At 39.9% G+C, this 72,089-nt stretch overlaps 1 protein-coding gene across 1 annotated transcript; it reads right to left on the minus strand.

Moving 5' to 3' along the window:
- Positions 1-51,046: 51,046 nt before the first annotated feature.
- On the minus strand, positions 51,047-59,286 carry MGST1 (microsomal glutathione S-transferase 1). Its single transcript, XM_063358660.1, has 4 exons — positions 59,144-59,286; positions 56,591-56,738; positions 54,122-54,216; positions 51,047-51,655 (listed from the first exon to the last, which is right to left on the minus strand). The coding sequence occupies exons 2-4, from the start codon at positions 56,729-56,731 to the stop codon at positions 51,409-51,411; spliced, it is 483 nt and encodes a 160-aa protein (XP_063214730.1). The 5' UTR covers positions 56,732-56,738; positions 59,144-59,286; the 3' UTR covers positions 51,047-51,408.
- Positions 59,287-72,089: the final 12,803 nt, after the last annotated feature.

A 72,089-nucleotide genomic window follows, 5' to 3' on the forward strand; every position in this document is an offset into this window, starting at 1 on the left:
TCTGCTACTTTTCCTGTTTTGAAGCATCCCTATCTTTGGCTGTAGTGATTCCTAAGATACACGCACACACAATCTGGAAGAAAGCAGTCATTTTTCATTTCCGACTCTCGCAATTAATAGAAATGGAGAGAAAGGATGAGCAGAATAAGATGCTGCTCAAATTATTGCAGGATTTTGTGCGTGTGCACAGTTGGCAACAGATATTCTAGAGCTTATTGGCAGGTTTAAAAGCGTATTTAGGATAAGCCAAGCAATTTAAGCGTTAAGATGTGGTATAGGATGCATCAAAAAAGGAAGCGCTCATAATATGTTTCAATAATGTTACTGTACAGCAAAGCACATCAAAGGGGAAGGGAAGGGAAGGGAAGGGAAAGGGAAAGGGAAAGGGAAAGGGAAAGGGAAAGGGAAAGGGAAAGGGAAAGGGAAAGGGAAAGGGGAAAGGGGAAGGGAAAGGGAAAGGGGAAGGGAAAGGGAAGGGGAAAGGGAAGGGCAAAGGGAAAGGGAAAGGGAAAGGGAAAGGGAAAGGGAAAGGGAAAGGGAAAGGGAAAGGGAAGGGGAAAGGGAAGGGCAAATGGAAAGGGAAAGGGAAAGGGAAAGGGAAAGGGAAAGAGAAGGAAGGAAAGGGAAAGGGAAAGGGAAAGGGAAAGGGAAAGGGAAAGGGAAAGGGAAAGGGAAAGGGAAAGGGAAAGGGAAAGGAATGGGAAAGAGGTCATCATGCCCCATTAATTCATGCTAGTGAAGGGAGCACAGCCTGGAATGGATGCTCAGGAAATATTTTGAAGTAGTCATCAGCCACTTGTTTGTTCTTGGCAGTGAGAACCGCTTCAGAAAACGAGAGTAAAACCCCTTTGTTTTTTTTTTAAATGCACAATGCAATGAAACAAAATAACTCAATGTAAATAATAGCTGTACATTATAATCACAAAACCTGCATTTTTCAAGTCATAAAACACAGTGTGAGGTGTGGTTACCTTAAGGAGGAGGGAAAGGGAGAATCAGTCCTGAGGGATTTTATGAATCATAGCCAGATGCCTATAATCCCCTAGAGGTGTGATTATCTCATGACAACCACTTTCATTGGAGTTGTCTTATTGCAACTACCAAAAAGAAAGGAAAAAAAAAAAAGCTTTCTTTTAAGGGAGAGGGCAAATTTCCTGCTGCGCAGGAGAGGAAGGAGAAAACAGAAAAAAATGGCAGATTTGAATGCTGAGCATCTTCTTCATCACAGTTTCTGCTGTCCTCACGTAAACATTTCCCTCTTTTTGATCTTTGACTGCAACAGTCAAAATTTTCCATAAATCTAGCTGGGTTTATTTGTTTCTAAGACAAAAATGTAAGTAAGTAAAAGTGTCACAATTACCCTGGGCCTGATTCTCAGCCAATTTCTTGTGTCAGAGTAACTGGCACTCACAGTTATCAATTCGTCTAGTTTCACCTAGGAGAGATCACGACTGAAATAAAGTTTGGTACTCAGTGTCTTGTGGACGGAGGTCAGCAATGAAATTGGGTGATTATTTCACCTAAAATATGAACCCAAAGAAATGTGTCCACTCACAAATTTTGTTAGAAGCTAAAAAGCTGTCAGAAGGCTTGCAAATCTTTTGAGAGTATCTGGACTTGATTTTTCTTGACTTTTTTGCTTTTGTCGAACTCTACAAGACACAGAAAGACCTCCATAGTATTGAGCTATCCAATGCTAAAAATATACCATGTTCAAGAAATGTTATTTACCCGGAATTTGGGTATGTGTCTATTTGGAAAGAACATAATTGATTATCCCCAGTGGATCTCAATGACTTATCTTCTCTTTGCCAATACAGAATGTACAAGATTTTATACGTTCAAATGCAGTTGCATATAGACATCAAACCAAATGTACTGCCTTTCTTCCGATCCCATTATAGGTCAAATTTGTTGAGTAGAACCAGATGTCCGGAGATTTTGCAGATTGGCTTCTCAGAAGAGTAACATCTGTGGGGAGAATCTGGGTGTTTTACACCTATGCACTAATCCTGCAACGAAATGACTAAATAGCATGCAGGACAAGAATTATTTATTCATTTATTTACCTACAGGGTTCATTTTAACAGGATCAGAAGCACACACAGACACAATGCACAACCCTCCAGAAGCAATTCTGCCTTAAGAATCCATTCCAGTCAAGCACAAAGCTTGTGATTGTAAAGCTTCCCGCTACCGAGAGAGGTCTCTTTCCACAGTTGCACATACAGACTTCTACACAAAGCCAAAGGTTTGCAGATGTCTGAGAATGAATCTTGTTCTGTACATTAAGAAAGAAAATTTTAGAAGTCTAAGGAGACAAGACCATTTGGCAACACCTGCCATAACATAATTATTTAATGGATATTTTATAGCGGTACATAGAGGCCCTAAATGATATCTGAGCTTCTCTGTGGTATGTGTTATACATACTAAGAGATGATCAGTGCCCCCAGGAAGTTTATGAATGAAATAAATAGGACAAAGATCAAGCCAAGAGGAGCATTATTATCTTCAGTTTATATATGGAGAACTGAAACACCAAGAAATAAAAATCTGGAAGTCCCACAGTGAGCCTGGGGCAAAGCGAAGTTCTCCTAAATCCTAATCCATTGAGAGCTCCTTCCTCTCAGCCATGTCCTTTGCAAAACAAGGAGCTGCTTGAATTCTACATGCAAAGCAAAGCTTGGGCAGTGAGTGACAGAAAGAAACAGCAATTTATAACTGACATACGTCCTTTTCAACCACAGTTCTCAAAGAGCATTACAGGGGCAGGTAAATCTCTCCTTTTCACAGAGTGGATTGCTCAGGCAGAGGAAGACATTTGTAGCTTCACAGGAGAGTTTGAAAGCATAATACAGTTGAAGGCTACTGGACCAAACTGGATAGTAGAGTCTCATAGCAATAAAATGGTTTAGCCATGGTGGCTACTGTAGTGCTCTCAGTTGTCAGAAGATGCAGCCCAGGACTAAGGAAAAGGGACCAGAGAAAGCCATTTTTTACACCTCCTGGACACTAGGTCTGTGTCTTTCCCCACTCCAGTACAAATTAACACACCTCAGAAAAGCTTCTCTAATTTACGGTGGCTTTGAACAGCTTGTGATCATCCAGAATAGTGGAGTACTCTGTCCCCTCCCTCTGTCCCAATCAAGGGAATAGTGTGGGGTCATTGTGCCAAACATATGCTACATCCTTCTTGTGAGGTGTATTCCACACGGGGTGATCAATCTCACCCCGTGGCTCCTTTCCAGCAGCTGAGCCAGCACAAAGAGAGCCACACCAGAGCCCAAAACTAAGTACATTGTCTTTCATCGTGGCCAACTTCTGTTTGAAGGGACATGACAAACTTCTAGATTTTCTGTCTGTTAATCAGGGGCCTGATCTCATCTGCCTTGATCAGTCTCTGTCTTTTAAGTTCACTATATTCTTGATATTGCTAGAGGCAAACAATAGTGGGCATTTTATTTACTACAGTAGGGACAAATAAGAAAAAATCCTACAACTTCGTGTTTAGAATACTGGGTATAACTGCATATGGGTCATCATTTTTTGAAGAAGTCACTGCTGTATGTATATATGTTCATATCAGGTACAGTTATCAGATTGGAGATGTCAACTCTTGGTTTATTTTCTTTTCCGTTTGTCTTCCTAGTAAAGAACTTTTATGTTCTGCATAAGGCAAGATCAGAAAAAAGGAGAATGAGAGAAACGTCAGGAATTAATAGCAGCATCACTCCATATTCTTTCCTCAAAAGTAGCTCTAAGTTACACATTAGCCATTAACTCCTTTGACCTGTTCCTCTTTGAAAGATAGGTTCCACTTTAGGTTTCAACCTAAGACTTCAGTATCTTCAGCACTGACATAATCTTAATTGTTTTCTATATTTCTAAAAAGACATAAATGAGAGTTAGAAAGTAGATTATAGAAAAAGTACATTTTCAAGGTAAGTCAAATGATCATAAAATCAGCTCTTGAAAACCCCCAGAAGTAAAATAGCACTTGGTAGCAGCAGTAGTAATGATCTGAAACATTTAAATTAAATACATGCACTCAAGACATCACAGTATCATGTGCTCAAAGTGTTGGGTTCAAATGCTAATTGGAGTATAAGATGAGAAATCCAAACACAAGTCAATTTTGATAAGAATGTGAATGCATTTATCAAAAAGATTTCAAAATGTTGATGTGAAGCCTCCTGGGATTGTTATGGATACACATAAGATATGAACACAAAAACATAATTCATCTGTTCAAATTCCAATTCCATTCTGTTTATTTCAAGATGCAACAAATTTCTGCTCCTTCCCACTCTTTTTTTCATTTTTTTCAATGATGAGCAGTATCTACTTTTTAACCGACCCACATAGACTTTCTAAGTCCTGCCTCAGTGAATTATGGTAAAGCAAAAATCAGGTAAACATATGAGAAATAGAAGATCCCTTCTCTGACGGAAAGATTATGGAAATAAAAGGTACCTGGACTGCAGTCATCACCAGCATTGCGATCACAAAGGAAGGTAAAGTTTGATCACTTCCCAAGTTCCTGCCTCCAGGAGAGGTGGCAGCTCCCAGCTCCGGCTGGGTTTGGGACTCAGCCCATTTGCCGTCTTCAGCTCAAACCACTGACCACTGCAGTGGTCATGCCATGCCAAAGCTTCAGTACCAGTGGCAGCATCCTGCGGTAGCATGGGGTCCAACAAAGAGCTCGTGCTGACTTTTGTGCTGCCAGTATTGAGACTGCTACTGTACCTAAGTTGGCAGTGACTCCCAAGTAGTCATATCCAAACAAAATCCTTCACGAGACGAAGCTTTCTTCCAGGCCCTATGGCAACTCTTCTGAAAAGAGCTGCTTAAAAATGGATTTATCATCCTCTACAGTATTTTGCTACTCCATGATATATTTTTCTCACAGAATGGGACAAAGTATCAAAATGGCTCCACTTTTCACAGAACAAAGGACATCCCAGTTTATTTAAGTGCACCATGAAGCTCTCCTTTAGCTGCAGAGATCACCATACAGTATATGGTGGTTGTGCAAAGGCAGAGAACTTTTACCTCAGTTGAAATGAAAAGTTTAACTCAAGTTTTCCTAGTGAAAAATTCAATTGAAAGAATATGCTTTCCTGTAGTAAAAAGAAATGTGATTAATATTTTCAAGAAAAATCTGTTCTTCAATGAAAAAATGTTTTGAAATTTTTCAACCATTCCTACTGGTATGTGAACACTGCTTGGTACCTTTGTTTTCTTTTGAACAATAAAACCGCAAAAGTTGACCCCAGACCTTAAAGCCACAATAGCCCCCAACTCATTTAAAGGATATCAGATGCAGACACTAAGCAATCCAGAACTACCTCTCCATTGAGTAAACGAGGAGAGGGTATATAAGACACATAGATATGGATCAATGCCTTCATGTGAATATTCATACTCATTCAGTGACTACCATCCATCATCTCCAGTGAATGAGGAAGAGCTTCCATGCAAAAAGGGATGTGATCAAGCCCATAGAGACCATATCTTTGTGATATCCATCTGTTAGAGAAATTATGACACTGTGAATTTTCACAGAGTCCAAATACAGAGCACTCGATCTTGTAGCTTTAAAGTTCTTTCTTGCAGGGTTGGTTTGCTTTTTTTTTTTTTTCATCAGTGAATACGTATACATAGTTTTCACAGGGAATACAGGATATAAGGGACAGTAAGTATGCTTCAGCATATGGCGAAACCATATGGTTGACTGCTTTTCTGCCTATAACATTTTATTTATTTATTTTAAATTATGTGATTCACATTATTAGTTGAGACCTTTTTAATTTACACAGCTATAAATATGATAGATTAATTACACTTAATTTTTAAAATATTATTTATTATTATTTGGGGTTAAGGAGTGTGCCCAGAACAGGGGAAAAAAGGGCTGAATTTCTTACTGATGTAAATGAACAAAGCAATATCAGTACTTTAGATCAACGAACTACAATTTCTATCACGCAGAAATCTTTGATTTGGCATGCAGATTCTGAATCTGGATTCCTCATAGTATATTCTGTATGATTCTGTAGGAGTTAAAAAATGGAAGGAAATGAACATAGAGGTGTGGGAAATCTTGGATTCTTGGTTCCTTGTCCAGTAAGTCACCAAAGAATGAAGAAGCCCAGGAACCTTATCCATACGCTGCTGAGGAGCCTGGAGAGGGAGGTGGGAGAAAAAGGTAAAATAGTAATTCCAGCGGGACGAGCATGTTTCTATTCAATTGCCATATTTTGATCCACAACGTTCCTATCATAAACTGTGAGAACCGTGATGCAGCAGAAATTTTCCCCTAATTTTCAAGCTATTTCCAATTCAATTAAAAATACGCTCCAAAACAAGGAATAGTCACATGGCAAAGAACTACAAAAAATACTATGCTAAGTGTCATTATTTACTGTCCCATGACAAACAAGCTGGTTAGATCACAGTCCAGTTGCTAACACACTGGTGTCAGCCACCTCAAACTACTCTTTCTGTCTCGATTCTGTTTTTTCATTGTTTCTCTCCTGAAGGGCCCAGGACTTGATCGAACAGGGAAATCTCCCACGCTTTTTGATCAGAGAATTTCTGGCTGTCATTGCCTTTTCTGTAGGAGAGAGGTGACAGTTCCCATTTGGATTGCTACCTAAGGAGATCAGATGCCTGGTCTGAAATCCTTACTTCAGCACAGACTTCTAATGTGAGCTTAAATATGTCACTTTGCCTTTTTGCACCTCAGTTCCTTAACAGTAGCAAAAGAATCAGAGCACTTCCCCACCCCTGAGGGCTAGACTGTAGGGTGCTCCAAGGCCACGGGGACATGTAAGTAGCTCAGCCAGGTGTAAGACTTTGATCTCCAGAGTTATCAATCCAGCGTTTCAAAAGCACTTAATTCACAATGAGAGATTTAATATTTTCAAGAAACGGCTCACTTTTTTTTTTTTTAATAGAAGTTTTGTCATTAATTCTTTAAACAGCTTACATAATCCCACATACAAGTTTCAGGATTTGATCTTATTATCTGTCTTTTACTGTAAACTCTGTGTTTTGGTCCAACATGAAGTTTGACCAAGAGGCATTACATCTATGCTGGCAGCAAGTCTGTGGATGTTGATATGCCAGGCAGGAGGTAGGTGATTTTTCTGGAGACATCGCACGCTTTCTCTAAGGGAAAATATGAAATAAAAAAGTATAGAATGACCTTGCACTAATAAGCCTCTGCCTGGAGACAATGATTAAACCTGGTAGTGCAAGGGTTGGTTTATGAGTAATATCAGCTACGGCGCTAATGAAAGTATCCCATTAAAAAAATGTATAACTTAGGGACTTGCCTGCACTGAGAAATTTGGTCACTGCTGTTGCTGCATTAACGTGGTCTGAAGTACAAACAAGAAGGTACGTCCAGGTATTGCAGCTCACTCCTATTTCTAACAAACCTAGCCGGAGGTCCCACATACTTTACCGGGATTGAAATCTGGATGTGAAATCTGCACTTCGAACCTACTTCTAATTCAAGAACTTTATTGTCCAAAGGTTTCTCATCACCAGTGTAGCTGCAATACTACTACCAAGTACTGCAACTCGTGTACTTGGACTTGAACTGGTTTGTCCTGCACAAATGCACTCATTCAAAATTTTATTCTTATACTCAGGAATATCATAGGAAAGGATCCATTTGAAAACGTGTGCACCAGCCTGGGTCAGAAATTAAGTTGTTTCTTTGTTTTCTTCATTAAGGTTGTTCTGAAAGCAAAATAATTTTCCCCATTTCATTGGAAAATTTCCGTAGAAAAATAGTCTTGGCTACTTTTGGTAATGATTAACACATACGCACAGATCTGTTGTGCAGGCACAGCAGGTGCGATGGGTCCGGGCCATGGCAGGGTTTATTGCGCAATGTGCAAATCAGCGGCTGTGCACCCGTACAGTAGCTCTGACACATCCCCTACCAAAGCGACTACCTCTAAATTGGGAAATTCTGCCAGCTTGTGGGCAAGCGGCAAGACAACAGTACAGTCAGTCGGGCTGCAGGGAAGCAACTTGAATGGCAACGTACTCGTTCGTGAGAATAAGCACTCAAGACCCGTAAAGTACAGTTCCCTGGAGGTTCAGCGGCACCATTTTGAATTGTAGCATTTTAGTTGCCCGCTTAAGTCTTTCAGTGCATGATTGAAAAAAGCCTGAGAAAAATATAAATCTGCTTTCATGTGTCCAGAAAATTAGGAGCATTCTAGCTGGGAAACTACTTATTTTTCTGATTTTAATTTTTTTTAGAATCTTTTCTTTTTTTTTTAATCAGAAAAATTTTGGTGGGAAGTTCCAAGCAGCTGCAACAGACAGCTGCCGTATCTAGAACAGAGCTTGACCAGCACTTCTAAAATTGCTATACAACAAATTAAAAAGGAAAAAAATAAAACCAATAAAAGTAGCAGTGGTCTGTGACATAATTTAGGACCTGTTTCTTCTCCATTGTGAATGTTTAAAAGGATTGCTATAACCACCAAAACCCTTTTTATTTTCCAAGCTATATTAACAATTGAACACCAATGAAGGAAGGTTACTGAGTGGTTAACGCTCACCCCTTGAAGATTTAACCATAAGCATGTTGAAACTATGTTTGGAGGAGGCGGGTAAGAAAACAAACACATCAGTTGCAGGAAAAAAAGGTGCATTAAGCTATTTTTTAAGAAATTTGATTTTCTATACAGTAGAGTTCAGATATTAATTCCTTTAATCAGGGAGAAATTGATGTTATCTATCCTTTGCTACAAATATTAAAGGCATTTTTAAAGTGACCTGAGACTCAGCAGTGTGGAAAGACGTCTATTTGGAAAAGTAAATGAAAAGCAAAGAAGAGTTTTCTGTATAATTCTGACTCTTACCAATGACTTGGACATATCTTTTCAAACAGTGAAATGAAAGAATCTGCAGTTTCTGAGATTTTCTACATTCAGTTGCAGTACCTGAAAAAATTGCTAAAGTAGAAGAGTATCTAAAAGGAAAGAAGATCAAATTTATTTTCTGACACAAGGACTCATTTTGCTACTGGCCGTAAAAGTTAAAGCAAAGCTTCAACAAAATATCAGAAGGAGACACAAACAGCTGCTATATTTCAGGTCAGTCTTACAAACTAAAATCAGCTATTTTCCTACAACCATGTAAAATAAACTCCAGAACGTGGATTTTCTGTGTTCAGATTTGATTTGCAGACACTTCCTCATACTCCTCTACTTGCACAGGGAATAAACTTTAACTCCCCTTTTTAAATTTAGTCCTCCACATGGTATGACTTCATGCTTCTATTTCGACAAATCAGGAGAGAAATTATCAGATTAACGCATAAATTAGCACCCCTTTCATATACCCCATGGTCACTATGAAATGTATCTTTCTACCATGAAATACTTATTTGTTTACCAGCCACTGTGAACACACCAGGTCACCCTCTCGGGGTCACGGAACTAACAGGATCTGTAGCTTGGAGGAGAGGCAGATTATTGGGGTTTGTGTCACAGTTTCTCCTTTACCTTCTACTTAGCCCCATTGGGGATCGGCAAAGATTTTATCAGTGGGACCAAAGTGGGTAAGGGCAAGGCAAAACACTCTGGAGGCTCAACACACTGAAGCTGAGCGTCCAGATTTCCAAACAGAAATCAAACACTACTGAGTTCAAACAGTTTCAGCTGCTGCTGGCTCCTGGTGGGATGCTCCAGGGGCACCTGCATCTCTCCACGGAACCTTAGGGCTTTCACACACAGCCTCAACATCTATGAGAAATGAAGTTTCACCGCCCAACATGGGCTGCCTGGTCAGAAATCCCATCCGGATAACCTGGAAAAACAGGAAGGAGATGCCTTTGCCCACATCACGCTGGCTGCCAGGCGAGGGACGGCATGGTGCAGGCAGACAAGGAAGGGAGCAGCGGTGACACAGCTCTGGGTACGGCACTGCAGGGACGCAGAGCCGCAGCAGTTGTTCACTATATCTCTGTCATCCTTATGACCTGCTGCAGGGAGTGGTCCCATTCCTCTCGCCAGACAGCACAGCGTGGCCCACACACTCTTCACGGCTAGTGCTATTTCCAGTGCTCTGCCCACAGGTATGTCTGAAGGGATCTCTGGTTAAATACTTACCACAAAGGTCTTTGCACCTACTCACTTTCAGGTCTGTCTAGCAGAGTAGTTGTGCCATGCTCAACAGCTCTCCATGCGTTGTTTGCCACATGGTCGTGCCCTTCATATTCCCACCATGGACCTTTATCTTGGCTGCTTTCATTTATTTTTCTTTCTAGCAGCACACAAGACTGTGCTGCAACTTCTCAGCATGCAGAACACCATCCCTACAGATGTCCAGGGAAATTTCTGCAGCTCTAAATACTCTCTTCCCCTGTCTACACACAGTCACAAGGGCCCAACTCTTTTGTCTCCATGTGGCCCCCCTTTTGGCCTGGGACCTTTAAGAAATAATACTTCCATATAAAATGACAATGACAATGAGAGAGCTCTTTTGTATGTCCTTGTTCTTGAACAGCACAGTCCTAAGAGTTACTGCCCTGAAGTAAAGACCCCTCGTGATATAAGGATGTGAGATGGTGTCAGAGGAGTCGGGACACTACTGAAAGACTAGGCTGGGTAAAGGGAGTAAGACTTCGTGCCATCACATCCATACTGTGTATTGGCTCAGTCCCTAAATTAATGTAACTGACAATCCATTCCTAGATTTTCTCTGGAGGGAGATCTACTTGATCCGGAAGGGACTGCAGGAGCAATTTAATATGTACGTGATGTGGACAATCAGGGGAACATATTTAGAGTGAAATTGTGTTACTTAAACTGGCAGCATAAACATACTCTTCTGCTGTGATCAAGACCTGAATAGTAGTCAGCTAATAATCTAATACCCTGGTAGCATGCTACTGGAAAAAGGAATTACATGTCTTCTCCTTCCTAATCTTTTGACTGCATCTGCACATGGCTGTTCTACTTGAAAGGAGTGGGACTTGTTTCAGGAACTCAGTGAGAGCCAAGGTACAACTAAATCATGCCCACAGCAACTAGAACTGGGAAAGTATATATACATCGTGCAGAAGTCTCACTGATGGCATGTGCTCTGCTTCAATGGACCTGCACTCCACTGCAAAAGTTAACTGGAAAACCCAAACAGATAACTGTTGATATGGCAATTGATAACAAAAACACCAGTTAGCAATTTGCAACATGGGATTGAGACCCTGGAAATCTGTGTACTAACAAAACACGCCTAATCCCAGCCAGTTATCAGTCTTTGTACAAGAATCTACAGCTCCATCAGATAATTTTTAGGGATACAGAAATGATCGATATTTGAAAAGCACTGACTAAATATGATCTGAGAAACCAAACATTTTGAAACACTTCTCTCTGCACCACAATTAAACACAACAAATTTTAAAACTTTAAAACATACCTCTCCACAGATAGAAACTTTGGAGGTGGTGGTGTAAACAGCAGAATTCCACCTCGTTGTCAGGAGACAAAATTACAGCCTTACAGGTTCTGGCATCCTTCAGGATGCTTCAGGTTTTCCATTTATTTTGAGGGCTTGTCTTTGTTGTGTTTTGCATACATGAACATCTCTAAGAGGATGCACATGCGGTAGGTACGTGTACATGTTGGAAGGTGGTGGTAGTTATATTGTTTCAGGAATTCTTTCTCATGTCTTCTGTGGGCTTCTTGCTTTGGTTTATAATTTATTGTCTGTATTTAGCTAACAGGCCTAGAAGCCTCCGAATCTTCAATGTTACAAATATAAAATTATGGTGCATTTTTAATGCTTTTCCATTTTGATAGTTCAGTATATCAGAGACGCTGATGAAGAATGATTCATTACCAAGACCAGCAAACTCCAGCCTTGCACAAGGAGCCTCCAGCACTTTATTGAGATTCCCACTTGGGCAGAAAAGTCCCTGAAACCTTGACTAAGAAGTATAATTCCATGTAATGAAATCAATTCTGTTAACAACCACAGCAATTATTTTTGTGTTTGAAAACACGAAACACTGTAGCCTCACTGCTAGCTGAACTGCAGCCACTTCTGCAGCAGGAACTTCTTTTTTTTTTTTTTTTTTTTTTCAAAAGAAGGAAAAATGCAAAAGGGAATGCAGAACTAGGATCACTTCTTATTTTGTTGCACCCAAAATGAAAATGCTTAGTGCAGGCAGAAGTGACAGCCCCCGTTCTCCAACCCCAAATTTCTGTCTTAATGGTACACAACAGGTTAAAACAGTATGAAGAAAATACTATATTATTCAATGTTGTAATAAATTTCTGCAGGCAATATTCAGTAGCTCAGTTCAACCACTGGCCCCACTGGAGGGTTTTAGCGCTCTGAAGATTAAGATTAAATTCAGAAAGAGCAAAGCCAAATTTTCTAGTTTTTTCAAGGGGCAGGAGGAGGATTATATATCCCTCTTATATGTACAAAATAAGTTTCCATTATTCAAGAGTTGTTCCATAGATCAGTCACAAAGACAAGTGTGCTTTTTCTGCAGTAAGCACGAACACTACCTTCATGACACAATGAGGTTTTGATAAACAGAAGCCTTTTAAGTAACATTATAGAAGTAACCATTTTTCCTTCATAGCCCCTTTCAAAGGGGCACTGGCATTTTCAAAATGGCACACATGAATTACATACCAATCTAATGATCACACAGCACATTGGAAATTTACTCCTAAATGGCTTCAATTGTAAAAAGGTAGTCAATTTACATGTCAGAGTAAGGAGGTCTGAATAGAAGGAAAGCCTGAATATCCTCACTTACACCAGTTTAATTCCACAGACCTCACTGAGATTATTCCTGATTTGTGCCACTGGAAATGAAAAGAGAATCAGATATGAAGCACTGTCATGAATGATGATGTATTGGTGATCAAAGTAGAGTAGCCTTCCATCAAAGAATAGTGTGCATTACTAAGCTCATTTTGTTGTACTAAATGACTTAATTCTCAGAAGAGGAATAGTCCCAAGCCAGAGAGCTAAAATCAGTTCAAAAGTACACAAAAAAATGAACATATACAGAAGAAAAATGAAAAAAAACAGAGAATAAAGAGTTGGTATTTTTCTCTCTCCATCTAAAGATCTCAAGACAATTTACCATCTTGAATTATGTCAGCCTCATCACATTCCGTTAAGGAAAGCATTATATCAATTCGGAGATAATGAGGAGGCAAGATGTAAAGATTAAGGACATCATTTTCAGAATCACATCAATTATTTGGGAGCTTCAGTTCCTAAAACATATTGAAAGAACCAGAACTTCAGAAGAGCATTACATTAAAAAATTTCCCAGCAAATTAATGGGAAGAATGAACGTCCACGGTTTCTGAAAAATCTTGCTAACAATTCCCCTAACCGGGCACCATCAACGTCAGTGGATACTTCTGGAAGCATTCATCAGTTCCAAACAAGCTGCATTAGAACCAGGATAAGGGCCTGGATTCCATCTTGCATCTTAATCACAAGACCTTTAATCATTCTTGTTCTAGCTCAGGGATTTAAATAGGGGCGTTTTATGATTTGATGGACAGTTATCACATGGGCACAAACCTCCTCAGCAAGGATGGTTTGATCAGTAAATGACAAACCAACTACGCATTTTTCCAGTTAGGTATTGTCTCTTTTCATATTATGGATAAGTCCATGCAAAGCTCTTGATATTGGCATGTACTAGTCACTCACCGTAACAAGCAAAACTCCCTACTGTGCAGAAATAGGTGGCTGGACAAAGCCTCTATTCAGGCAGTGCCAGTAACAACTGTGGAACTTGTTTGCTTCACTCCTCGCTCATTTACCTGTAAACGCCGCTGCCTCCAACATCCCACAGCTCTCAAGCAGACTCCAGAAGTATGTGACGCTACAGGGTTAATGGACTCAGTTGCCAAGATTTAACAGCCAAATAGAGATGGGTGTCAGATCTCTATATATAATCTCCCGTACATCCGGAGCTGGGAAATGGAATCTGTGCAAATGAGAGAGAGATAAAACTTAACCAAGTATGCCCTTAATGTTAAGAGCCTCAATCAAGACAATAATACCTCCATTTCGTAACTACAGGTTTTGCTTTACTTTAGCACCTGTTTATTAAACTCCTTGCTTCTCGTATTCTGAAATGGAAATAAGCCAATTTTTGAAAGTGGTGGCAAAAGGTTTTTCATCACTGAGGAGCTCTAGGCACGGATGAAGAGAAGTACGCCGATTACACAGCTCACATTTTCACTTTGTGTTTTTACGTGCTAATTCTTGAATGGTGTAGGTGCTTTGGAGACGTTTGATACCAGTACCTCCAAATATTAGTCCCTGAAACACTGCCACCTCTCTCAGTTTGAATTATCAAGACATAAAAAAAAAATAATAAAAAAATCTATACCTGATAGAGAAATAGAAAAATCCTAATCTTTGAGTCTTTCAAAATTACACTGGACAACACAGTAGAAAAGATTATGGTGAACAGGAATAATTCTGCGCTGGCAGGGAGATGGACTAGGTAAATAAATCAGTCTTTTCTGTATCTAATTTCTATGACGGCAAGGCATGAACATTCTGACCAAGCAATTTACATTGATTTACAAGTATAATTTATAAATCTGTGGGTTCATACATCAGGATTTCGGATCAGCTTATATAATGTGTATAAATACATTTTCCCTTTATTTGTTAATGTATTGCAAATGAGGATATAAATCTGACATGAACACAAGTTTACCTAATTGTATTCATTTAAAATGACAATCACTCCTGTATGAATGGGTAGCAGAGGACTACAGCACGGGCTTTGCTCTGTTCTTTAGCCCAGGGTTAAGCTTGCAAACTAAATTTGAATCACTTACTTGTCCTCTGAGATATTTCCTCTTGACTGCTTTCTTACCCTAAGAAATACGTGCATTCTGAGGGCCAGATCCTCAGCTACGATGCAACTAGAGCATCCTTCAGATTAGTTCATCATCTTCAATAAAGTTATGCTAGTTCTCAAGAACGGAGGATTTGAGGTGAAATCTTTGTTCCAACTAAATCAACATGAGTTTTCCTATTGAATTCAAGGATCCAAGGATTTCATCCTTGGCCTTTCTATGTATACGCATTTTTTTAAGACTGAAGTGATATACAACAGCTCTGTATAACATGCATGTAGCAGATCCTTTTATGGAAAGAGTAGAAAGCTCTTCAGACAGTGCACATCCTGTTTCCTTGCGAACAGTTTCTGAATGTTTATAAAACAAAATATAGCATGAGTTATGTCAAAGATTCATATAAATTTTCACCATTTATAAATATTTTGGACATATTTTGGACATAAATTAACATTTAAAATTTCTTTAAGCCTATCAAGTCAGCCATAACCTGGTTTTATACCAGCTAGCACATAGAAAACTTTTTTATTTTAAGAGTCCTTCTTGTCTGTGATCGTATTTTTGAACGAAGGGTTTCACATAAAACTAAAATGACAGTGGACATTTAACAGGAGAGGACTGAAGCAATAAATGTCCAAAGAGCAGCTGGATCCTGTTTCAGCCTGCATGAGCTGTACCAAATAACTGACAGTCTTACTGCCTTTCCATTTTACACAAAACTACAGTAAAAAAGTGGTATCTTCTGGAAGCTATTCCATGTGGAATGTAACTCATATTCTGTGCAGAGCAATACTTTATATGAGCAGCAGATAGTGGATCCATGGGTGTATATTTTGAGAGAAATGTAGTTGTGGAAATTAAAGACAGAAAAATTACACGTAGGACCCAGTTCCACTTAAATCCATAACAGTTTTTCTACCTACTTTCATGGGAGTTGGAACAGGCCCCCTGGAGAGAAATCCTGGTTCCTTTTAACTTCTTTTAGCAAAAAATCTCCAGGGCTGTACTCACAGAGTATAAGCGTGACACAGTCACGGAGACTGCTAAAAAGAAAGAGTGATGTCTACTTAATTGTTTATCAGGCAGTATTAGCTGGAAGTTGGTTTTTTTAATGTACAAAATGTCTTGTTTAATACCTTGTATTTTTCATCAATTTTATGTCGATGTTCGAATCGCCATGTGCTTGTCTCCCCTCCTCTTCTCCTGCTCATATTTCTAAGGGTGTAACGCAGTAAGCGTAAGGACTGGATCCCATATGACCAGACACATGGAAGTCTTGCCTGAGATCAGTGGGTGTTTAAGACCTATAAACATTTACACATGCTGGCACCTCCGTAGGTTTAAACAACCTCCCTCTCTCCCTAAATTCAACACCTGGCAGAATCAAAGCAAGCTGGAGAGAAGCGGGCCCCACGGTTTTTCACCTTTGTGCTTCTGCTTATATCTTATTACTTCTGCTAATTTTGCCGCAAAGCATAAAGTAAACTCTGCATTCCAACGCAATATAAATGACATAATTTAATGCGACTAAGAGATATACAGATGGCATTGCGTTTCCTCCGCAGTGTGGAGAGGTCAGGCAGCAATTGGCTATAACACAAACTAAGCTAGTACAGAGCCACAAGCTGCCAGATCTTGGTCCCGCTTACTAACAGCCTGCACTATGGGAAATAATTGAGCACGCAGCAACTTCCTCAACGGTGCTTAAGCAAGGGGCAATGTTGGAAAATGCCAGTGCCCCAACTTCACAAGTCTTTGCGTAAATAGGAAATATTTTAAAAGATTTTCATGATAAAAAGCGCAGGAGGAACAATCCTTTTGCTAAGGGTGCCTCGTTCGACGGCTTATCTATTACAGCAGCTTAGCCTTGCCTCCTTCAGGAAAACTGCAAAAATAAATCTCGAAATCAAAAATAAGCCACTTCCGTTGTTCACTTTGATACACAAAAAAAGGTAACAATAATTTATTATTATGGTTTCTCTAGTTTTTGGCTACTTTTAAGTGTCTAAATATAACCAGTAACACTCTTACAAAATGATCTAGTTTCTAGCATATGATTCCTCCTTTAAATCTGATTCTAAGTGGATTTAATAAGTTTTCAATGCAAAAAGTCTATACAAATTGGGCTATGACTCCATCTACAAAGGAGCCTGACTAATTTGTTTCGCTTCAGAAATGTAAAAACAGGCTTTAAAGCTGCCCCATCCACGCAGATAAGGGACCTTCTACCTTGTGGACAAGCTGCCGAGGAAGGCAAGCCCAAGTAGAGGGAAGGCAGAGGGTCTGACAATACAGATGACCAAACTGTATTGCTCTCCCAAGATCCTTAGCACCATAATGTGCTAGGATATCCTTGGGAGACGTTACAAAACACAATAAACAAAGAATTCCCTAAATTTAATCAGCAGAGCAAGCCTCCTCATTTCCAGGGAAGGTGCAAAGACTTTTTTGTCCCTACACATATGGGCAGCTAGATTATTAGATATTTGTAAAAGAGCCGTTCAAATCTAAAACAACTAGGTTACCTGTTTTCTACTGATTAATCATTAATAATCACTTGCTGGTATAAAAGCATGTAAAGAGTGAAACCATCCTCTACAGACACTGAGCTCCAAGTATCCCTCTGAAGTTGTGCTGGAAAAGACATCCGGGTTTGCGGCTGTGGATGAGTCTCAATCCACATGAGATTAATTTCTGGATCCAATTTAGAAATAAATTGTCTCTCTAACGTGCCTATACTTCAACAGAAGACTTCCAAAGAGTACACGCCCAATTATAGCAGCTCAGCTGAGATATGGTAACTCACACCACCACTGTAATGTCACCACATACAGTTGTGTTCTCCATTACTATTCAGCCACCTCAACCCTATGGAGGCGTGGAGTGACAATCTGAGCACTGTTGCCAACACTTGAATTTTTTGCACAAACCTTGGAAGACTTAATATGTTTCTTAAATATCCAGATCCCCAAATCAAAAGGTTACTAGAGAATATAAACCTTTATTAAAAAAAACCATGGTATTTCTAGACCTGGTTGCCTCAGAGAAAAGCTTAAAATTTTGCATAAAACAGAAGACAGTAAAAAGCATCATTGTAAAGGCAATCTAATGATTTCCTGAGGACTGATTCATGCTTTTTGAACCTCTAGAGCTGTCAAAATTAAAACTGCCTATAGGAAGATTTCACAACACTAAATGACTGTGCAATAAAATGGTAGATGAAATTAAAATTTGATAAACACAAAATAATGCACAAAGTAAAAATAGTGGTAACTATGTATAAGACAATGACAAGTTCTAAACTAGCTATTACCTTTACAGAAGGAGATCTTGAAGTTTCAGTGTCTGCTCAGCAAAGTCAGTTTAGTCATCACTGCTTGTCAAAAACACAAACGGAACAACAGGAACAACTGAGAAAGGAAGACAGATTAAAATGCTAAACATCATAATCTAGACCCCGTGCGACCACATCTTGATTACTACTTGCAATGCTATTTCCTTCCATGTCACACAGTAGGATCAGATAAGACACAAGGGAGGACACACATTATTCCTATTCCTGGAGTTACAAAACAGATAATTTGCAAGATTAAGTGACGATGAATAAATATTGGGTGAAATTAAAACATTTTCTGAAAAAGTTAGATGGATTCACAGTCACATTTGCAACTTCCTACGTGCAATTTTGTAAACATTGACAAACACGGTAACTACAACGTTTTTTAGATAAACACTGTCAAATACTTTCCTAATACTTACCCAAAACACAGTCTAGAGTTATGCACAATTTACTCATTCCAGGAGTACTTTTCATGCTACGTTTAAAAAAGAGAAGCCCTTCTGCATGATTTTCCTGACCCATGGTAGCTTAGATAGATAGTTCCAACTTTGAGTAACAGTTGGAAATAAAATTATATTTTCCAAGTCATTCAGGCAAGATGTGTGGGCAGTGTTACACTCCTGAAGAGTGGGTGGCAGATGAAATTCACGAGCGGAACATATGCTGCTTTCTCTAAAAGCAATGCGTACTGCCTGCTTCAGCGTGCCAGACCAAAGTCCTTTTGGCACCTGGGCTACCAAACTTCACCAAGGCGCTCACAAATGCCCTTCAAAGACACAGCTGTAACAAAGCAGCACCAACAGTTACACATCTATTACGAACCTAAGAGGGACAGATTTTATCCTTGCCTTTCCCTAATCCTATTCACTGCCCACACTGTCAGTCAGTACAAACCAAGTAGCAAATTCGGCTTTTAGTTCTCTATTTTTCCCCCTCGATCTTGTTGGTCATTAAATACAAGACATCAAGCCTCTGCCCTTTCCAAGGCTTCGTTTTGCTCCTGTGATCCCCTGCCGCAGCAGTTCCATCTTAAACCAGAAGCTGCTCAAGCTAAATGCCAGTCTTCAGTGTTTCAAATTTAGAATCTTTTTGAGGTGCTTGCTCTCAGAGTGCATTAGCTGGCTGCACTGCTTGATTAGCAATGCTCTTTCTGAGTGGTATATTTACTCCCAGGAGCACTTTATCATTTATCATACTTATGTTCATTTCACTCTTATCCCAATCGTGTCAGCTTTCATGTAAAATGTTAAAAAAAAAAAAAAAAAAGGAAAAAGAAAACAAGATTAATACCTATTTAGTACACCTTTAACACCACCTCTAATGCATGTACACACATACTTCAGAGACAAACATGTTCTGTAGCTTCTCTATGTTGGGCTTTTTAATTTTTTTCATTGGAGTTATCTGAATGTAAATACTAGGCAGAGCTGTGAGAAAATATAAAGCAATACAGAAATCCGTGTGTCACTAGAGAGCCAAGAGGAACAATGGAAATTCAGGCCAACCATCTGGTCGAACACAATGCTCCATTTCAAAAGGTATCTCTTCGAGTATCCTGCTACTGAAGTATAACGTGATTTTGGGTCACAGTCATTCTGACATCCCTGTTGCAGAGATTGCCTGCATACAGTCGGTTCAGATCTCTGGCATGTAATCTAACTCAGACAGACATTTTCTTTTAATCTTTTGTCTTACAGGAACAATTGACACCATCTGTTTTCATAAGAAAGTGCTTTAGCAGGCCTTCCATAGGTGGTATGGTCCTCAAGGGTGCAGCTGGGAGCGAGAGGAACCAAATTTGTTCTATGTTACAAGACACAGGAATCGCAAAGCTACTTAAGCATCACAGAAGACAACCGAAGAGAGGTACCTCTCCATACAAATGAGTATTTTAGAGGGTAGGCTGGAAAAAAGTAATAATATTAATTTCTCAGAAATTCCCCTAACAAAAAGAAAAGAATACTTTTATTATCTAGAGGAAGATTCTGTTTCACTCTCCTGAGTGCCTAAGAAAAACTTTTGATTTTAATTTAGAAACTTCTCATCAAGTAAGTTCTCAAGCTTACTTATTATTTCAAACATGAGATTTCCAGGGTCTTGGTTTTCTTGTGCTCTGGGCTGGAACGTTGTTTGAGTACTACAATATTGAATACTCCTTCGTTTACAGCTACCTAATTGTGTAAGGCACCAACTTATATTTCAGATTCCTGTCTTACTATAACTAGCTTCATCACAAACTGTGTATCTTACTATCTAAAATAATTCTGTGAAAAAGTATTTTTTTATATATAAGAAAAACAGAACAAGCCCTCAGCAAATGGAAAGGAGATGGCTAAAAAATAGCTATTTTAGGGCTGTTTTTTTTTAAAGTTCTGTGAAATGTAAAGGGTAAACTAACCAAAGTAGACTGAGAAGAAACTGTCATAGAAGGGCCGCCCTGTGCTCCCCCTGTGCTTAGGGGAGTTAAGAGAGCCCACAAAACAGCGGTTCTGTGGTTGTAATAATCACTACAACGTTCCGGCTACCATTGCCAAAGCAGTGCTTCAGACTGAACTTGGCTAAAGCTTTTACCCTTTCCTGGTTAATTCTATCTGTTTCAAAAGTTGTCAAGGAACATCATCAGAAAAGAGATTTTTAAAAAGCAGTTACGACAAGAGTCACAAAGTTTCCTCTTCAAACGACTGGTGTTATACAAAGGACAGCAAATAGCATATTAGGGGCACTTCATGGGCCCCCAAAATTATGTTCCATATCATCAAAAAGCAGAGATCATCACAAATCCATGCAAAATCCATCACAGTGTGTACACCAGTTATACCCGTTCAAGTCAGTGGAAAATCATAAGGTATGATCTGCGCTATGGAAGAAACTGTATTTTCATTCTACTTCTTCATCCTCTTCCTCTTTCTTTTAGACATTGTCACCACCTCTCCAATCAGCTGCTCTCCAAAGTTGGCTCATTTATTTTCCATCCTCCTAATCTTTCTTCCAGTCTTGAGGTCTACCTTACAGTATGTTATAGTGACTGAAAGATAGGAGGACAGGACATAAAGACCCCCACTAAGGCTAGCAATTGCACCTTCAGAAGACATAGCCCCTGTGGTTTCTTAAACTCGGAGGTTTAGGTCAAGGCACACATACAGGGGAGCTTGAGTGGCTGATGAGTGAACTAGGTGGTGCAACACTGGGGGATAAATTCACAGGTGGGAACTCATCCTCATGGCACCTTCCAAATGCTTTTGCTGGGTTCTCCAGCCCGCTAATGAACAGAAAGCACCAAAATGGGGATCTTGAGCCATCCAGAGAAGTCACTCAGAAATAAAAACGCCTACGACAATTTACACCAGATGAAAGATTTTGGGTTTTTTAGAATAGACTCAGACTTTCAAGTTCAGATTTTGATATATACATTAATGATCTAATATCTCATAAATTATTAACAATACATCTAATAAATGATTAAGTGTTTTTATGTAAGGTTATTCACAGTTATTTTTATACATGCACAAGATTGTTATGCCACATAAACCACATTATTTTAGCAATTATGTATCTTAATATTTCCATGTGTAAACCAGACACTACGTGGCAGTACAATAGAAGATAATGCAACAAGGTCAGAAAAAAATTAAAAAACTTCTACCTGGTTGGAAAAAAAAAAACAACGCCAAGAAAAACCCCAAACAAGAATGGATATTTTTGCTCTCAGAAACATTTATCTCAATAAAATTTACGTCACTGCAGCAAAAAAATTATCATCTAAAATTTTAAAAAGAAATGTTTGGATATTTTTCTAATACCAAGAAAAAAACCCCTTTGATCTCTGATTATTTAAATCTGTTAAGTTCTGAGACATCAAATATAGTTCAAGATTTTATATGATAATAGTTTGGCCAATGAAGTGAGAGGACTACGGGACATGCTAAAACAAATAGAAAAAGTGAATCCACTATGCAAAATTCAGTGTATCTGAGCTTGATTACTCCATATTCACAATCACAGTGCTCTGGATTGTTTAGATCCATAATTTTGTTCTGTCTATTACGAAAAAAGGCAAATAATCCCCATCTGGCTTCAGATTTACATCATTCTTGCAAAAAGATGCAAGTAAGGGACCATGGCACAAAGGTTAACTGAGATCAACAGGAACCAAACACTGAAATACGTCTGAAAATATGGGCCAGAGGGATGTGCCCCATACGTGCTTACAGGAATTTTCAAAATCAGCCCAGTAGCTTAACTGCCATTGCCATGGTTAAATTCGAACATTTAAAAATGTAACCTTAAGTGACTAGTCTCCATAGTAAAAGTAGTAGCAGAGCAGAGGACTACACTTGAATGTCCAAAAGCCTATGCGCAAAAACCTGGACCCCATTTTTCTCCAAAATGAGTATGAAACTTGACTTTTGCCTCTGATATTTACTAATGACTCAAATGAAAAATTGATGAACATAGTTAAATTTGACAATGGTTCAATTTAAAATGATTGTTAGTTGTGGGAAATTTCAGTTCTGACTCTGAAGGGAAAGTAAAGAGGAGATGAAGCTTGGCAAGCTGACAGTTGCTGGCCAAAATGAATCTACGTTCACACACTGATGGTCCATGAATGCAGTCCTTGGACAACAGATATTGTTGAAAGCTCCGAGGAAGATGCTGGGGAATTGATTTGAATGCCATAATGAGTATATCTATCTGCCTAGTTTCCTCAGAAGTTAAAAATAATGTTAGAAAGAGAAATCAAGAAACTTTAATGATAATTCAAGGCAATGGTTTACGTTCAGTTTTGGTTTTGTCCGTTAAAGAGTGGAAAAGAAAGAATAAAATAGGATGAACCATGGTAGCTGAACATCAAATGAATCCTCTGTTTAAGCATAATTTCTCTTTTCCTCAGATATATTTCTTGCTTAAAATTATTTTCCCAGTAATTCTGGTAAATCTTGATCTCTACATTAGTCACAATGAGTATGTTATGCACACTCAAAATAAGAAGTTGGAGGACACAGAAACCTGATTTTTTCTGAAAATTTCCACAACACCAACTTTACAATTTGGGGTTCAAGAATATTTTCTATTATTTACCCATGTTTTGCTGTTTCCATGAAATTTCTGGTCAGCAAATGAATGGAGTCACAGGGATATTTATTGAATGCCAGCACAGCTAAAGTGAAGTTCAAAAAAACGAATTAAAAAGTTGGGGAAGGGTGAGTAAGGTACCCAATATTCATGCTATTATAATGCATCCATCAGCCTCTTCACTCTCACTCCTCCCCTCAACACTTGGAAGGACTTTTAGGACCACTTGGAATGTAGAGCAATAAAAATGAATCAGATATGAAATACTGTTTTGCAGTCATACTCAGCTATTGAAAATTACTGGCACAAGAATCAAGTGTTGTGGCTGCATTTAAAGCAATGTTTGATGATTTTATAGTTGCTGGTAGTGCACTCAGAACTTTTTGTAATTTTTCATGACTCTAACTATTTGTATGGTCTTAGTTCTGCTTTAAGGTCACATGGACCTAATAGAGTCGGCAAGAATTTCACAGGTTGAACTGTTCAAGTGAGGTCATTTGCTCAAGATGTTTCAAATTTTGCAAGAACAGATGATCTTATGAGATGATTCCATTACAGAGGTCAAAAGTCTCATGAGAAGGACAATAGGAAATACCTTTCTTTCTTTCTTTGTCCCTAAAATGCCATGCAAAAAGTATGCAATAATGTGAAGGAAGCCAAGACAGGGAAAAGATAAGCAGAACTTGTCTTCCCTTTAATTTTTCCCCCGCCTCCCCTCTTATGCTTGCTGTATAACACTGCTGCAATTTCTTAATGGAAAGGCTTCATCTTTCTTTATAAATTGCTTTGGAATTCTGGTGGCATTAAAAAAATACACAAGAAGTCTGTAAGTGAGGGAGCATATGGAGCAGGGTGGGTTGCAAGTGATGGGAAAGAGGTTCCATGTGTACATTGTCCTTTTCGGAGAACGACCCAAAACTCATTTTGACTTTGTGGACGAGTTAAAAACTCAATACAGTCAGCTCCCAGATCTGAGGTTTCCAGCACCATCTACACAGGAAAAAAGGGTTTTTTTTTTGTCCAGGTTAATAAATCAATCAATTTATGCATTACATATATGCATAGAAAAGAGGCGGAAGGCATTTTATTTTCTTCTGAATGATCAAAGTGTTGGCCAATGTTATGGCTGGAGGCCAAACTAGACTGAAGATGGTTTGCTCCATTATGCCTACTGCTGTATTCTTATCTTGGAATGACAGCAATTACTCCATGTATTTTTAACTGTATTCTTCCATTATGGCAATAAATGGTTATTTAAATGCCATCAGTTTCAAATTACTCCACTGGAAAATACAGCAGGGAAAAGTATCAAAGACAAAGAACTTTTAAATAAATCTCATCTCTCCACCTGCCATATGAAGCAATTTCTATGCCAGGTGGCAGATGTTTATGATGGTGCTTAAAACAAGTAAAAATTAAATGAATCTCAAAACTAAATTGTTTTTTAGTGTAAAGGGCTCTCAATTAAAGAGAATTTTATTTTATTTTTTTGGTTAGAGATCCTATCGGAAATGACCTGAAAACCCGAAGCTCTTTAACATAAAAGAGATGATAGAGAGATCAGAATCTCAAGCATTAAAAGAGAATCTTCTTTCCTCAATGTAATTTGATATATAATATCTCATAATCGGGCTATCGTGACAGAGAACTCTTCATCCCTTCAGTATAACACTTAGATAGTACATGTGGAATTTTCTTGATGCCTGACATTTTATATAGGATATAGATCAATCAGACATGTTTTCTCAGATTTTCTGCCAGAAATGTATTAGCAGTAGAACACCATATTCAAATATCCCTTTTGAAAACGGAGTATGTATCTGATTATCAATTTTACAAGTGATCTTATAGTTTAAAAAATACTTAAGTCCTCTTCTAATTAGTATAATTTCTTATCTGAAGAACTGTAATTTCCACAAGACAGTTTTCACTGAACATTTTTCTTGCCGATGCTTCCTATATAAAGATCAGCTATGTCTTTTTTTAGGGTGTCTTACATTTGTAAACATGTTGCTATACTTGAAAGTGACCATTCACATTAAGCCTTTTGTGAATCGATGCCATATCTTACATTGGTCCGTGTCTGCTCTATGTCAGAAGCTGGTATAGAAATTACATGTACGTAGCATGTATTTTTGTTCCACGCGGATTTCCCAGGATAACAACACTGTCTCAGCTGAAGGAATGACAAAGGATTTGTGTGTTCTTCTTCTATTCACCTCTGCAAAGTAGATGTGGGCCTGAGTAAGAATCTCACATAAACCATACCAATCGAATTGCTGGATGAGAGAGGAATTCCAAGACCTGGATCATGGTACACGTGCATTCATTTGAATCCTTGAGAAACCAAGATCTAGGGAAAAACGGTTTACCACCTCAGTGAGGATGTGGCATAGAGTGGCAGAAACCTGGAGAAAATAAATTCCTGGGAAGGCAGCAAAAATATCATGAAGTGCTTTTACACCTGTCGGACAAGAAAAAATACTTGTTTGTTTTGTTATAGCCGCAAAGAACTGGCTGAACTCTCCTACACTAAAAAGCAGCTCATATCAAAATTTGGGAGTGTATTTCTAGAAAAGAGCTGTGTGTGCTCTTCACTGTAGGATACCTGAACCCTTTAGGATGCCCGGTTTCACTGATCTGAAGTATATGTCCTAGACTACAAAAGCTGATCTACTGCTAAATTTTAAGGAATAAGCCTTTATTGCAAACAGAGTTGTGACAGTTCTGCATACATCTATGTTAGGCATTTTGACTCTGAAGGTCACAATTCTGTAGTACTGAGGCGCTGAAATTATAGTTTGTGTTCTGCAAGGGGTATCGAAGTCAAGGAGTATGTAAGGGTGGTTGGTAATCCAGCACTGCTGCTCTCAGTGCTGCTGTGGAACACCATGGCCAGAGTTGATGGCGTTACCCCTCTTCAAAAGCATGTGAATCCTTTCACTAGGAGAGAGATCTATTGCTCCTGAAAAGTAATTATATCTGACAGCAATGGTTTTCACCAGTGGCTAAACTAGGCCCAGTCTACTGCTGGTGGCTTTCATCTCTTCATGAATGAGTTGCCAGTATGATTGCCTGGGATAATATGAAATCAACAGATCTTTAGGTAGTAAAGAGGTATAAATGTAAACAATTTATGAACATAAAATTAAAGGTTGGACCAGATGATCCTTGAGGTTCCTTTCAACCTGGTACTCTATGATTCTGTGATAAAATGCTATCATTATGGCTCTTCTACTATCATTTTGATGAATACAAAGATGGCACTTTCCCAAATCGAAGTTTACTCCATTAAAACTACTCCATTAGCACCATACCACTGCCAATCAAGTCAACCAATAGTGGTTCATTGCTCATTTAAAAGCTAGTGTGGAGGGAAGGGAGAGGCTGTACTGTAGATAGGGGCTTTGAGGTCCAACAGTAAAGAAAATTGTAACAAGTTAAAGTCACGACAAACTAAGACAGCAGGTACGGTTAGAGCAGATATAAATCACCAAGGGATACATGAGAGTTTTAGTCAAAGATATTTCTGTGTTTCCAGCCATGCCACACTTCAAAGGGCCCAGTTTGTGCATCTTCTTTCCAAAATTTTGAGTCACAGGAAAAAGCTGTTTCACACAATACAGACAGGTCTATTATCCATCTTACTAATCCCTTCTGTAGTGTTTCTACTCTCAGTTTTATGTAAGAAAAACCAGTCTTTCTCTGGTAACTGTTCTAATCTCTTCAGCAATGCCACGAAGGTGCAGGCAACTTGGAGGGGGGAGAGAGTGTTTAGGAGGTTGACCACTAAACTCCACTTGGAAGTTGCAAATACATATAAATTACAAAGTCAGTATGTGTCTGTGTTCTTGTTTGAGACATGACCTTTTGTCTGAAACCCACAAATAGTGAACATATGTCACAGTAGAAAACTCTTTGGCGCCCAAGTAATTTCAGTGCATCACAGTTAACAAATTGTAATTCCAGTTACATAGTTCCTCTGCTCATAATAAAGCAAATCTGTCACAGAAAAAAATAATCTTTCTTTCCCATAAAACGACTCATAGTTAAAGCATATAAGATTATCATTATGCAAGCTCATTAGGCGTACACAAGCTATACTTTTCCCTGTACAACTGAAATTCATTGATAAAACAATGAAGTGAACTAACACCCCTCCTAAATAAAGTTTCACCAGTAGCACTGTATGTTAATGGAGCTATTTCATTGTTAATGTGACTGACTGCTTATTGATTCTTGCAGTAATCCAGCAAGGGCTTCAGAGTACAATTTAGTTTGGAGAGCTACGGGTCCAACATCTATGCTCAATTACAACTTTCAGAAGGGTAGATCAATAAAATTTAAATTGCTTATGGTAATCACAACTTCAAATCATTGCGATCAGCATAAGCAATCTGCTGACCCCAGCCAAGCTCCTAAATTGAAACTTGTAATGAGTGGTCATTTAGTTTGGGTCCATTCATATTATTTTGGAGGCAGGTGATGAACAATTAAAGATCAGTCAGCACCTTCCCTACCCAGCATTCCCATCTGAATTCCCAAAGTACTAATATGTAGTAACCCTAGGGTACAGGCCTTTGCACTTCTTTAATGGGTATTCTGTATGAATAAGCAATTATATTTTCTATTAAACAATTTCAGTGTAATTGAATTAGCAGTTATAATATTGCTCGGGCAAGCAGAAGCTTTCCTAGGGAAAAATTAAGTGATATTGGGTAATTCAAATTAATTTATAAGACTGAAAAACGTAACCATTAAACGGAATTGTTCACCCTCCCCAAAAAATTACAATTAATGAGCATATTGTTTCAATGCATAAGTTTCCTAACAATTTGTTTTTTGGTCATAATAGCTTTTTCCCAGTTCATTATAAAAACCTGTCTATTATAATGAAAATTTCATAGGCTGTTTTCTTTGACAAAGCGGGTTGCAAGTTTAAACAAAGATAGCCTGCAGATTACTTTCACGATAAGGAGTCACCTTAGAATTACATTTTAATAAATCATTGACAATAAATCTTCTGCATTACAGCAGTAAGGTTTAGAGAAGGAGGAAAAAAGGCAAATACAGAGAAAACGATCAATGAAAATCCCCTTCTGCCAATATGAGAATAGATTGACCAACTCTAATGTGAAGTTTGCTACACACAAAAATAAAAACTCAAAAAGCTTTATTTAAAAAAGATGCAAAGCAAACAGTAATAAAGTCTGTACACAGATGCAGATTTAATTAGCATATTAATTTATTGATAGTCAAATAACAGCTTTTTGCAACTGGTCTGTATTCAGGGTAGAAGTCACTGGATATTTAAATAAGCTAACAGACACTGATTTGGGAATATTTTCATTAATAAAATGCCAAACATACATGATTCTAGTTCATGAGATAACGTATTATTCACAAGTGTTTGAAAAACTGATGAGCATTTCTATTTGAGATTCACAAAACATTACACTGGTTTTAGCACAAACAGTGCTTTGCCTGAAGACTGTTTAAACTTGTTTAGTCATCCAACCAGAGAGGAATAAAAATTCCCATTTTTTTACTCAGAACAAGAGGTCTTAAGGCCAGGAGCATCTGAGCTACATAAAATATCTCTTGCCATTTTAACCAACAGCACAAAATACACCTTAGTTACGCCAGTTTTTGCACAGCTATACAGACAAAAATTTCAGTGGCTCATATTTTGGCAGGGGTGGGAAGAAGAAATCTAAGACAAACTACCCAGACAAAAGACTCCTGTATGTGTTGTGCAACACTTGGATGGTTTTCTGGGACGAATCTACCAAAAAATTCTTCTGATCGCAGACAAAGTCTAATAATGTCCCTCACTAGCTTTCTTAATCACAGTACCATGAAAGTAAAAGGCACAAGCTAGAAGCAGTAAATTCGGAATTCTTGATTAAGCAGAATCCAGGATGAAAACCATGCCTCTGCCTGTGAGTTTGCGGGTTACTTAAACTGGAGAGGGCTTCTCTCTTCAGCCTGGCCTGTCATTTTATATGTAATGTAATGCCTCTTAGGAATATCAATCTTCTTAAAAAGTATACTGATGTTTTATAGCCGCTCCTGTTTTGCAATACAAATGATATAATTACTTGTTTCTCGCTGGAGGGGGTCCAGTTCTTTTAGTTCATTTTTTAAATGCAAATCTTATTAAGCATTTTATCCTAAAATGGCTACTGCAAAGAGGGCAGTATGATCTCAGACGAAGATGGACAACACACCTTCAAAAATAAATACTGGGCAAGGAATGAAATCTGAATTAAAGCAGCATACCAAAACCTGAATTGATTACTTACTGAAATATGTTGCCCATGATGTAATGGGTAACTACTAAAATCAGAGGTACAGTAGTATTCCATGAATCACTGCTAGCTAGCCTACAATGAACAAAGACATAATAAAGAGCTCTGTTCACCAAAAATCTCAAATTTTCTAATAGCTCTGAAATGTTCTGTTTATATAGTATAACAAATTTCTCACCACCTACAGGTTCACATTTGTTACAGACTGCAAACTTTCTTACAGTGGTGCACAAAGCATTAACTCATTCCTGTGAGCAACTGCTCCCTCGTTTGAGCTCGCTAACGACACCCCACTCTTGAGCTGGAGACCACAACCACTCAGAAATTCCTGGCAGCGACTGAGCTTGAAATGAGATTCTCCTCACCCAAAAGCACAAGTCCTTACTATTTAACTTAAAGCAGATTCTCCACGAGTTGTGCCCTATGAGACATGACAAACGACTGAACAGTTCTGATTCCATCCATTAGAGGTCAGTTGTACTTGTAAGCTAGCCAACTCATTACAGGACTGCAGAAAAGGGATTAATTAGTGTCCTAGCTTAGCTTCAATTATGGAACAATCCATATTCAAATTGTCTGTTGAATATGGTGACCACTACAGGATAATTCTGGAAATTTAAAGATAATAACAGCATTGCGTTTAGAAAAACAAAAATGCAGTCCAATGACATTGCCAGTGTAGCGACTGAAGTCTGTCCTGTGTCCCTCATATATATACTTTCAGTTCAGGAAGATGTCCATGTCCTCTCCAGCTTCTGGGAGATGTAGGTTTATCCCTCTCTGGAAGAGAACTCGGCCGTTGTTGCCCCGCTTATTCCAGCACATGAAGTGTTCTCTCTGCAGTCCTGGAAATGTTGAAAGGAGAAAGTCCATTCTCCCCTTCTTTGATTCTTAAAGTCCTTGAGAAACCACAGCTGTCTTTTTCTTCCAGTAATTAGTAGATTTAAATATTTGAAGTCAGGAAATATAGGAAAGTCATAAATAATATGCATCCTTTCCCTAGGTAGATCTTTAAGACATTTTAAAATATAAAAGCAATATGACATTTTAAAGGTTTGTGAATTTCTTGAAAGCAAGCTGCAAAATTGGCCTGACAAATCCTTAATCCATTTATCCATAGACTGAAAATATAACATTTCTATTTGAAAAAGAATATCAGAAATTATCAGTTCCCTATGTGAGTAGAGTGGAGAAACAAGTGGAATATTCAAGGCTAGGTTCTGATGCAAGTTGCGTAGGTATATATCTGGGCTGGACTGATTTTAATAGTTATTTCAGGTTTTCTGTAAAGAAAATTTTGATGAGAGCTTTAGGCTTCCTATCAGCGTTGTGTCTAGAAGGATCAATTTTCAAGATATTTTTTATTTGCATACTTCATTGTACTTTTTCACTTGTCAGAAATCCTGCAGTAATATGAGCTTAACAGCACTCTTGAAGCAATGACCTATGAGTTGAAAGCCTTACGTCATAACGAAAGACAGTGCACTTAAACCAGGTCTTAATCAAACAAGTTAAAAGGCTAGAGTCATTAAAATAACGTGTGAACATCATTTTTTGCATTTAGGAAATATCTAAGGGTGAAAGATACAACTCGCGGGGTTTGGTGCTATTGCAAAAATAAATATGCAATAGGATTGGTAGCTTATTAGAAACTCTTGTGGTTTGAGTTAGGATGTCAGAAGAATGTGGGACTATTGACACCATATTCTGTTGTCCTACACAGCTGGAAGAACATGAAGGAAAGCAACAGATGAACCAAGGGACAGAATTTGTCCCCCACGGTAAGGCTTAACCCTGAATCGTGTTATTACTGCTAGCATGAATGACACACAAGACCCACAAGAGCTGTGAATTTGCATGTTCTTGACCTGTGCAAAAACTTATAGAAGTATTATTTATCTTAAAATTCCATCACTGAAATTTAAACCTTGTCACTCTACTTTACACTTGTGGTTTCAAAATATAACTAGCAGGCTCAGCTGAAAACAGTTACCATTTAAGAATGCAAGACCTGGATTAAATGGTTAAGCCTTAAAATTCTCCTTTTTACAAAGCTCTTAATTTCAGCAGAAACTTATGTAAAAAACAGGAGATGGTGAACAAAGAACTACCAACTGATTGCCATAGAACAGGAACACTTCTAAACATACATCAGTATCACAGGACCATTTTCTTGCAGTTTGTGGTACTTAATGTTCTACATTCAGACATCTTGGAGGCATCTGCATAATTAACAAAAAATTAAAAGGGAGGACTTTGTGCTCTTAGTTATAGAAAATAACTCAAAAGGGCTGAAAAACCGGAGAAAAAAATATCCCATGCTGTGGCCTTTTCCTTTTTTTCCCCTTTAAAGAAGTATGATATTGAAAATACCACGAATCTTTGGGTCATGCAAGTTTTTTGTGGACAGAGGCTGGATTTCAGCCTCAAGACACTGCATCTGATAGCCCATCCCCTTGTATCTGCTCTATTAAAAACTACCCCATGGACAAATCATGATCCTAAGAGTTAGTTAAAAGTAACCTCAAACCTTTCACCCTTTTTGTACTCACAAAGTAATCTAAACCCAGCACATTAAGAGAGACATCAAAGAGTCCCCACTGGTTTTTGTAGGTGAAGCTTCTGAGTCTCTCACTTCCTACTTTAGAGATAAGCCATGCAAAGACTTCATTCTGGCCTTTTGCCCCCAGAAGAGTTTTTACTGAAATGTGTGTTGCAGTAGAAAGATAAATAGTCAGAGTTACAGAAATCAATATAGCAAAATTCAATAAATAACAACAAACATCTACTGGACAAAACCTAAACTTTTGCTATGAAAGAAGTTGTTTTACTTCCCTACGCTTGTACAATACAGACACTTATTTTGTACATTCACATTCATAAAGAATATAACTTCTTTCTGATTTTAAAGACTCGGGCAAAATGTGAGGCATACGTTCCATTGCCTTCTTCAGAAGCTCCTCAGATCACTGTCTAAGAGCTCTTTGGAACCAGAACCAGAAACTCAAATGATATTAAGCTGTATCACACATATAAATTTAGATCTCAAATTCACTTTAAACTATGGATGCAAGCTACAAAATACAGATCCAGATCTCATTAGCCTCAAGGTCTGCAGCTATCTGAATCTGACATTTTGACTTGGAGCTGTTTCTACAAGGAGTCAGAAAAAAAATTCTCATTTTCCATTTAGTCATTCCCAGCATGTTTTGCTTACGATTTTTTTTTTCACTCTGTCCCTGCACTAAGAAGCCATTGGACCATCTGTAGTATTCAGATAATAATTTTCTTAGCTATAACTATATAATTCCACTAATGAGGGCTACTGGAGAGTCTGCTATCTTCCTTTTCCAAAGACATTATTATAGTTTGATCTTCTGCATATGCAGGCATCGCTCCACCTTATAGATGTGGTTAAATGTATAAGAGACTATTTCTTAAAGAAACACTGTACTGGAGCAATGAATATAAATATCTGAAACTGTTTACCAGATGGCAGGAATTCAGACAGCTGTTTTGGCTATAAGAAAATAATTGTAAAATAGTTCGGAAAAGTTAAAAAGGACTTTGTTTTAAAATTTTTCAACCAATTGCTTAAAAATTATGTTTTCGCTTTAAGATCCACCAATATTTATTATTTCTTATAAGAACTGAAGGAGTTAAATTCCACTAAAAAAAAATTAAAATATGAAGTTACACGTCTTTTTAATTTGTCCTTTATAGTAGGAAACCCCAAATAAAATTCCCTTTGGTACAGAACCAATTTGTTTCCATTTTTTAGCTGAGACTGTGAAGCAAAAGACCACCTTTACATCACACCCATCCAAAAAGACAGAATTACTACTCACAGCAATAGATCAGACTCTCCAAAGGGCCAGACCTCAGACTTAGTTTATGGAAGTCTCTAAGAACTTAATATGATCTCCGGCCACAAGATCAAGATAATTATTCAGCTAGTAGCTGGACAATCTTCAGACATAATCTTCACATTGGCCTTTTCAGGATTTGCACAGCGCTCCCTCTGCAGAAAGAAGGTGATGCAGGAAACCGCTTTGCAGCCTTCACATAAGGGTCCTTGTGCCAGCACTCTACGCTGAGTTCATGCTCACCATCTTCTCAAATAAAAATTACATGTTACGTGTAAGAGATTCCTGATAACCCTTCATAACATGGCCTGTCTGTGCCCTTTATAAGCACGCAGCCTCTGCTGACACAATAGCCTCTCCATTCATGTCTGAAGTCCTCCAGCACAAAAGTGGCTTCTTAAACGGAGAGAGTGTTTTGAAAATGCATTCCTCAGTTTGATGATGAAAAATGAATATGAGAATAAAAGAATTCCTGTTGTTTCCTTGTGTACAAGACTGTCCTTGCAAAAATCAATCCGTGCCATTTTGGAACAGTATCACTAATGAAATTACCATAATCAAGGACTGCAAAGGCATCGACTACTAAATACAAAGCTAATAACAGCCTTGAATGAGAATCTAATGCTACTGAAGACTTCACAGAATCTGGCCCGGATTTCTCTTTCTGTCATCAAATAATCCCACTGAAAAGCAAACATCTCTGACTATAAGCAGGTGATAAATCCAAGGTCATGGTCCTCCAAGACACTGGCCCCTAATAACGTAAAAAAACGCTGTGCCCTTCAGACCCAAAATGAACTTGTCTTGTCAGTTCAGATTAATCCAAAGGATCGTCCCAGTGTACTTCCTGCCAGATCATCTGTCCTCTACCCTACAACCAGAATGAAGCACAAAGCTGTCAGCAAATCGTGTGCTCTCGTTATTTTAACAGAAATAGCACTAATCAGAGCTTTGTGATGGATCCAGACCAAATCTTTAAAGACAGATGATTCAAACATGCTCACAGCCAGTATGGATGAAGCTGGAACTATGACCTCATTGACTTCGCTGAGATGATGTCCACTGTCAGCGACATGGACAGTGGCATTGAGCGCACCCTCAGCAAGTTTGCCAACGACACCAAGCCGTGTGGGGCAGCTGACATGCTGGAGGGAAGGGATGCCATCCAGAGGGTCCTTGACAGGCTGGAGAGGTGGGCCCATGCCAACCTCATGAAGTTCAACAAGACCAAATGCAAGGTCCTCCATCTGGGTCGGGGCAATCCCGAGCACCGATATAGGCTGGGCGGTGACTGGCTTGAAAGCAGCCCTGAAGGAAAGGACTTGAGGGTGCTGGTGGATGAGAAGCTCAATATGAGCCACCAGTGTGCACTTGCAGCCCAGAAAGCCAATCGTACCCTGGGCTGCATCAGGAGAAGCGTGGCCAGCAGGCCGAGGGAGGTGATTCTCCCCCTCTACTCCACTCTCATGAGACCCCACCTGGAGACTGCATCCAGTTCTGGAGCCCCTACTACAAGATATGGACGTGCTGGAGCGTGTCCAGAGAAGGGCCACGAGGATGATCAGAGGGCTGGAGCACCTCTCCTATAAGGACAGACTGAGAGAGTTGGGGTTGTTCAGTCTGGAGAAAAGAAGGCTCCGAGGAGACCTTATAGTGGGGCCTGCAAGAAAGCTGGTGAGGGACTTTTTAGGATGTCGGGTAATGGTAGGACTAGAGAGAATGGATTAAAACTAGAGATGGGTCAATTCAGATTGGACATTAGGAAGAAGTTCTTCACCATGAGGGTGGTGAGATACTGGAACAGGTTGCCCAGAGAGGTGGTGGAAGGCCCATCCCTGGAAGTCTTTAAGGCCAGGCTGGATGGGGCTCTGAGCAGCCTGGTCTAGTGAGAGATGTCCCTGCCCATGGCAGGGGGGTTGGAAATAGATGATCTTTGAGGTCCCTTCCAACCTTGACAATTCTATGATTCTATGATTCTATGATTCTGTGTGTGACGTTAAAGTAAAACACATAAAATCTGACTTGGATTATGCCCAAACCACTCTGTAACTTCATCCATGAAGCAACACGAATGGATGTTCCTTCTAAGCAATTCAGTTGTGCAACTCTGTGTGTGGATAAATTTGTACTTAATTTTCATATGCATCTCCTAGATTCACCTGTCGGGTGCCTGAGAGCTTAAACTGTATACTGTCAGTAAATGTGCCTGTAATTATAGATGCAATGTTTTTGCCCGGCACACTCAAAAAACTTCACAGATTCAACCTGTTTCACTGTTCTTGGAAATTTCACATATTTTCATTCCGCACAACTGATGCCCCCCAGCCCCACATCTCATGGTCATACAGTAAGAGCTGTACCCCAGTTGCCCTGATTTAAAGCCAGCCCACATCCAATATATGTGGATTCATTTGAAGGACCAGGACCAGGTTGGGCAAAACGAAGTAAGTAATTAAGAGAAGGATGTATCAAATAAGACCCTACAGGTATTTTCCATCTCCAAAGGCTAAGAGTCACTCTCTTTTTTTTCTCCCAATAAGATCTGAGGCAACAAAAAGCCTCCAAAGACCTCGCTCTTTCGCTAATGTCCAAAATGGTCTTTGTTTGCGTAGAAACAACGTAGAAAGATACAAAAATAGGCTTAAATTAGCATATTGCCAAATTGGTCTACTGTAACAAGTGCTTTGAAGTCTGGCGTGCTGACTGATTCCCCACAGGAAGTTGAGTACTCTGAAAACAATTAAGAACAAAAAAGGGGCGGGGGGGAGGAGAGAGGGAGCAGGCGAGTACAGTAGTTAAATTAAGCAAAGTGAGCCTTGGAATAGTCAAGGGACTAAACAAGCCATCGAATCACTTAATAACAGCACTCCTTTAGCAGCGGAGATAGAAAACACCAACTGGATTTCTAGAAAGTGAAACATTAAGTCGTGAAAAACCAGAATGACAGAAGTTTAAATTAAATAAATGAAAATCACCTCAGAATATAATAGAAGGTAATAAGGCACCAAAACTGCCAGTAGTTATACTAGCTAATCCTGTGTTCTAAAATTGATCCTAATGTAAAAGCATTGTGCAATTTAAAAGTAATAAACATTATAATCCCTGCCATTTTACATAATAAATAAATCTTAACTACGGCTCCCATTTGTATAAAGCCTTGTGAAATGATGGTTTTTGTTGTTAAAAAAATCCAAATGTTTGTTTCACAAGGATATTATAGTGATGCAGTGGAATATATTTTGAGGGGGAAGGTTAAAATATATTTTATAGGCAGTACTGGGTAAACACAACTATATCTGAAAAACCGCACACGCTGCACAAAGACCTTTCAGATTATACAATAAACATTTTACACTGTGGAATACCTTCTCTATAACATTTTGTCTACACTGAAATGCATAATTGCATACTGAAAGATGGTTACTATTATTGTTATTAATGTTATAGTAGCATGCAAGGGAACTACTGTATAATTAGCAATGGTATCTGTCCCAAAGATGCTGGGATGGAGATAAGCAAAACAGGTAAAGGTTTCACCATCTGTGTTTTACCAAACACGAATGAGGTGCAGGGAAGGTGAAAGGCTTACTCCAATTAAGTAGTGAATCTCCAAGCAACTGATGATTTCCGGATCAGGTCCCACATTACTGGTCCAAGGGAACAGAAGGCTGTGGTTCAGCTGGGACACAAACCTACATCCTTGTCTTCCCTATGCATGGCTTGGCACAAACTCATCAGAAATTAGTTCTGTTCCTTTGGACCCTCTCTTTACGAGCCTGCCCTACAGACATTCCCTTACCTCCATGGTGCAGCACCCAAGAAGCATTACAAGGAACGTAGCTCACCGTCTCACAGCAATACTTCTCAAATGCGCAAGATGGGGACTTAAGCCTCAAGAACTTCATTGGCTTTTTCCCCTGACACCTTCTGCCCCCTCCTTTATATTCTGCCTCTGTATTTTGGTCATCCCCACTATAAGTGTTAGGATAAGGTTATACTATTTTTTAAAAACTTTGATAACTAACTTTTGATAACAAGACGTTAGTAACTAACCTTTCTGGTTGCCAAGAAAAGTTGTGGAATCTCTACCATTGGAGGTGTTCAAGACTCAGCTCAACAAGGTCCTGAGCTAGCTGACCTAATTGGACCTGCTTTGAGCAGAGGGGTTGGACGAGGTGATCTCCAGAGGTCCCATCTAGCCTGAATTAGTTTAGGATTCTATATTATGTATTTTTACTTCAGGTGTCTTCCTTGACATGTTAAAAAATTAATTTCTTTCAAACCTCCACCTAACATTTCTTATCTCACAGAAAAGAGTCCACACGTTCTTCAAGGTACAGAGAAGTACTATAAAAATGAACGAGATATTTCTACAAAACGTGTCTGCTGATAACATGTTAAGTCCTCTACCCCTTCTAAGTTTTTCTAAAGTCCTAAAGAGAAAGACACCCATTTATCCTTTGTTCTCTTGCAACTCAAAGCCCATACAGTATGTGAGAACTCTAGACACTGAGGCTGTAGGACAAGCCAGAAGACCCATGCTGACCTCAACATCCTGAAGAATCACCTTTATTATACAGTAAGTGTTCTTTGAGAATGTGTTATTACGGATGCCACTATAGAAGATCAGTAAGCATTATCCTGTCAGAATAGCAGCTTTGAGAAAATCCAGCTGCCTTGAATACTGATTTATGTTACTGCATTCCCAAATTTAGTAACCAAGGAAAAGCTGGAGAGCTTGATACTGACATTGACGCTTCTGGCCAAAGTAACATGTATCAGAAAGAATAATTTGAAGTGAGAGATCCACAGAACTCTCTCAGAAGGGACTTCTGCACATTCTGCACAAGTCTTACTATGTTTCGGTTCCTCTCTGGACTATCTAACCACTACACAAACTTTAAAATAGCAACACTATAAAATGAAAGAAAACTAAATAGTACTTCTCTGTAAGTAAAAAAAAAATAGTCTAGAAAAGCTGAGCAAGAGGGAAACCTGCTCAAGATGATGCTGGAGAAGACTGTGGAGATTAAGTCTTGTCTTATGGATGAGACCCCATTCAAACTTTTCTTGGTTGCCTATATCAAGAACCTTCTTCATTTTGAGAAGTGTCGTCTAACTTTCATGTCTTATCTCAAGACTCCCTGGTCATGTTGGAACAACCTTTTTGTAAAGTGCTGAGTTTTTTATCACAGACATTTATCAGGTGAGGAGAAAGGAGCAGGGCGTGATCTAGCCATGGCTCTGTGAGGTTTGGTGGAAGAGATCTGAAAAAAGAGTAAGTATCTAACAGACTTGTAGATACAGTAAGTATCTAACAGACTTGCACTACTCGGTTCCAAAGCCACCACATGAATGTCATCATATCCCTTTCAAGCTTGAAAATGACCTCAGCTGGAACTCTCCTTAGAGAGTATGAAACATTGGCATTTGTTTGCTACCATTCTTTTTATTGATTATTCTCATATTTTTAATATTTCCTCTTCTTTCTTTAATATTATGTGTTAATATTGCAGTACCACCTATAGCAACAAATTAAAATTGCAGCTTCCATCAGAAACATGATCCTGTCATGTTCTAGGTTCTGTACAAATCTCACAGATGTAATAAGATACAGTCCCTTCCTCAAAGTGGCAAAAACAAAGGTGACAGAAAAAAAATTAAAGCAAATATAGGTGTCCCAGATCATGCCGCATGTCATCAGTAAAACAGGTTTCCTAATTCCAAGCCCAAGGTACCACACTGCTTTACGTTTTTCTTTGGTACTTTGACTTCTGTCTCTGTTTAAGGTTCAATTCTTTTATTAATAGAAGTTTGGAGACTGGAAACAGAACTACAGAGATATTACCTGACTTGGTCAAAAATAAGATCAGGATAGCATACATGTCTTTTGGTGCTCCAGTTATAAAACTCTTAGTTTTTATGAGCAGAAGCAAGCAACCGCTACTCTTTGTCAGAGCCATCTGTAACCAGATTCTCACAATATCAAGGCCCTGCTAATAAAACCTATCTGTCAGACTTTGGTGCCTCCCTAGTATGACTACATAAAATAGGTCCACGAGTGGGCCAAATGAGCCCACACGCCTGCAAAGAAACATCAGGTCCCCACTGGATAAGGCTTCCTCATTCACTAAAGTCAGTTACTGTCCTGCTAGGGGACCAAAAAAATTGAAAATAAAAAGAGTTTTCACTTTGTATGCTTTCCTGGTCAGCACTAAACATCTTTCTGGGTAGCAAGTGAGAATATAGGAGATTTTAAATGCTTTCTTTGAAAGTAGGAAAATATATCTTTTAAGCAATCAAGCGTTAACTGTGAGAATTAAAAATATCTGTTCCATATGTTCAAGTCCCGAGTAAAGTAATATTAAGTATGTACAAGAAAGTTCAGGTAGAAAGAGCAAATGATTAAAATAAAAGTCCCTTGGGTCAAAATGCAAGAGTAGCGGACATAGATAAAGTACCAGGGAAAGGAGATGAAATACAAACAGGATGTGCTGTGGTGTCCAAATGAGACACATTACTATAAAAAGTGTTGCATCATTAACCACTCCATCAACTGGCTCTGCCAGGGTTGCAATGGACTTTCTATTGCCAACACCAAGTCCACTGACAGCACAGAGGCCTTGGAGAATATGAGGATCTCAGATCACTCACCGCTATGTTTGCTAGTCTCACTTTAATACTTCAAAACAGAGGAGGGAGAAATTTCATAATCAAACTTAAAACAAAACTAGCAGCTGAAAAATAATTTCAGTTGTGTGATGGGCCTCTCAAAATATGACTGATACCTGTATCTTCTGTACTGGTATCTCAAGGGTCAGTTGAGAGTCCCTGGTCTTCAGTGGATGTGATACGCGTTGTCCACAAGTTGCCTTGCTTTTGTTGCTGGTGCTGGGGTAGCTCTCTAGAAGTCGTCTAGTATTCCGAACAGAAAACATCCCAAGAATCTTTCAATATACCAAATCAATAGATCTGACCTGAACCCAAACACTCAAACTAAAGCGCTGAATGCCATCAATTTGCCCTGCAGTCCATGGAAACTGATGAACTTCAATGCCTCTAGAATCCATCCCCTAATGATGAGCCCTGTCTGGTCTCCATAGCATTGCCCAGTATATAGTCCACGGTGTGACCAAACACAGACCCTCTTGAGCAGCTCCAGACTCCAATTTTAATGTCGGAACTATTAATTCAGAGGGGCTGGTTCTAGATAAAAGAGAAGTTTGTGTAAGCATAGTTAAATGTTATCTGTAGGTAAGTGCCTAGAAAATCCACTGCATACATTGTAAATTTAATTAATTGTTTTACAAAACAAAATATTCTGATTTTTCCAATCAGAGCAATTTTAATTATTTTTTTCATTTTGTTTCAAAAAGTATTTTAAAAATTTTTATTCAGACCTAACAAACTTTATCCCATTTTTAAAATTACTACTTTTAGAGGTTGCCATAAAAAACACTCAATTTGTCTATTCTACCGCTAAGCTCATTCCATGTAAATTTTCAGACAAAATTCTTAGTAACTGAAAGAGTTAAAGGAAAAATACCTTTTATTCTTACTTTGTGAAATATACAAAGTAAATGTGTATTATTTACTTCTTGTGCTTTGGGTTTAGTAATATTCACTCTTTCATTTCCATGTCAGTGAAGTAGCCAGTGCCTCCTTTATCATGGTTTTTACACTTTCAAACACACACACACACAAAGGCACCAATAAGAATGAGAAAAACATGGTTAAAAATAGGATGCTCTTGATTGCAATCCCACAGAAACTGGCAAAAGGACTTGGGGACATGAAGCTCCTATTAGCCTGTTTGTTTTTAATTGACTAGATTTCAAGTTGACAGTGGCCCTTTTAGCAGTGTACAGAACAAAACAGCACCGCGTGGCCAGCAGGATCCATTTTAAAGTGGTGCTCTCTTATGTCCCCTGCTGAGGATTGCACCATATGAGCCATCAGTAATGCCAAGTCAAAGGCCAACCATCAATAAAGCTCTTGCTGTGATCAAGAATATGTAAACAATGGACCGGCCACTTCTAGTGGCAGTTATTGCTGAGTTAAAGCTGAAGTAGGGTGGCACCTACCTGACAGGTTTTTTTTCTGAAATTTTACAAAACATAACATTTTATCTGGACACTGTTGCTCGCAGTAAACGTTTTAGTGCAGACTGTGTTCTGCACATACGTAATTAAATGAATGGAATATGATAGAGACTACTTGTCTAGATACAAAGCCTGTGAAAGTCAGTGGGAACGTTTCCATCCAATTCACTGGTCTCTGAATTAGGTCTGCGGGCAATACATTGTAACCCAGATATCATAGCGATAAGAACTAAATAAAAAGCATACAGATGCGTCTTCTCTCATTACATAGACTCTTAAAAGTACACTTTTATTTAGTACAGTTCAACACGTCTGGGCTAAGTTTCTCTTCATAGATGTACATGGCCTGGAGTTAAAAATTCCTACAATGGAAGTTCACTAAGAAGAGGTTATTATTTCAGAAGGAAAAGACATGTAGAATTTAATAGGGATTTTTGCTTTTCGTCATCCTTCTTACATTCCTGCTATAGGATGGATTAAGCTTTCTGTGGGAAGAATTTACTTCTATATATCCTGGAATAGTTTCCCTAAATCCTGTTAGCTTCATTTTGCAGAGTGGGTTTCTCCGTAATTTACGCACCTATAAGACTTAACTGGACAAATTAAGAAAATCATCTAAACCCCCTTGCAAGGACATACTTTCTCTGACCTTAACTAACTCTTTGTTGCCATCCGTCCCTGTACATGACTCATCCCGTTCTGTCACATTACCATTGACAAGGACATATAAAGCCACAAAAGAAGTTGACGGACACCCGCTCCAGAGCATTAGTTACCTTGCTCCATGCTCCTGAGATCTGACTGTGCCTTTGACAGCTCTCCAAGCACATTTTCCCATTTCTAGAATGAAACTGAACCTTTGCACTTTATTATTATTATTATTATTGTTCTCTTTCAGCAAAAAGGTAATTGGGCATGAAAAGTTCAAATCCATTAAATAAAAACTCAATTTAAAATATTTTCCATCCACCAAGCAAGGTCCTATTCATTACGCTGACACTGTACTCCACCTCTGTGCCAAGTGGATCACTCAAAGATGCCCCCCACCACTTTCCTGGCATTTCGTGTGACAAGTAAATCTGCTGTACACACATTGCTTTATAGGGCATCCCAGTTTTGTATAAATACGTGCAACATTTTTTTACAGCACCTTTAAATTCCCAAGTTGAATTCCTTAACTGTCGAGATACTTTCAAGTAAACTATTTGCGTTGAGTCTCTCCTCTGGATATCGTGGCAGACAGACACGGCTTCCGAGTTTTATTTCTGCTTCTTTACTCACTTTAAGATTTTGAAGAGCCTCAGTCCCGTTTAGATTACCCTACTGCTAAATGTAACTGTTAAAAATGTATTTACTTATCAAAAACAATAGCAGACAATTAAACTATAAATTGCATAGTTCTCTAGAAACCTCAGTAGAGGAATTCAGACGTTGCAGTTACCTGGTGCCTTATTAATTTAAAAAAGCAAAAGAAACCAAACAACACATTCTTACACTTCAGCCACAGGTTAAATATTCTGTTTTCACAAAGGTCACTTTTTCCATAAAGTTTTTTTTAGTACAGGTTTACCGTACAGAGACACTATTTTGCCATAATATCCATTATAAATTTCTTTTTTAAAGCTAGCAAAATATTTGCCCCCTACAACGCAATCCGCCAGAGATGCAGAGCGCAGCTACTTTATTCTTCACAGGCCCAGGCCTGAAACCTAATACAAAAGCCAAAGAGGGACATCTAGTGGCACCGTGCACGAAATTAAGAACGAGCGGAGGGAGGAAAAACCTACTGCCGTGCCTGTGGATCTGAGAGAATCGCTCCTTTCTCATCAGGAATGACGAAAGGTTGAAGGGAAGACCAAAACTAAGAAAAGGAAAAAGTCTGCCTGTTTTATGATCTTCGAACACTTAGACGCTTACGTTGGTGATATACTTAACACTAAACTCCATTTGGGCAAAACAGAAAGATGAAGCAAAACAAAAGGAGAGCTAACAGACATCGAGTCAAATTCAGTTGAAGAAAGTCGGATTCCTCAAAATGGATCTAAATGACAGAGCCATAAAGAAACAGCGCTGCCACAAAATTCCAGACACAAAGAAGGAAACTGCTTGCCGGCTTATCACTTGCAGAACAATCCTGAGGAAAACCAAGAGGACGAGGACCCGCAGAACTAATTTCATTCACCTTGAAAGCAAACAGGTATATCAAACTCCAACCAAGGGCTGAGCATCAACAGAAGCTAAATTCCACTTTGACAAAACTTCTAAAAACTCACCCGACGAGCAAACAATAAGATGTAGTGCTTATCACTTATATTAGCAGTGAACATTTCATCATAATCATCATGAAGTGCTCATGAGATGTTAGTGGAATAAGCCATCTGTCAGCTAACAAGGCAGATCAGTGGCACTGGACCCTTCTCCCAGTTGAAGAGAAGGAAAGCACCACAGCAAACTACAAAGTGCTGCAGAGACAACACAAGAGCTGAGTAGCATGACCTATGTGCTCCCAGCTAACTTTAGTACCAAAGAGTACCCCTGTTTGTAACAAACTGGGTCTTCCTTCTGAAAACACCCCTTTAGGAGTACAGAAGGGACACCCACGCAGAGAGTACGTAAGTTGCCAGCCCTGCTCTCTGAGAAACGCAGCCTGCAAGATGGACCACACCTGCTCACGGGTTTGATGTGAAAATCCCATAGTAAACAACTTTATGTTGTATACCAACCCAGTATTAAATAAATGAGGCAGTCATGCATGCCAGAACGTAACTGCAGGCTCGTTAAGGAAAACTGGGCTTTTAGTTTCACTTTCTATCAAAAGAAGCAGCGGATGAAGTTCTACCTTTACAGCAATTATATCAAGGTCTCTGAGACACCTAAAGAATTTTAACCTACCTTGAGCACTTCTGTGGCAATTCCATGCACACGAATCCCTACAGCTCCTCTCTAAAGTCAGGTTTAAAGAGATGAAGCTCAGAAATTCTTCCAAGAAATGTGGGACAACCTACAGAGCTGAACCCTTTCTGCCCAGCTCCCAGACAAGCTCACCCTTGCTCTGAAGGTCCTTTCTGACTTCTAGGAATGTACTGGAGTGAAAAGGGATACTTTTCCGTAAATTTGAAAACAAGTTTCATATAGGACTTTCCATGCAAAAAAAAAAATTATCATCCCCTCCAATGTTATAGGCATGATGTCATTTTGGGGGCAGTTTCATAAGCTATTCTTTGTAGTCATGCAATGCCAACTCCTACCTCCCACAGCAGAGGTCTGGGGGCCACAGGGGCCTTAAGAGGCAACTGATTAAACAGAATTAGCTACCGAGTTGACCCAGCCTATGGGTCATCTCCATTCTGCTTGGAGGTATTATAGTCCTCTTTGCAGATATTTAACGACTGGATGCACAAGGAAAAACATTCTTTAAGAGGAACTTATTATAAATAGAGGTAGTAAAGTGGGTCTATAAAATAAAAACGCAGAAGCAGAAAGCTACCTGCCTCTCTCACAACGCTTCCTCTACTAGTCTTCATCTAGTTTGCTGCTTGATGCTGTGCTAAGCTATCATTAAAGTATTTCCCTCCTTTGTGTCCTCTCTTTCTTTTTTTCCTCCTTATGGTTTCTGCAATACTGACACTACTTTCTGAATTTATTCCCCCTCACTGGACAAGCAGTACCCATGAGACAAACACTCTACTTTTTCTCTCTTTTTTTTGTATTAAAAAAAGAGACAGGTTTCTTGGAACTTCCTCTTCCTAAGCTCTCTCAAAAGTCCACGGGCACATATGAGATGTAGAATAAAAGAAAGATGCTGTCAGTGGTGAGGCACACTGGGATCCACCAGCAAAGAAGAACTAGATATAAAAGCATTCAATTGCGGAGATTATGTGGCCACTTCTAAAATAATGTCCTTCAATGCATAAAAATAAATTACTTATAAATGTGTTTCCATGGCAAAAGCAGCCACCTGGCATGCAGGTCAGTACTTGGAGATGCTGTGTCAAGGAATGGAGGCTGACTAGTTAATAGGAGTCAGCCACCACTCTCCTGCCCATATTACAACTCAGTAGGCTTTGAAGAAAGCGTGCCGGAGATGTCATTTTCCACCCTTTTACAAGCATCCACTTCAAGATGCTTCCCTCCAGGCTCGCAAGGGATGCTCTACATGACTATAGAACTACTTACAGAATTTATGACATAGGATCATGGTTACAACTTCATACATGGCAAGCACCTCTGCAAACTACAGTCCTGTGTGTGCATGTTCACTATACCATATATTCCTAAAAATACTTAATTAGCACTATTATACAGGAAAAAAACCCAACTTTCCGGTATTATACCTCACATTTCTCACTCCTACTTTTAAAACAGAAGAGTAGTATTTTTTAATATGTGGAAAGGGGTCCTAAATTTTGGTTTTTTTCAAGAGTGTACAGGAGTAAAGAGCAGAGTGCTTTGTAGGAGGAAAACACCTGTTTAAAATATTTCATATTCCTCTTTGCACTGCAGTAATTTAATAATAACTGCTCCCCCCCAAAAAAACCCAAACCAAACAACAAAAAAACCCTACACTGTTTTTAATGACTAAGTTTAGTGTGTATATATTCCAGAGAGAAACAATGTCATAGAAAAGAGTGAATCAGTGCCTGTGTCCCAAAGTCTCTGAATGAAGACCACACACTTTTCTGGAAGTCACGCTGCGATTAAACTAACCTCAGCAGAAGGGCAGCCATTCCATGGTGTATTTTCCACTAGAGGTCAGGCTGAAGGAGCTAATGATCTATTTTAGCCTTCAAAATCTATGAGTGGGAGTTACTAATCAAGAGTTGGAAGTTTGAAAATCAGCATTTAATTAATACTGCTTTGCTTGACTTAAAGTGAATCACAAAGATGTGTTTTTCTAACAGACCAACAGCTGGAGGTATTCAATCATGAGAGTATTTTAACGTATGTCAATACAACCTTTCACAGAGCACGTGATGTGCCATCTCATCTGGCAGGACAAGGTTTGGAAAAGAGAAAAGTTCTTCTTAAACTTCGGCCTTGAAATGAAAAACATGTTAGTTTGAATAACAGACAACACTCTAGTTACTTTTAAAAGGTTTTTTTTAAAGTTTTGCTTTCTATTTTTTTGCTTTTAGAAAGGACATACATTAGAAGCATTTTCCAACAAAAATCCAGATTGAGCTTGTTTCTGTAAATAACTAGGAAGAGACACAGCTAAGCATGGAGTATTTCACCATAACAGGCTTCAGGCGACTAGAAAATTTCTCAAAAACCCCAAAGTGCTTTGAATTAGGAGCCCAAGCTTTTCTTTTCCTGTATTTTGGTGACTTACGCAATTCTACCACTTCCAGAAACACTGACCCAGCTTCTTGAAATAAATACCTTGAAGACAATGAAGTTCAGATATACACATGCTTCTGAAAATTCAAGGAAATGTTTAATGTATCAATTTTAGTTTTAAACATCCGCTTTGTTGTGACAGGACGTGAAGTCATGTTCAAATGGCAAGTCCTAGCTCAGAGCTCTTTGCCAGTCACCAGCCCTCTCAACTACTCACTGCCTTAGAATCATAGAATCATAGGGTTGGAAGGGACGTCTGGAGATCATCTAGTCAAACCCCCCTGACAGAGCAGGGTCACCTAGAGCAGGTTGCACAGGAACGCATCCAGGCAGGTTTTGAATGTCTCCAGAGACGGAGATTCCACCACCTCTCTGGGCAGCCTGTTGCCACCCTCTGCCACCTCAGGGTAAAGAAGTTCCTCCTCGTGTTTAGGTGGAACTTCCTATGCTCAAGTATGCTTCAGCGCATCTGTCTGCAGCCATGAAAACCAGGACAAGGTAACTTTCACCAATGCCACATGAGCGTTTACCCATAGCTAAATTGAGGAATTGCTCACATTTACACTTCTGACAATGAAGCAGCCCATGAAATTCACTCAGAGACAAAATCAGCTAACTGGGTCAAGCTATGTCAGCTAGTGTTTTTAAGTACCTCATGGTCAACTATTAGAGCCACTTCAAAGATACAGAAAGTACTTTGGAGAAGTAAGGATATAAAATGCCAGGAATAACTGGCAGACAGAAGAAAACTTGTAGTTTCTCCAGTTGCCTAAGATTAGTGGAGGGAATGACAGGCATAAGGAACAGAAATGAAGCCTAGAAGACATTAGTTCAACCTCTTTTCGTATGTCTCCCATAGAATCATAGACTGGTTTGGGTCAGAAGGGACCTTAAAGATCATCTAGTTCCAACCCCCCTGCCATGGGCATGGACACTTCCCACCAGACTGGGTTGCTCAAAGTCCCATCCAGCCTGGCCTTGAACACTTCCAGGGATGGGGCATCCACAGCCTCCCTGGGCAACCTGTTCCAGTGCCTCACCACCCTCACAGTAATGATTTTCTTCCTGATATCTAATCTAAATCTACCCTCTTTCAGTTTGAAGCCATTACCCCTTGTCCTCTCACTACATGCCCTTGTAAAAAGTCCCTCTCTGGCTTTCCTTTTCTGTACTTTCACCAGGTGAAAAGCAGCATACCTGATAACAGCCGATCGTTTGATCAGAGTTACAGATTACTTCATTTACTGATTTTGTAACAGAACCTGATAATAGCAGTCCAAAATCCACATGTGCATGTTTTAAAAGGTGAAAATCAGTTTAGCTCAGTGATACGTTCAACTAATACACTTTTTTTCCTTTACCCATTCGCCTGAAAATAAGCTAACCTTTCAAAATTTACAGCTGTACAACAACAGGTACAGTACACCTCTCGATGGCATGGCATGGCCTGGAGAAATGCAAGAGCCATTTGACAAGGACCACTCCAACACGCTTCCACGGAGCTGGCAGTTGGAGTTTGACTGAAGCTGGTAAGGCAGATTTCCCAGATTGAGCACGTACCCCACCCAGATGCACAGATGGTATTTGTGGGAGCAAAGGAAAATAAAATATAGGTTTAAAATAAATGCAAGAGAAACACAGAATAATATTGAATCACTCTAGGTATTTCTACGGGTTTCCGTTTATCTTTTCTACTTCTCGGCGCATAGCGAGTGTATATTCAGGGCTTTGAAGCCACTGAGCAAATGGAAGGGATTTAAAACTAGTTTTGTTTCAAATGTAAGATCACAGAAACAAAGACAGGCTCCAGGTATTGCTCTTCAGAATGAGAGTTCTGTACAGAAGTCTGATGCAAAAGGAGTTAAAAACGCTGTTCCTGCAAATGTCTGGCAATGCCAACTAGGCTTGTCAGAAGAGCCTTTTCCATGCTAAAGGAAAGGACTCGCTCTGCTGCTGAATTTCAGATGAGTCCCTCTGCATGGTGGCTACTTTCCCGTTGTTTTAAATGGATAGAAAGGCACACAGCTAGAAAGAAGCGGCAAGCTACGAAGTAGTGAGGGAAATACAGCCTTAGATGTCGTATCACGATATAAGGAGGCAAGAGTAAACACAGACTGACCAATCTGTGTTGGCAGGTTGACTCTGACAATGATCGGTTTGGGCCCCAGCACAAGGCCACAGTCTCGCCCCTTCTCCCTCCATCACTAGTCCTTCTCAAGCTAGGAAGAGCTGATGGCCAATCTTACCTTGTTACAGTGATACCGTCCAAGGCAGCTGGTCTCGAGATCCTATGAAACGCTAGCAGAGACAGAAGGAATAGGAGGAAAACAGCACAGGTAGGAAGCAGCGGAGAAAGATGCGAGGAGAAGAAACACAAAAGCCCATGTTTCCCTTTGGAGTCCCTGGTAACCCAGAGGTGTTGGCATGTACTTACTCTCCCATGTCAAGAACTGAAGCTCCACAATGTTCTACTATTAATCCTCCACTCTTCAGCATCCTCCTTCTAGAGGATCCAGCTCTTCATTATTTCACTTGTTCGTTAGATTTAATTTCTGGTAAATCACTGTTAACTTCTTAATTTCAAGTCCCACCCTTCTCTTGTTTAGTAGACGCGACTTAAACTCTATCCCTGAATTGCAATAAAAAATCTCCCTTCTTTGGATTAAAGCAGCCTGTTTGCACCCTTCCTGACTCCTCCTGCTACCCTTCTCAGTTACAGACGAATGTGGACTTCCACTGGATCATCTCAGAACTATGGGTAGATAGGTAGGCCCTCCTGTGATATGCCCCACAGTACTACACTTCTCATAGAGAATGGTTCGGGTCAGAAGGGACCAAAGATCACCTAGTTCCAACCCCCCTGCCATGGGCAGGGACATCTCCCACTGGATCAGGCTGCTCAAACCCCATCCAGCCTGGCCTTGAACACTTCCAGGCATGGGGCAAGTGCGCTGGGCAACCTGTTCCAGTGTCTCACCAGCCTCGCAGTAAAGAATTTCTTCCTAATATCTAATCTAAATCTACCCTCTTTCAGTTTAAAACTGTTATCCCTTGTCCTGTCACTATACTCCCTGATAAAAGAGTCCCTCCCCAGCCTTCCTGTAGGCCCCCTTTAGGTACGGGAAGGCTGCCCAGAGCCTTCCCAGAGAAGGTCTCCCCAGAGCCTTCTCTTCTCCAGGCTGAACAACCCCAACTCTCTCAGCCCATCAATCCGGGCTCACAAGTGAGGTCGTAGAATAATAGAACCATAGAATTGTCTAGGTTGGAAGGGACCTTCTCCCACACAAAAACAAGAGAAAAGCAAAGCCTTTTGCATACACCAGCCCCCTCTGGGCTATCCCTTAGCAGCACAGCTTCTGGGGTAGGAAAGTAAACTATACATGTCATGCTCCAATTTCTGCAGTTTGAAACTTATCAATGACCAGCACACTGGATATAAAGACTCTCCTGGGTCATTTTTTTTTTTTCCCTCTTGTGCTATTGTTTATGCCACAGTTATGAAAATGAACAAACAAAACAAAAAAGACCAGGAAGGGTCTTTCTAAAGAAAGTATTTCAAATTGATGCATCATAGAAAGATGCAAGCAAAGAGCAAAAGTTTCTATCAGCAGCATATTTGTGTCAGTATGACATGCAAAATAATTATACATTCACATCCAAATTACTTGATATGTACAGTTGCAAGTGTCACTCATTTAATGCTGAATTTATTAAAAAATTTTAAAAAATTCTACAAAATCTTCTACTTTATCCAGTCACGAAACCTATGTCTGGAGTAACTTCAACAAAAAGAATTACTTCAAATTTTCACCCGTGTCACTAAACTAAAGTTTAGCCCAAATACTTTTTTCTTTTTAATCTATTCAACTGACAGAAATGGAGCTGCAATGGTTTGGGTTTTTTTAATCCCAAAATGGATTATACAAACAACAATTTCATCAAAGATTTTTTACAACAAGCCTAGCATTACTGGTTATATCTTATTATTAAGGTAAGCATTCTTCAAAGAACTGTTATGATTGGAATCTCTTCCTGATACATAGTGACATGCTATTTGCTGGCTGCAGTGAGAAGAGTCAAAATGAAAACAAAAATACAAACACGCTTTTTTTTTTTCCTCTTGTCTTTATTGATTTAGACTTCAGAGCTACAGCCAAAAATAGTGCATCTGTAGAAAATTACCACACTTGCTATCAATACAGCATCATCGCATGTTTAGAATCATAAGCACTTGACAATTCGCAAAGGGAACATTCAATCTAACATTTTGGCAATACAGCCCATGAATAGGGAATACAGGGAGAAGGATTTTTTTCCTCCAAAAGGAAATATTTCTGAACAGGAATGAAAAGCCTTTGTTAAAAAATGAATTCCAGTCACCCCAGAAAACTCATGCTGGCTCATTCAAGACATCAACATACCCTGCTGGAAAATTCGCGTGGAATGTCAAATGGTATGCAGAAGTTATGACTCTTGCTACAGGTACAACGCCGTCTTCAGCACTTTGTACGCCATCGAGATGGTCACTGCATACGCAACTGCCCAAGACAAACCTCTGGCAGGCTGGGGAAGAGGGATCAAGTACGCAAAAGTGTGAGCGATCCTAGCCCCAGTGAAGATCCTGAAATGCAGCAAGGCTGTAGACAGCTCAGGACCACTAAGAGCATACAGCAGTCCAATGCCAAGAAACGGGACAATATTTTCAAGGTCATTGAGGTGGCCTCTGGGGAAAGAAGCAAAATTGGTTTACAGTGACACATTTTGTTGAGTAAAGCACTTCAAGACCCAATATTTTTAAGCATCTTCAAAGCACACTACTGTTAAGGCCCTAACACAACTGCTGGCTTCCTCAGCAGCAGGGACTTGATTCAGCTACTAAAATGATTTTGGCATGTTCACCTGACATCGCTCTGGTCTCTCGTGTCGCACCCCACATTTTTAAGCTTCTGATTTTCTGTATGAAAGGATTTAGTTTTTGCCCAGGATCTTCATAATATTAGGGACTTCGAAGAGTTATTTGAGTGCACCTGGGTGTGCAAGAATGCAAGGAAAGGTGGGGAAGAAGACAGCTGGAGTTTTCTTGTAGCCTCTCTCAACTAAACATCACTTAACTGGATGATTGTGATTGCAACTACTAGACTTCATGGTCCAGATGGTCTATTCCAATCCCATAAACTCAGTTTTTAGTCTCCACAAAGACAATATGAAATATCCTACATATGAAACATTCTATAAATCTTCATGAAGTTCAATCATCTTGAAGAATGCTATTTTTGAGCATCTAACAGGTGTGACAGTTACGCTTTTGGTTCATTTTCTTCACTACTAAGCACTAAAATAGCTGAAAAACGTTTAGAAGTTTTAAACCATAATATAATTTGCTAAAAATGTGTTGAGACTGAATTCCTGATCTTGAAGTATTCTTTCACGCCTCTTCCTAAACCTTCCCTGCTCCCTCTACCTCTTTAGAAAAATTACACTTCCAGCCAAATTTACTGATTGAAACAACCTCTAAGCCTTACTAATTATGTCAAAATTCACAGCCAACTAGAATCAGAACATGGTGCTGTTTTGCAGCTGCTTTCTGAAGTCATTTATCATTACAAGGAAACATACCCTCCAGCTTTTTTTTTCCCTCCAAAAAAGTACACTGAAGAAAGTAATGCCTTTTCTATGCCCATAAACACAGCAAATTCTAGTCACTTATACAGAAGAGAAGCCATGCTAAATCTATGTGACGTTCTCCGTTGACACAAAGCTTGCAACAGAAAATATCGTAAACTGCCATTAAGAACCATTGTTGGGAGGAAAAAATGGATGTTGCTGAATCAATGCAGTACCTAGAACCAAGATGACTTCCTAGGTCTGGGGAAGTCTCAATAGCTCTGCAAAATAGCAACACAACATTTCATAATACACTGCTTTAAAAATCTAACCTGTGTAAATGACTCCATGCTGTGGTTGTCATTTCTCTAACGTAACAATTTAAGTTAAAAGGGCATCTTGTAGTAAAGGTAGTATCGACTTAGTTGTCCTCTTAGAATTTACAAATAGAAAAGAACTACTCCTCACCAAAAAGTGTCCATTTTTATACAATAATGAGCAAATTAAACAACTAACAACCCCCTGAACCACTCAGGAGGAGAAAAGGAAAGTTCAGAGCATCTTTACAGCCCATTGAGATTAGACTCTTCTTTCTGAGATTTTAGTCCAGAAGAGACATAGAGAAATATACCACAGTCATCTACATTTGCAAGGAGATACTGTTCTGAAATCAGAGCCAATACTTATTTTCAAGATCTTCCCTAATAGTGGTTTAAATGAGAACAGTTTGTTCATATTCAAGTTTTTGGTATAAAAAAATATATATAGCAAATAAACTGTTAGCTTCATTAAGGAATAATCATATGGAAAGTATTCCATTAAAGCTTTCTTTGTTAGCACAGGTGTACCAAACAGCATCTCTAAAGTTATGATTTTGGTAACATAAAATTTTGCCATCAGCTAAATAAAACTAAATAAGCTGCAACATTCAACCCACTGAAATACGGCTTACATTCTGCCATGAATCCTGCAAACCAAAATACATACACTGCAGGTTGCACAATGTTATACTATTACTAGCATTCTTCCAGAAGGCTGGTCAACTTTCCCGTACAATTGCCACGTCAGTGAGTAACCTCAATTCAATCCAGCAAAAAGAGCACAGGCTTTCACTCCTGCTCAGTATGATTGGCCAGATTAATGCCCTCATTACAACCCTGGAGTTCCATGACTTCAACACAGTTTTACTCCTCTTCGTCCTGTTATTTCCTTTACACTTTAGGAAAAGATACAAATATTGCAACTGGTGTTCAAATTATATAGAAAGCTGATTTCCACTTAATGCACACTGCTTCATATTAAATCAACTTACTACCATATTTTACAATCTTCTCATCACTTCTCCCATGTATACAGGATACTATCCAAGAGTTAGCTATTATAACCAATGATTTATTATTTTTAGTATGCACGCTGACCGTTTGAATGTGAAACGGTCCGTTCATTGAGACAAATTAATGTATTAGATTACTACATAAAGCAACACAAAACACACAGGCTTGCTAAAGAGAATGGTGTGAAATTAATTCCTTGATTTAGTATTATTCTGCTATTTAAAACAATTTTGAAGACTCCTGTGCATTACCTGCGTACACGTTCTACACTTGGATCAGTCCGCAGATATTTTTTAGCGCTCTCGCCTTTACCAAATGATGCTGTATCTTCTGGGTTGACAAATGCCTATTTCAAATATAAACACACAAGAAACATTAGAAGCCAGAATGTTTCTTCTAGCCAAGGCAGCTTGCTATAAAGGTCACTCTTTTTACTAATGCCTCTACAACCTCATATAACTTACCTGAAGTTAAACACACGGGGAATAATATATTGCTCACTACATTTACTGTTTTCTTGAGCCCAGCCTGTAAGTAACTTCTGTGCTGACAAATTAAGGTAATTTATGCATGTAGGTAAAGCCTTATTGTAAGATGGACAAGCGTGGCAGATGACTCAGTACTCAGCCTGAAGTAATGCCAATGGGCTGAAGGAACTGACTGACTGTACTGCTTAAGTCTCTCTCTCACTATTCTTAAACTATCCGAAAGCCTTTTTTGGATCCCTTCCTTCTTCAGAAGTCTACACAGCAATAGCATCCAAGAGTCTTACTCCCATACTCATTTATGACCCTTTCCTCTTAGGTACAAATTTTGCCACTTACATGACCCGTTACTACCTCCAAATACTGTAAGACACTATTTGAAAACAACATTTAATTCCATTAGTGCAGGCTGCAGCAGATTTCTCCTTGCTTGACACGTGGTAACACATGCATTCTGTGGACGGTTCAGGCTATGCAGGCTTAATTCAAGAAAACCTTGTGATTTTAGGAGAGTTACATGATTGCTTTCTCAGGCAGCCTTGATCCCTTTCTCCAAAATATCCTTGGGCCTCAAAATTCTGTAGACATGATAACAGCATCAGCAACATTTTATCTTCTCTCGTTTCACTAACTGCTTTCTTCCATTTTTTCTTAACATTTTAAAGACTTTTTTATATTTAATAGGAAATAAAAATGTCTTTACTAACTTCTCTGTTTGTAATATTACTCTCAGTCCTAAGAAAAGCAAGTACTCCAAATTAATGAAAGCCCTATTGTCACCCGCATACATATGGATCATAATGTGGCATGAGCGTTGATTAATACAAGAGTCCACTGGATCCACATATAGAAGCAGTACAGCTGACGTGCTTCCACAAAAGGAAAAGGAAGTAAGGTTACAACACAGACATCTGGGTCCTATTTTGAACATACAGGCCAGATTGCATGTTCTACTATACTCAATTTTCAGCTACGCCAAAGACCTAGAGAGCTATCAGAAACCAGCAGTAGCTCAAATGCTTTGCTGTTAGGACCTCATGAACCACAGAACAGTTCAGCTGTGTTTTCCTGCACCTTGCAGGAATGAAAAGCAGTATTTCAACAAAAGAAGGGCAACAAAACCCTTGAAGCACACACCATCGTGCAGATATGTGGCACACTCAGGTCTCTTTCAGCCCAGGACCAAGTGTTGGGGGCCTACAGGAAGGACAGGGAGGGACTCTTTATCAGGGAGTGTTATGATAGGACACGCGGTAACGGCCTCAAACTGAAAGAGGGTAGATTTAGATTTAGATTAGATATCAGGAAGAAATTCATTACTGTGAGGGTGGTGAGGCACTGGAACAGGTTGCCCAGGGAAGTTGTGGAGGCCCCATCCCTGGAAGTGTTCAAGGCCAGGCTGGATGGGGCTTTGAGCAGCCTGGTCTAGTGGGAGGTGTCCCTGCCCATGGCAAGGGGGTTGGAACTAGATGATCTTTAAGGTCCCTTCCAACCCGAACCATTCTGTGATTCTGTTTCCAACAGTGGCCATGGGCAAATGCCTAGAGAAGATCAAGAACAGCAAACACAACACAATGCTTCCCATGAACACTCTCTCCTAAACTAAATGCAGCTTCTGCAATATTTAGCAAACCTCAGCTGCTCTTTCATATACTTATCTAGCCTACACATCAATTCACGTAAATTTTCAGCCTGCCTCTCATTCTAGAAAAAAATTAATTTTTTTCTAAGATAATGACCCACCTGCAGTGGGAAGGCTAAAACAATTAGGAAATGTAAAGAGCTTTAGAATTACTGGATGAAAGGGTTATAGATGCATAAAAATCCAGTTCCTACCCCTCTTCTGACCCTACTAGTTGGTTATTCATGTAAATTGGCTCCATATCACATTTTATTTGCTTTATAAATTGTATAACCTGGTCACCAGCTTTCTGCTGAAGACAGTGGAAATTACAGTTATTAAAAACTCTTATTTAAAAATAAGAGAAAAGTTTTAGAAGAGTAGAGTAAGTCAAATGCAACTATAAGATACAGTCTCGTAATTATGTTAAAGACCTTGTCCATTTGGGACCAACAAAGCACCAGCATGCCAAACTCAGAATATCATTAGAGGACGGAGGAGAAGGAGGAAAAACAGCACCAGTATTTGAAAGCTGAAATGAAACACCTGTGATATCTCTGTATTTCAATACAAATTTCAATCTAATCTACCAGACAGTATTGCCAATTTCTTACCTTTCTTGACATTCTGAAGTATGCTGTTATAAGACTCATTAGCATCATTTTTAGAAGAACAATAGTTGCATAAGTAGCGTAAGCCCGGAAGACTTCATTGTCAATTAACTGGGTCAGTTTAGCCATTTCTCCACTTCTCATTGATGACCTTTAGAAAAACATCGAAGTTAGGCTAACATCATAGCAATCCAAAGTTCTGGTAACAAGACTGTCAGGATAGCCTTTTTTTTAGCATCACTGCAATGCCAGTAAATTTTGCCAATGCAGAAAGTTTATTTTCAAACAAATTTACTTTTCCTCAGTTTATTTTGTCAATGGCATAATACTTTAAGATGAGAAATTATATTATCATTTAATATTTTGCTTCCATTATAGCTGTTTATTAAACTGTCAAAACATAAACCACCAAAATACTTACTGTAATTGCAGAAACAAAATTTAGTCACAGAAATCAGTAGACTTTTGGAATAACAAAAGGAGTTAGATCAATTTTAGACCAATTCATTTGAAACAGTGAACTTCCCCAAGCAGTTACCAGGACAGAAAGAGTGTGATGACATACTATACATACTACAGTGTTTGAAGAGGAAAATTAGTATTGCCTAACTTTTTTTTTTGTAAGATGACACAATTATAATTGCACTTCAGCTTTCAAACTAACCAGTGTCTTCCCACCCAGCAATCACTTGTGATCAAACTGAGTTAAACACGCATTTTTCTCCTTTGAGACCTTGTTCTTAAAAATTGCTTTTAGCATGATTCACAGGCAAAGATTAAGTTGTAATGACAAAAAGCAGAGAACTATTTATGTTTTTACCATGGGAGGTTTAAGTTAACGAACTCTCTTTCCAATGAGACCATGCCACACCCACAACCCTATGGAAGTGGTACCTTTTATCAACACCAGAAAGTTAAGAATGGGACGAGGACTGAATGCACGTAAAACAAAAAGTATGTCTCCTTACACATTCAGTTTGTGCTCTGCATGCAGCAAAGCTTCTTTGCCTCACCAAGTGCTTCGACCATGCACTTAGTGAGCAGGAATCCACAAAACTTGTATGTCTTCGCTTCACTCAAAACTAAGATAAATGTATGTTTTGTTATAGTTAACTTCATTATTTCCTATGATATCATTTTAACAATAGAAATAAAAAAGGCAATAATAATATTAAATTGATTACAGCTCTATCAATCTCTTATCTTGTGTTCAGCATGGAGTCACTGCCAGTCGGCAGTGAAAGAGAAAGTGGACGAGCCGAGAGGAGAAGACAACTATTGCTCTGAAGGCACATCCTTGGTGGAGAGGTGGGCAGGATGGAGGCAAGCAGCTGTTTGCTCAGTGAAACAAATCTAGCCTTGCCTGGACCGGTCTGGCTGTGGTGATGGGATTTTGTTCCCTTTTATCCTTTCCAAAACACTGCTTGGGTCACCAGGCCAAGCACTGGCTCTAGGAATTATTACAAATTCAGTATAACTCTCCTTCCTTTCACTTCACAGTACCGCAGTTCTCGAGATAATCAGCATTTCGGCAAAGATTTTTCTCAGTGGTTTCTACAGAACCTGCATAGTTTCACACAACAAAAAGAAGGTCTGTATGGCTTCAGAGTGGTTCTCCTTCCTGAATTTTAAAGCTATGGTGAACATACATCCAAGAACGATGCAAAGTCACAAGAAACTGTTCACCAACATCTCTGTGTTCCTTCCACTGGAGCTACACCACATTTACCGGTTTTCTCTACTCGCAGAGTTGGCCTCTCCAAACTCTCATAAAGCCCTGACCTTGCCTTCACTATGGAAAGGGAGTATACTGAAGAAATTCATAGCTTTAAGACCAGCAGAAATGCGAAAATACACCCCACACGCCAAAACAGCACAGGGCTAATAAAGACTGCAGCCAGCCTGATCTGCAAAGGCAACGGAACACCTGTCTGTGCCGTGAATGCGAAACTCGGGGCCTGGTTAAGTGCGCACGCCCGGATCCCACGGAAAGGGCTTTAGGAGCCGGTGGGTGAGCACACGGCAGCCGCTGTGTCCCCGGCGGGAGCGCAGCTGCCACCCTGCCCCAGCCCCGGCTGACCGCGCCGCTGCCGTACACAGCGCTGCCGGCACCGGGGCGGCCTTTTCTCCTTTCCTCGTTCGAAACGCGACTTTTCGAAGTGCGCTCCGAGCACGTTGAAACTGCGGCTGGCTGGCCGCCCGCTCCCGTTTCCAACCACCCAGGTCCCCGCGGCCCAGCGGGACGATCCCTGCCCTCGCCGGGGCTCCGCCGCCCGGCCCGTGCCCACGCTGCTCCCGCTCCGCGCTTGCCGGGGCGGGGGGGGCGGGGTACGGCCTCGCACCACGGAACGGCCCCGGAGCCGCGGGGAGCCCCGGGCCACCCCCCTGGCCGCCCTCACCACACGCTCCTCAAGAAACACCCCGCCGCCTTCCGCGGGGCGCCCCCTCCCCTCAGCCGCCAAAGGTTTCGCGCCCGGAAGGCGACGGGAGGGGACAAGGGGGGATTTTTCGCTCCCGCCCGGCAGCAGGAGCCGCCATCGCGCAGCGCCCACGCACCTCGCCCGCGTCGCCTCGCAGAGCGCCCACACCGCGGCCGAACCCCGCTGCTCCCAGCCGGCCGCTGCGCCTCCGCCCGCCCCGGGGCCCGGCCTGGCCCGGCCCGGCCCCGCCTCGCCTCGCCTCGCCTCGCCTCCCCGCCTCGGGGCGCGTAGGCGGGTCTGGGCCGCGGCTCGACAAAAGGCCTTGGCGGCCTGTGCTGACCCCGCGGAGCCGGTCTGCCCCGCGGGGCCGCTGCGGCCTTTGGGGCCTGTGGGCAGTCGGGCAGGCCGCCGGTGCCACCTTGGTGGCTCGTCCAGTAAAGGCAAGGTTCAGGCCCCGGCCCCAGCAAACGTTACCTGGGAGGAAAAGAAGGAAAACCAGGAAAAGCAAACACGCAAGAAAAGCAGACGCTCGTGTCTGAAGACACTTGGTCTTTGACACAGAGGGAAACCAAAGATCATGCCCCAGTCACACTTCGTTAGAGTGGCGCCATGGCCAGCGGTTGCACAAAGTCACAAGCGGTCTCAAAGTTTACCTGAGAAACTATATAGAGCACCTAACATCTCAATACTTTGGGTCCCTACATCGCTTTGGTGGATCTGAACCTTTACCAAAGGAAAAAAAAAAAAAATCTAAAAATGCATGTCCAAACCATGGGTGCTGTTGCAATCAATATGCATCATGTTGCTTTGCAAAGTGTAACAGAAAATAAAGGAACTTCAGGGCTGGCCACGAACTTCTGCCGGCATGCTAGGGTGTGATGAAAGGGGGAAGCCCAGTGTCCGAGCTTCCCACTGCTGCTTCAGAGAAAATTATGCTATTCCCACATCACTTCCCCTCAATGCTTGAGACTAAGCAGCTCGTGATAAACAAGACTGAAGAAGATAGAGATGAATGTACTCAGGTACCCAGTAAAGATTTCAGAAATAATCCTAAAGGTCTGTACAGAGTCAGAAAGGGATTCAATTTTTAAAGCTGCGTCATTATGGAAAAACTAGTCTTAGGTACATATATTCAGCATTCATTGATCTTACTTCATGTCCTGTTAAATACCTGTGTGTGCAGACCTTTGTGACTCCTCTTATTAACCATCAAACACAGCAAAGCTCATTTGAGCAAGGACTGTAGTATCAGCACTGATTTTAAAAGATGGTAGAAGTTGGGTTCAGCAACCTTTGTTCTCGTTAAGGACACAGCAAAGAGTATTTCCACTGAAGTCCGCAAAGCAACTCATATAAACATGGGCCTATCCCAGGAAACGGATTTATTTTTTAAAAAATGGAAGCATTTCTGCAGCTCCTAGCATACTTCAAGGCAACAATTGTATCTTCATAAATTTTTGTACAACACCTAACACATAATATATCCCAATCATGTAGTGTAATTAGTGTTATTGAAATAAAATTATAATTATTTTCTGTTACCATTTTTTGTTTGTTTGGCATTCTAATCCTTATCTGAAGCCAGTTTAAAAAGAAGGTAAAGCTATTTATTAAGTTAACAGAGTTAAACGGAACACACATTATTATACTTGAGAATAAAAACTGGTAATTGATTTATATGCAGTTCTCAGAATTCTAGACTGGAACTACCAGAAAGCCAGGAGAAAGGCCATTTTCATTAGTTGTACACAGGGTATAATGAGAAGTGCAGCTAGAAATTCTACAAAAATCACCCTTTCCTTTGCATTTCACATTCCTGTTTTACAGATTCTGGAAACTTAGATTGATTTGTGTGATCTTAAAAAATGCTTCTGAAATTGAGACAGCTTATATGTTCCTAGTCTTTGAATGTTGAGGCCAACACCTTGTTAATTTTTTCCTACTGTCATTGAATTCCCTTAAGGAAGGTATAGAAAGAAGAAACGAGGAAGGGAGGAGGACAAGAAGGGAGGGAAAAGAGGAGGGAAGGAGGAAGGAAAAAGCAGAGAAAAAGAACAAAAAAGAAGAAGGAGAAAGAGAAAAAAAGACGAGGAAAAGAAAAATAGAAAAAAGAAAAGGGGAAGGGAAGGGAAGGGAAGGGAAGGGAAGGGAAGGGAAGGGAAGGGAAGGGAAGGGAAGGGAAGGGAAGGGAAGGGAAGGGAAGGGAAGGGAAGGGAAGGGAAGGGAAGGGAAGGGAAGGGAAGGGAAGGGAAGGGAAGGGAAGGGAAGGGAAGGGAAGGGAAGGGAAGGGAAGGGAAGGGAGAAAAAAAGAAAAGAAAAAGGGAAGAAAAAGGAAAACTAAAAATGAAAAACAGAAATAAGAGAAAAGAAGATAAAAGATCAAAGAAAAAGAGGAATAAAGAAAAAGGAAAGACAGAAATAAGGAAATGAGAGAAAGGGAAAGAAAAAGAGAGAAAAGAAGTAAGAAGGGAAGCCAATATTTCTTGTGGACCCTGAACCACTTAAGAGTGGGGTGGAGTCTTGAGTAGAGTGCAAAACTAGGGCCATAGTCAGTAAAGCAGAAGTGAACTTGTGCTCAAGGTCTATTTTCTTCTCAAAGTTCAGTAGCGGGATAAAGTGCCTGTACAACATTTGAAAACTGCTGTGATCTACGTGAGGTTAGATACATAACTGTGGTGATAGTTGCTCCTGAGGGGCCCGTTCTCACAGTCCTTACTCATGTGAATTGTCCCTTTGATGCTAATAGGATTACTCTTGTAAATCAGGGAGGCCATATCAGCCCGATGCCCAGGGTTATACTGATCATGAAGGGCTTGATCTTGCAAACCTCATTCATGTGAGCAGCCCTTTTTCATGACAATTTTCCCATTGACCTGAAGAACTATCCATACAGCCAGAGACGGTAGAATCAGAACACAAATTTCGGGTCAGCATAAAAGTAGGGATACAAGAGTTTTTCATTTAACCTCCAGCAAGGAACAGATGCTCCCCAAGAAAGTCAGAGAAGTGCAATCATTCTCTCTTGACTGCGGGGAAGGTGAAGGAGAGGCATATATGGATCAGCCTCGTTCCATCCTGTCTCTTTCTCTGGTTCCATTTATTCACCATAATTAGTGTGGTAAAGAAGGTACCAACAATACGTTTTCACCACACCTGAAGCTTCTGTTCACCACCGCCTTGCTAACATAAATTAGTTATATCCTCAAATAGCTTTTCTGAAAAATTGACAAATTATGCCTCCCACATTAAATCAACCAATGATTTACAGAGTAAAAAAAAAGATGAACACTAAGATTCAGACCATATTTTAACTTAAAATCTGAAATGCTGTTTAAACGCCAAGAGGAAAGCGTTACAAAAATGTTTAGTATAGCAGACCAGAGCCAGTTTTTGTGCTTCTCCATTAAAACCTGCACCCTCTGGTTAGAAAGCACTTTCGCTATATCAGATGTTGACACCTGTGTAATTTTGCTGTGATTCACATGCTTTTGCTTCAGAAGATCTCAAACTGCTGTCTGGTTTCTCTGGGGAACTGCTTCAAAAGCAGCAAGAAAGGATCTTTCTTCGGTTAGGAATGCTTCCTGCTGGGTGTAGCTTGGTGAAAGCCTCCCTGGCATAAGCTGCCTTTCAGTGGAGCTTCGAACTCCAAAACAGCTGTGCCCATCCATCCGTCTCTTTCATTCATGCCACTTTTTTGAGGACAACAGTTCTCAGTAGTGGAATTTGAAGGTTTTTTTTTTAAATTCCAGTTGCTCACTTGTGAGAGGCAAACAATAGTATATAATTTAAGTCAACGGTCGCAGTGGGTGGTGACTAAAAACCAGTGAGAGAAGGTGAAAGGAGGCAATCTCCACAAAGCACAAGAATGGTTATGTCTGCTGATTGTCTGCTCAGTTATACATCATTAATACTTTATTCGAAAATCCCACAAAGCTCATTTGCTGGTCATTTCAGGAGACCATGAGTAAGGTTGTCCTCTGAAGTTGCTTACTGTCTTCCATCAAGTAGCACCGTTGCTACAAGGAACGTGCAAGACAGGGCTCAAAAGTCACCATGTGGACATATTGTAAGAAATAATCCAACACATGAAGAGCATCCGTAGACTGTTGCCCTACACAGCTTGATGTCCCAGTTGAGGAACAACTCAGAAAGGGACTGGCGGGCACATAGGCAGACCTTTTCAGTAGGTCTCTCTATAAGCACATCACGGACCATTTTTTGCCTTGATTCCTCCTTCAATGCGTATGAATACTGCAGCAACGGTCTTGCTTCTGAAAATAGGTCTGCAGCGCAGAACTGGCTTTGCTGCCGACAGTAATGAATATGTGGTGAGGTATTTGAAGTCCTGTGCTGTGCTGAGGGGAAAAGGCATTAACCTCAGCTTTTGTAATGCTTTTTGATCTGTACAATTGTTTTTATTAGGAAAGCAAGATATTGTATATCATTAAAGGCCATGAGAGAGTTGATAGCATTATAATGCTCAGATGTGCCAATAAAACAGATTTTGCAGAAACCACAGCAAGTTACTCTTAAACTAATCCAGTGAGAAGAGTTATTTGTTAAGCATTATTAAATACAGCTTGCAGAACAAAATCTGATCCTTTAAAATAACACAGAAGTAGCGGAAGGAGAAAAATATTCATTATAAAAGCAGAAAGGTTATTAAGTTTCACTTCACAGATCGAACAGAAAGGAGCCAAAGTATAGAGAGCAAAATGAGTTTTAAGACATTGAGGTTTTAATCGTTACTAGAAGAGTCCAGTAAAGATAGGTAATCCGTGGTGTTGTACTACTGCTCTGCTCTAGTGGCACAAGAAAATTACAAAGCTGGAGACCAAACCGGAAGGTTTCTTGGTACAGTGCCGCTCCAAATGCACGCAGAAGGCTTACAGGCAGTTTGAGCGAGCTACTGAGAAGACACAGAGATGATAAAAAGTATCTCACAAGAAGTTGCCAAGGTATCTCTGCAGACAGAGATTCCTAGAAGTAAACAAGCAAAAGCTTTACAGATACTGGAGATACAGATACTAGACATACAGACGGGGTATGTCTGTAGACAAATAGGTGAAGTTATGAAGTTAACTTCTAAAGCACTCCCAAGTCATACTGTGAGATTTTTATACTTGTGTAGATACAGGCATTTATGTAAGGCAGTGAAAGAAGTAGGCCCTGTGGATTGAAGCAAGCTCATTCTTTCTTGAGGGTACTCAACCGCTCTATGATGGTCTGAACCATTTGGTCACTGTTCATCTTAACTGGATTCGTATCACGGTTGAACGTCAATAAGCTAAATGGTCCCGTCACTCGTTATTAGTCATCTAAAAGTGGAGTTTCTTAACACATTGTATGTATATCACTGGTGGGATGTGAATGGTGTTTAGTTCATAGAGCAGCTTCTCCCTGGCAGTTTGGAGGTGCTTGTGAGAGCTGAAGGCACGCAAGGAGAGGTGCACTCCTGCTCAGGTGGTTATTTTTGAGGGGTAACCATCTGGAAGAAAGAACTTAAGTGTTGCATGTAAGCAAGATATTGATCAGTAGTAATCAGCTGTCCTGTACACGGGCATTCAAGCCCAGGCTGGATGGGGCTTTGAGCAGCCTGGTCTAGTGGGAGGTGTCCCTGCCTGTGGCAGGGCAGTTGGAACTAGATGATCTTTAAGGTCCCTTCCAACCCAAACCATTCTATGATTCTATGATTTGTCACTGATCTGGCGGTAGGACTGTGGGTGGGGTTCTGTAGAAGTACAATATCAGAGGATGTGGGGAGAGGAAACAGGCGCCTCAGCTTTTGTCTGCCAGTTTTCATCGTGCAGGAAAAGAAGGCTGGAGGTTCCTGCCTTCAGCAATTCAGTTCTCTCCAACTCACAGCTTGAAAGAAGTTGTGTAATGAATGCAGAATGAGTGCATTCTGCTCCGTGAGGACTGAGTGCCCAGAGTGTGCTTGGCTGGGAGTTAAATTTGCGTGCGAGTTGTTCTTATGTCAGGGTTAAGAGGCAAACTGTGTAGTCAGTGTGAGCCAAACATCATTGTTTTAAAAAAATCAATTATCTGCAATTATAGGGCCTACTCGAACAGTACCTTTGCAGTGCGCAGAGCTTTCCCAGGTAGCACAGCTATTTTTATTAGCAACCTCCCCTCCCCCACCTCTCTGTACACAGCCAAGTTTAGAGTCAGCAAAATGACTTGGAACCAGCGCATTTTATCCCCAACAGGCCAACCAACCACAATTAAAATGTATTACCATACATTAGGCTTTAAAGGGGTTCCTTTACTGCAGTATATAAAAGGCTGTAAGGAGAGACAGAGAAGGAAAGGAGAAGCCAAACATTTCACGTTTAATGGGTTAAAGTTCTCCCCCATGTGAGTCCATTGACTTCAGTTGGCTAGGGATGAATACAGACAATTCAATATTTAACAATCAGCAACTTTTGCTTAGTTGGCAAGAAAAGGAACAATTTAAGGTCCAGAGCCTTCCCTGTGCTGTTTCTGTCTTCCTGAATCTTCACTTGGTTGCGGTAACTCTCGGCTAACAGGAGCGACACTCTGCAGGGTTGGCTGTTGGGTATTTTCTGCTGCGGTGCAAGATTACTCCTCGTGGTTTTATGGTGCAGCAGTAGACTTTAATAGTCACCTGAGACAATTATTCAGATACTGTATTGTGCAGTAAGATTGCTTCTGAACAGCTGCAGAAATACTTAGCAGAGACACACTCCCTAAAGCCCTGGGATGGGAAATAAAAACAAACAAACCACAGCAGCAAGACAAGCGTCTGCATCTTGCTCTGTCTTATAGCTTGTAAAAAAGGAGTTGTGTAAGTGATTTAAAAGTTCATTGGGACAGGGACCATTTTTCATTTAGTGGTCCATATAACGCCCAGTAAAAATAGGCTACAAATGCATATTCAGTCACTACCCAAACACAAATACTCTTTGGGCAGGCTTGTGACCCAGTGTGTGGTGCATTGCCAAGCAATTCTCATTAAAAAGATAAAGAGGTGATAAGATAGGGATGCAATTATTCTCTCCAGTAGTGATGATGTTCTTTGGTGCGATCCCATTTACAAAGAACATCACAAAATCATACATTCCTCGGGTAGAAATGGGCAATTTTCTTTGACATAGCTTCAGCCTTGCCATTCTGATGAGTACTATGCCTGAACAAAAATACCATTTCTTTTTCCCCCCCAGGCCATGATAACCAGTGTTTCTCTGTTACACTCTGTTGCAACTAAATAATTTCCCCGCCGTTGCAGTTCTAACCAGTCCTGGTGAAAATCTTTTGGTTGATATAACACATTGTGGCTTAGCTTGATGTTCTATGTTGTTTTAAGCCTCACCGTACAAAGGGATATTCAGCTGCACTGTCTATTTAGCTTGAATAAAGAGGGCTCATAAACGCATAAAATTTTATAGAATCTCTTAATAGCTATCTGGTCATCAAATCCTGCCTCCAGCTCTGGACTCGGGAGGATCTGGCAATATAGCAGAGGGAGAGAAGTAGTCTTGCTTAGGCTGGTCTCCAAGAAGGATCCCTGCTTCTTTTTTTCTGCAGATGGGCAGTTGGTGGGGGCTCAGAAGGCTCTGCTAACCCACTCCTCTGCCGTATCATAACCACTTTTCTCTTAAGACACAGTTTGAACATTTCCTCAGCATCTTCTCCCAGGATGACCCTGCAGTCAAAGTCAAGCTGGGACAGTGTTTTGTACTAAATACAGGGCGTGATATGTTGGGAATTTAGTGGCTGAAAGACTGCTTGCTCACTTTTTACTGATATGGGCTTCAGTGAAGTTGCTCTTGATTTATAGCTGGATAAGCAAAATCAGAATCAGACTCTTGCTACTCATTTTTGTGGGAGCAAAACTGGGCCTTACGTGCTCTTGTGCTCATTATATACCTCAGTATCAAGTCTCACAGCTTTGATTCATAGAGTTCTCTTTAATTTGGTACGTGCAGGCTTCCAGAGTAGATCACATAGCAGCAGGATAACAATCCTCAGGGGAGCATTTCAGTTTGAGAAATTCATGAAGAGGGTGACTTCACGGCTTACTTTCAATGACACTTGTGGAATAGGAAAGAGAAGAAGTGAATGAAATGGAAGCACCAGCCTGTTTCAAAATGCATGTTCTATTCTACAGCAGATGACAAACAGCGTCCTCAATAACATAGTTCTCTTAGCTGTGTGAGTTTTTGTTGGGTTGTTTTTTCCCCGCTGTAGTCTGTCTTTTCACATTTAGGGCAAGGTTTTCTTACCCATGTGCACATGGGAGCTCTGAAATACTCCCTTATGCCCTTCTGCAGAGCAGCTATCCACAGGCCTTGCCTGGGGTGGAGGTAGCCAGGAGGAACAGAGCCTCTTTCTACCATGCGGCAGGGAAAGACCTTGAATTCACCTCTTTCCTCCTCCCATCTCCAGCACTCTGACAAAGAGCGTTGAATTCAGAGCGGGAAAGAAGTTGTCACATTGTGAGAGGGTACAGATCTAGGGCAGGTCACTTCCTCATGGAGCAAAACCAGGTTTCTTCCTGCTGTTTTTCTGAGCCATAAAAAATCGTATGTGCCTCCTTACACGGGAAGGATTGCAAAGCAATAACCTTGCCTTCTTTCAGCAGGAATGAGTCACTCTCCTACTGGCTAAGGCATTTTACTATCTATTTGGGTATATTGAAGCTGAGGGAAAAATATGCCCTTGACAGTAGCTGTAGTGAATCATGAAGATATGTATATGTATAAAATGACTGTAGGAGCTCTGTGGCAAGAGAGGATGAGAAAGTGTTCCTAAAAGAAAAATAATCAGCTTCCTTCCCACTTTGAGGACATCAGGATTTTGCCCCTTTCCGTGGAAGATTGGCTTCCCAGCCTGGTAGCTACACCAAGAGTATTGGGAACTGAGCTCTTGATGCTCTTCACCCCATCCTAATTTCTACACAGATACATGTTTGCAAAAGGCAATATTGGCTTCTAATGGCATTGTGACCTGTCTTTGCACAAGAAAAATTACTTTCTTGTGAAGCTGAGTAAGGCATTTTGGTGGGATTACATGTTGAAGAGAGTTGGAGAAATGTGATTGACTGTATCCTAAGAACAAAACAAAGTGAAGGTACCTGACACACATCCTCCTCCTTGTCCATGTCATACTGCCGTGGCAAAAGTGTCCCACAGAATGCAGATCATGACCTAGACTTCTATCTCTAGTGAGGTAAAGGAGTTACAAGAAGCTACAAACTGAGAATTTATATATTGTGAGGGAGAGTGGAACACAAAAAGTGAAATGAATTGTAGAGACCCATGTTCCTAATGCTATTGGGAGACGTCCTTTAAATGTAATTTGCCTTCCCAAAATCCTGGGTTAGAATGCAGTCAGAAAAAGGACAAGATGTATGTTAAGAGAAGGGAAAATTGTAGTAATGTTTCTTCACTACTTCTAGTGAGATTGCATGACTGCTATCACATAAACCATGTTTGGGTGGATATATGTTTGGGCACTGCATTGCGGTAGAGACCCAGGTACTAAAGCATCCTGATTTCAGAATTAGTTCATTTGCTTTGGTGGGTTTTCATTTCATCCTCACTGCTTCTTTTAAAAAGGTTGTTTATTTTGTGATGTATTTAGTATCAGTGCCTCAAGATTCTGTATGTCTGTGTGCTCACTGTTTTGGGGAATATGCTTGAAAATGGTCCTTTTAGTAACAAAAAATAGTCATATGTGTGCAGATCCAATCATTTACTACCTTGTCAAAGAAATTAATTTGTTTCTGTTTCATCAGATGATCTTACTGACAGGAATTGTCAAAAAGTTATTTGATGGCAGTCATATTTCATGCCTTTTACATATTTTTTTCCTGAAACTTTATAGCCCATTTGAGCTCAGAGAAATCATCTAGCAAACAGATCTCCAACAGAAATTTTCAAAGCCTTCTCTAACCCTTTTAAAGGACTTTATGTGTGTATATATTTTTATGTTTTGTGCTGTACTGTTCAGACTGAGCAAGGGATCATGAGGAATAATGGTCTTGCTCATCTGTGCACAGTATGGAGCACTGTACATACAGTCACACTGAGGCCAGTTAAGCAGTAGTTCATGAGATACAAATGGATTAAAGTTGATTCAATAATAATAATAATAATAATAATAATAGTAATAATAATAATATGGTCCATATGGGCCAAGTTCAATTTGTAATGTTTGTACTGAGTAGAGAGTTACCTGATTAATCAGATAACTAAATCTGAGGCTGGGCAGGCAAATGACAATCATCTTCCTAAAAGGGCAGATAATACTTAGTATGTTGCTTCCCCACTCCTTATTGCAAGGACAGGAGTAGAAAAGCTTGTTATACCCACCTCAACAATGACCTGAATGAACTACAAGAACAAGGAAGAGAATAACCAGTGAATGACAACAACTGAGTTCTCAGATCCTCCTCTGAAGCCTGACAAAAATGTTGCTGTGACAGTCACATACTGTCATTTGCTGGGAAGTGAACTGAGATCCTAAACTTGTTTCAACAGCCAACTGAACAATTAATTGTCAGATGATGACTTTTGGTCACTAGCCATACTGACATTATGATAACAGGGATGAAGATTTGATGCTCTACTTCTACCTTGTGCGCTTCGTAAATGTCTCTGTGTGCATTAGCTTTTGATCTTTCAGATTGTGATATGAAGTCTACCAAAGTCAATGAAAAGACAAACTACTTTAGACCTTGTGTTCAGTAAATGTTAAATAACCCCTTCCAGAAAACTCTGTAGTCAATGAAGTTCAAGTCCATGAATCACACATGGTCCTTCTAGCTCCATGTCGTCTGGACTTTGGTGACCTAAAAATCAACAGCTGTCTCACCTCGGTAGCGCTGTTGAAACCTGTTGCTGAGTACCACACCCAGCTGTTCACAGAGTGTTTTTTATCACAAGCATCTGTTATAATACTTAATCCATCCTTATTGATGGGCAGCCTTTTGAAGGGGAACCTTGAGATGTTATGCTTACTCTAGGATGGAAGCCAAGTTCTGTCCTCCCTTACACTGAAACTGGCTGTTCCTAGGAAAGACTGCAGGATTTGCCCCTTAACTTTGTAGCAGGTGCATAATTAACTTGTAACAGAGTTAAGTGCCGCTCCTTAGTTTGGGGGTGTAGTCTTTTCCCATCCTTCTTTCATTTCTCTCAGCTGTTAGTACTGCACTGCGTGACACACTCAGTCACTTCATTGCCTTCTCAAGTCTACAGCAGTCAAAGCTAACGGCTCTTCAGCAGCATGAATGGACCCTTTTATCTGCCCTGCATAACCGTATAACCAAAGGGTAGATTCCAGCCCCAAATATTTAAATCGTGTATATGTTCACCATTACTCTTAATTTGTGTTTTCTTTAAATCTTCCATGAAGTTACTTCAGTCATTTAATCCTCAATTTTCAGGTGCAGTGTTTGATTTTAAGGGACTAAAAAGCCTCTCTGAAATTGCGCCCACTCTACTTTTGAAGCCAGTTCAGGGACTCTTACCACTTTTCCTTACCACTCAGTATTCCCTCCACTTTACCCATGACAAGGCAGATATATTGATATTAATGCTACATAAGGGAAGTCAAGGGCAAACTACAGAGGCCTGATTTGCCTGAACATGGTCTTTCTGCTACTGGCCTCCGGAAGTCCTGTTAAACTCTGTGGACATTCCATTAATTCCATAAGCATCAGTGTAAGTTTCCTTCCTTCACTAAATTTTATTGAACAAACAAGCCACCTAGAAAGTTTCATGACCTTTTACGGTATGTTTAGAAACACGTGAAATATAATTGTTGCTTAATGGGCTCATAGTAACTCGAAGTCAAGTCCTTTGACTACCATTCTTGGAGAAATAAGAGTAGTTGACTGGCTTCTTCTGCTGGAATAGACCTGATTCAAATCCTATTGAAGCCAACAGATTTTTTTTTTTTCTGACTTGTGGGATATGGCTCACACTCAGCTTATGTGACTCACAAGGATTTCAATTATTTTTATGCTTTTGAAAAATAAGCCCAGTCACAAGTAGTGGCACCTCCTTTAAACCTGAATTTTCCTGGTGATAAAGAAGATTCAGAGAGTGGATGTTGAATGAGTAGGGCCTATCTGCAGCTTAACTCTCACAAGTGCTGAGAGTGATAGCAATGGCATATATTTCCTAAGAACTTTACCCTACAACAGCTAGAGATAACTTATCAGAAGAAACACTGATGGGACAAAGTTCCCATGTAGTAAGTCCATGCCAGCCAGGAATCTCGACATCTCTTATAAAGCAGCAAACTTAGTTTTTCACTTCTGCACTTTTGTGCAATAGTTTTAACAAAGGATGCTGGTCGGCTCCCTATGTAAATTCCTTAGAGAATCAAAGTTCATTGTATAACACTGTAAGGAAGGAAAATAGTATTGTAATGTCATTCTGCAAAATAAGTGGTGGTTAAAATGTACTAGCCAGGGGGTTTTCTTAGAGTCTTTTTTCAGTTTGATTTATGTATCGGCAATGCTGGAGGATTAGGACAGGTTATAATGAAATGTGGTTTAATTTCTCCACTTTCGTTGTGGCATCAATGCTCTAAATGTAACATGCTTTATTAAAAATAACGTGAGTACTGTTATGTGATATTTTAAGTGGAGCAGTAGCTACATGTTCCAGTTTAGCTACATGCTTTAGAAGCATAAAATAAAAGTCAGACCTGTCACAACACCTGAAAGTGGATATATATGCTTAACCATGCAATTGCAATAATGTCAATAATGTGTATATTGTACACAGATTTAGACATGACCATAACTCATTGCAAGATTCAGACTTAACGTTGGAACAGCAGTAATTTTTTTTTTTTACTTTTACTGCCAGTTTAACAAGCAAAACCAGAGGGTGGCGGGAAGATTCAAAGGTTATACTTCATGCATGGTAAGGCCTGATTATGCGTTGCACAACCTAGTGATGATTCCTGTTACATTTGTGGAAATACCTGAAAGAGTCTGCAGAGCTGTTTGGGTAGAAGGAGCTCAGGCATTTATGGAAGCTCCCTGTGTTGGCCTTATGGCGGCTGGGGGAGTTAAACTTTTCCCACAGTGCTTAACTTCTTCC

Source organism: Chroicocephalus ridibundus, chromosome 1 (genome assembly GCF_963924245.1).
Source record: "Chroicocephalus ridibundus chromosome 1, bChrRid1.1, whole genome shotgun sequence".
Lineage (NCBI taxonomy): Eukaryota > Metazoa > Chordata > Aves > Charadriiformes > Laridae > Chroicocephalus > Chroicocephalus ridibundus.

Bases quoted from the DNA above. Each gene is read 5' to 3' on its own strand.
- MGST1 (XM_063358660.1), bottom strand. From the start codon at position 56,731: ATGAGAAGTGGAGAAATGGCTAAACTGACCCAGTTAATTGACAATGAA. The intron at 54,217-56,590 runs GTAAGAAATTGG...TATTTGAAATAG, and splicing joins ACTTCAGAATGTCAAGAAAG to GCATTTGTCAACCCAGAAGA. The intron at 51,656-54,121 runs GTAATGCACAGG...TTCTTTCCCCAG, and splicing joins AGTGTAGAACGTGTACGCAG to AGGCCACCTCAATGACCTTG.